Below are 72,089 nucleotides of genomic sequence, written 5' to 3'. Positions count from 1 at the left end.
GGATTTGTCAAACAGGACCTGCCTTTGTTGAATCCATGTTGAGTTTGCCAGATGGTCTATTTCACTCCAGATGCCTCACTATTTCTTCTTTAATGATAGCTTCACAAATGTTCTCAACTACAGATGTTAAACTAACTGGCCTATAGTTCCCTGTCTTTTTCCTACATCCATTTTTGAATAGTGGCAAAACATTTGCCATCTTCCAATCCACTAGGATGTGCCCAGAGTCCAGAGAAATTTGGTAAATATCACCATTGCCTTTACTATAACTTCTGCTATTCTTTCAGTACACTGAAATGCATTCCATTAGGACGAAAAGATTTACCTTTCTTTAGACGCTAGATTTTCTGAGTTCAATCTCTTGAGAGATAGCTAATACATCCAGGTCCTCACCTCCCATCATATACATAACAACTGTCTTTGGCATGATCGATGTGTCCTCCTCCATGAATACCCACATAAAATAGCCATTCAAAGCCTCAGCTATTTCCTCATAATCTAATATCAATTATCCATTCTCATCTTCCTTCACTTTAGCCACCCTTTTGTGCTTTATATAATTATAAAAACTTTTACTGTCTGTTTCTATATATAATGCTAATTTTGTCTCCTAGCCTTCCTTTCTTGAGTTTATTGCTCGCTTTGCAGTTTTATGTTGCTTCTTAAAGTTTTCCCAGTTTTCTAGTTTCCCACTGCTCTTGGCAACTTTGAATGCATGTGACCTTAGTTTGATGATTTCCTTTATCTCCTTAGTTATCTAAGGCTGGCTGCCTCTACCATTACTGTTCTTGCTTTCAACTGGAATGTATTTATGTTCAGCACAGTGAAAAGCCTCTTTGAAAGTCCTCCACCATTCCTCAACCATCCCTCATATAGCCTGGATTCTTAGTCTACCTTAGCTAATTCCTTCCTCCTCCCCTTGTTTACTATTGTACCCTCCTTGTACCCCTGAGTTTATCATACCCAGTAATAATACTGTGATCACTCTTTCCAAGAGGATCCCTGACCACAAGATCTATAATTTTACCAGTCTTATTGCCTTGGACCAGATCCAAGACAGTATGTTCCCTTGCAGGTTCAGTAATATGCAGTTCAAGAAAGCTATCACAAATGCATTCAATAAAGTCCTCTTCAAGGTTTTCTAGACCTACCTGATTTATTCAATCTATATGCATGTTAAAATCCCTCATGACCAGCCTTATATGCCTCCGATATATCTTGGTTTATTTCCTGTGCCTCTGCAATGTTATTATTATGTGGCCTATAGACAAGTCCCACTAGCAATTGTTTCCCTTTACTATTCCTAATCTCTATTCAAATGGACTCAACATTTTGCTCATTAGATCTTGGCTCATCTCTCACTATTGCATATTATCCTTTCCTAAGAGCGCTACCCCACCTCCCTTACCTTCCACTCTGTCCTTCATTATTACCTGATATCCTTAGATATTTAATTCCCAATCCTGTAACTACATTTCTGTAATGGTGATTGAATCATACCCATTTGGACTGATTGGTGCCACAAGTTCACTGACCTTGTTTTGAATACTATGGGCATTTGGATAAAGTGCCCTTGTGCTTTGAAATTCTGATAAAACTTTGCCTCTTTGTACTTGACTTTTTATAGCCTCTATTATTACTTTTCTCTTTTTTAACTTTTTCTTTAACTTTATCTAGACTCCTCTCCATACTCTTGAACCCATACCTCTCGACTATTCAGTTTAAAGCCCTGTCCACTGTCCTAGTTACACGATTCACAGGGATCCAGGTCCCATCATGGTTCAGATGGAGCCCATCCCCTTTGAACAGTTCCTTCCTTCTCTGATATAGGTGCCAATTTCCCATGAATAGGAACACACATCTCCCACTTCAACAGGTTAAAACAACTCCTAAATCTCCATCATTATTTCTTTGAATGAAAAATATGGTGAAATATATGGGAATTATTTGCAATCAATTTATTCTTCATCATCATTAATTCTTGATTCTGCATGGTAGATTAATCACTCCATGGCTAGCACTGATTATCTATAGTAGATTGCTCAGGAACAATAAACCCCACACATATATAAAATTAATTAAATTTTAAAATACTACTGATAAAATGAAACAAATGTAAAAATCTTGTGCATTGAACTTTTTTCTTTGGCTTGGCTTTGCGGACGAAGATTTATGGAGGGGTAATGTCCATGTCAGCTGCAGGCTCGTTTGTGGCTGACAAGTCCGATGCGGGACAGGCAGACACGGTTGCAGCGGTTGCAAGGGAGAATTGGTGGGTTGGGGTTGGGTGTTGGGTTTTTCCTCCTTTGTCTTTTGTCAGTGAGGTGGGCTCTGTGGTCTTCTTCAAAGGAGGTTGCTGCCCGCCGAACTGTGAGGCGCCAAGATGCATGGTTTGAGGCGATATCAGCCCACTGGGGGTGGTCAATGTGGCAGGCGCCAAGAGATTTCTTTAGGCAGTCCTTGTACCTCTTCTTTGGTGTACCTCTGTCTCGGTGGCCAGTGGAGAGCTCACCATATAACACGATGTTGGGAAGGCGATGGTCCTCCATTCTGGAGATGTGACCTACTCAGCGCAGTTAAATCTTCAGCAGTGTGGATTCGATGCTGTCGGCCTCTGCCATCTCGAGTACTTCGATGTTGGTGATGAAGTCGCTCCAATGGATGTTGAGGATGGAGCGGAGACAACGCTGGTGGAAGCGTTCTAGGAGCCGTAGGTGATGCCGGTAGAGGACACATGATTCGGATCCGAACAGGAGTGTGGGTATGACAACGGCTCTGTATATGCTATTCTTTGTGAGGTTTTTCAGTTGGTTGTTTTTCCAGACTCTTTTGTGTAGTCTTCCAAAGGCGCTATTTGCCTTGGCGAGTCTGTTGTCTATCTCGTTGTCGATCCTTGCATCTGATGAAATGGTGCAGGCGAGATAGGTAAACTGGTTGACCATTTTGAGTTTCTCCATCGGGCGATGGAGATGTGGGGGGGCTGGTAGTCATGGTGACAAAAGCAGTGGCAAAGCAGCAGGTATGGATGGAATCCCCCCAGAGGTCTGGAAGGCCGACAGCAAAACTCTGCATGCCAAACTGCATGAGTTTTTCAAGCTCTGCTGGGACCAAGGAAAGCTGCCTCAGGACCTTCGTGATGCCATCATCATCACCCTGTACAAAAACAAAGGCGAGAAATCAGACTGCTCAAACTACGTATTGAACTATGCTGTACAGAAATGGTATACTTTATGCTTGCCTTCATTGGGTGAGGCATTGTGTATAATAGTAAGAAAGTTATGTTCACAAGAGTACAAAATGTAGGATTACAAGTAGCCCATTGAGATTGTTTTGCCATTCTAATCATGAGCTGATCCATCCACCCACTTAGCCCCACTCCCCGGCTTTCTTCATGTAACCCTTGATGCCCTAATTAAATACCTCTGCCTTAAATACACCCATCGACCTCACTTCCACAGCAGCCTGTGGCCACATGTTTCACAGACTTATGACCCTCTGGCTAAAGATCTTTTAAACTGACACCCTTTTTTTCATGAAGTTTGTGCCCTCTTATCCTCGATGCCCCTACCATGGGAAACAACCTTACTGTAGCTTTTCTGAACAAACCTTTCAGTATTCAAAATATCTCTACAAGCCCCCCTGCACTCATCTTTCTGTACTTCAACGAGTATAGATGAAGAGTTGACAATCTTTCCTCATATGCTAACCTTTTTTTTTCCTGGCATCATTCTAGTAAATCTTCTTCTCTGAACCCTCTCCAATATCAGCATGCCTTTTCTCAAATAAGCAACCTAAAATTGTACACAGTACTCCAAGTGGGGTCTCACCAGTGTTTTATAGAGTCTCAATGTTAAATCCCTGCTCTTGTATGCTATCCCTCTAGAAATGAATGCCAACATTGTCTTCTTCACCACCAACTCAACCTGGATGCCAACCTTTAAAGTACCTTGCACAAGGACTTCCAAATCCCTTTGCATTTTGGAATTTTGAATTTTCTACCAATCTAAATAATGGTCTGCCATTCTATTTCTTCTAACAAAGTACATTACTGACAGTGTATTTCATCTGCTACCTCTTTACCCTCTCTCTTAATCTATCCAAGCCTCTCGGCAGCCTTTCTGCATCCTCAGCACCACCCCCAACCCCCACCACTTATTTTGGTATTATCTGCATTGGCTACTATACAAAATGTTGGTTAGGCTGCACTTGAGGCATCATGTGCAATTCTAGTCTCTGCAATTTCTGTAATGGGGTGTTTGCAAAGAGTACAGAGGAGATGTACTGTGCCTGTGCACAAACTATGGGGGAGGATGGACAAACATAGGTTATGTTCTCTGGAGTGTCAGAATCTGAGGGAAGAACTGAGTTTATAAAATTATGATGTACTTAAGAGAGGGTTGACAGTCAGAATAATTTTACCCAAGTAAAAATGTCAAATTCCAGAGGATATACCACGTTTCAAAGTTTAACCTGCAAATTTATTGTCAGGGTACATACATGACATCACATACAACCCTGAGATTCTTTTTCCTGTGTGCATAGCGGAATATCTAATTATTGATGGCTGTAAACTGTAGTCAAGGAGAAATAAATGTAAACAAACAAACTGGAAATACAGAAAATAAATATTCAGCAATAAATGAATGAATTAATGAATGAGAGACTTTAACTGAAACTCTGTTGTTCAGGTGTCTGATGGTTGAGGGGTAGCAACTATTCCCGAACCTGAATATACGAGTCCTATGAAATCTGTATCTCTTTCCTGATAGCAGCTGTGAGAACATAGCATGTTCAAAGTTCAAAATCCAAAGTTCAAAGTTCAGATAATCAGAGAAGATACATGACATCACATGCAATCCTGAGATTCTTTTTCCTGCAGACCAGGCTGAATTTTTACTTATTGGTTGTGGAAAAAAATGTACTCAAGAAAAGATACATGCACAAATGTTAGAAATGTAAACAAATTAACTGAGCAATACAGACAATAAATATTGAATAATAATTAATATGCAGTTTCATCCTTATATGAGTCTGATTGAATTTGATGTAGAGGGGTTTCTGAACCTAGTGGCATGAATCTTATGGCACCTATACCTCTTTCCTGATGGCAGACGCAAGAACAGATCATTTCCTGGGTGGTGTGAATCCTTGATGATTGCTGCTGCTCTCAGATGTCAATGTTCCATGTAGATGCTCTTGATGGCGAGGACAGCTTGGCCTGTTATGTTTTGGTCTGTGTTCACTGCCTTTTGCAGTGGTTTCAGCTCAGAGGAATTGGGGCACCCATACCAGGTGGTGATGCAGTTGGTCAGCACGCTTTTCACTACACATCTGTAGAAGCTTGTCCAGGTTTCCAATGACATACCAAACCTCCTCAAACTCATGAGGTAATGGAGGCACTGACATGCTTTCTTCACGATGGAATTCGTACGGTAAGTCCAGAGATATAGACTCCCAGGAATTTAAATTTTCTCACTTTTAAAATGGACGTGACTATAAATTAAAAGTTTAAAGGAGATTTGTTAGGCAAGTGTTTTGCTCAGATGCCTGGAATGGTCTGCTAGGGATAGTGTGGAAGCAGATATGATGGGGGCATTTCAGAGGCTTCTAGATAAACACATGAATATGCAGGAAATAGAGGAATATATATCATATTAATATAGCAGAATTTTAGTTTATTTTGGGTATCACTTTCATTGTTGGTCAAAAGGCCTGTTCCTGGGCTGTAGTGTTCCATGTTCTAAATAGTTTACTAATCTCCATTGTATAAATTGTATGACCTTTTTTCACAGTTTATATTGGTTGAAAAAGGAGCTTGCCCTTACGACATTTAAAGTTTGAAACATTTTACATTTTAGGACTTGCATATGGATTTTGGTTGTTTCATTTTCTCTATGGAAATGGAACTAGAATTGGAAAAGAAATGCAGTACATTTATTTCATCAATGTTATGCAACCGTGAAATTCAAGTTTGCCATTTTATTTTGAGCTTTATACTCTAAGTGTACAAGAGTTTAATCAGATATGATTTGGGTGCTGACTAAATTACTGGAATCGATTTACAGTTTCATCCTTATCATTTGCAGAAGAAGCCGCAAAAAGAAGATTTATTTTAGCAAGAATATAAGATTGTTATAATATATTCTCATGGCTCACTGAACACCAGGGAGTTGTGACTGAATACTGAAGGATTTTAGTGTAATGTGTTTGAATTACTGATCTAATCCTGAAGGGATAGAAAAAAGCAGCACAATATTTGGCTTGGTGGCCATTCTACCAGATGTTTTGATTTTAAACATGTTTTTCTAACCAATGCTGGTGGTGCAGAGATCATCATTAAGGGAAATGCAAGCAATGTTGAAAGCTCTATAAAATACTTTTTTGCTGAGAAGTCCTTAAATCAACCTAAAAAAAAAATTAAGAACCTTTAGTTTTTGACCCTTTGTAAATCAATGGGGCGAAATTAATTTGTGAATTGTATTCAGTGACCTCAGGAATGAATTACTCTAAGTAACTATGATATGGCTATCATCACCTCCTTAGTGAAAAGAGACTAAGTGGTTTAATATTGAAGGCTACCATGTGCAAATATTTCTATTTGTGTTGAAAATTCAGTACAACGCAATGCACCACACTGCCTCAAAGAAAAAAATCACATCATCCTTTGTTAATTATTTTCACATGTTTGTGTGTTGACTCAGAAATAATATTTCCTTTTCAATGTGTCATGCACCCCATATTGAATAGAGTCTCGTTATTTATTTGGTATACTTATTTACTGCTCTGTCATTCAGAACAATGTATTGAAATGCCCTGTGGATATTATAATAAGTATTGCTAGAAAACAAGCTTCAAACCATACAACACCTGATGGAGTGGTCACAAAGTCAAATATTACACTGCTTTGCCTCTTTTCTGTTCCCTTCAGTATTAGACTGGAATAAAGTTATAGAGTTTTATAAATGTGTTTGGTGACTGCAAGCAAAAATGTGGCAGCTTATGGTGTGACATGAGTGCTCTCTTTTTGCGAGATCAGAATTAATCTCTGATTCATGGAAGCTGCTCTTCAGGGGTTGGCATCTCTTCATTGCTAGTAACCTGTTAATGTTTGTATTGGTTGCAGCACCTTGTGATCCTTTTGAACCTCACTACTGAGACTCAATGTGGCAGCAATTTGGATTTCTATATTAATTGTCCAGAAGTGGGCTCTGCCTGTTCTGCCATGAAACTGAAGTTGTGGCCCATCAGTTAAGGTTTGGCTCACAGGTGTTTTAGACCCCACTCCCATCCTGGAAAGGATGTGCCTCAATACCTTTCTCACATTCACTTGCTAAGAAATTGGGCATACCTTGTTTAATATAGTTTCCCTTAGAGTGGTTTTCCTCCATAGTGTTTAACTGATTTTATAAGGTACCACACTGAAGGATTTGTGGTAAAACAGAGAATAATTGAGTACATATTGCAATTCTTAAAGGGATACATACCCAATATTACACAACCCATGTATGTCGGTGGATGGGCTTCAAGCCACACGTAAAGCTGGAGTTAGACTCCTCCAAGCCCCTTGATGTCTCATGCAGGATTTCTCACAGACCTGACAAGTATTTCATTATGTTTAACCATTAGCCTTCATCTGCAGTGTGCTTCATCTCCACATGTAAGTCATTTGGATCAGAACTCATATGTGACTTCACTCTCAGGGAATCTGGCAACCTTCTCCCACCCACCTTAATGGTGGTGGGCCACTCATGCAGATTCTGGGAAGAAATCTGGAACCTTTATATTAAAACAAGGCTAAACAGATAATGTTAGGTTGAAATTATTAAAGGGATATAGTATTCATTAACTTGAATGAAGAGTGATGTGGAATTTAGAGCACAAAAGCAGGTCAAACTTTTAAAAGAGGAAATCAGACCAGTGGATGGGGTTAAATACTTTTCTTGTTTTACATTTCCTTTTATATATATTTATAGTAATGTATGTGGAAATGTTTTATTTCCCCAAAGGTACAATGATAAGATTTAAGAACTGTACATCAGCACTTTGGAATTGCAGCGGTATATTGTCCTGCTTCTATTAAATGATATGAAACACAAATCTGTTACAACTAAATCAATAAAATTTATTATTGCCAGATTGGAATTTCTGAAGGAATTGATGAGTGAAGCAATTTGTGTCTGACCAGAGATAAAATAATACGACTGTATTGTGTATGTAAAAGGAATGAACTTGTGTGTCCAAGTTCCCAGCAAGAAACCTTACCTACCAACAGTATAACTCAAGATTTGTTGGCCAGGGAATGAGAATCAATGCCTCCGATATGTTGGCAATGAAAGCAGAGGATCATGAAACACGTAACTTCCAATTTGTACAGCCAGCTGACAAGATTAGTGTAGCAGTTAGCCCAGTCCTTTTACAGTGCCAGTGACCTAGGTTAGAATCAGATGCCATCTGTAAGGAGTTGGTACATTCTCCCCATATCTGCATGGGTTTCCTCCAGGTGTTCCTGTTTCCTCTTAACCTTAAAAAAATGTACTGGGATCGTAGGTTAATTCAGGTAACTGGACAGCACAGGCTCATGGGCTAGAAGGGCTTGTTACTGTGCTATATGTCTAAAAAAATGATAGTCTTGTGGAGAAAGATTGAGTGATGACTCTTTGTGACCAAGAGCACAATATTTTGCATTAGCATAAACATAAAGTAGTTTTGAATCAGATGCTGACTGATACACAGCATTATCAATAGTGTTATATGACCTGACAAAACTGGAGCCTCATTGTGATAGTACAGATCTATCACCAATGTACATACTGTATCTAGACTGTGCTTACAGCGATTGGCTGAGAGCTAAGCCACGCCTACTGTCTGGGCCTTAGAGGGTTGTGTCCCTAGCCAGGTCGGATCATTCCGGACTGGTCGGCCACCTGTGAAGAGCTCCTGTCTTTTGCTAATAAAAGCCTTGGTTTGGATCCACGTCTTTGGTTCTTTCGACGAGCTCTACACTCATAGAGCAGGTTGTTTAATCAGAGGGTGGTAAAGGGGAAGTAATTTCATTGTTCAAACACTCCCACAATTTTCTATATAAATGATAAAAAGAGGCAACCTTACATCTCCTGGTTCAAAAAGTGACCAGCAATCTTAATGTCTCACTAAATCAAGCAATCAACATGAAATTATAAAAGTTATACAGTGGGGCAACAGGCCCGTCAGCCCAACTTGTCCATGCTGACGTGACCTAAATGCTTTTTTAGCTCATCTCATTTACCTTCATTTGTCTCTTATCTTCTCTATGAATATTCCCAGTTATCTTTTAAACATTTGTAATTGACCCTGCCTTTGGGTCCTTGTTTCATTCTGTTTGAACAACTTTCCCCTCACATCTCCTTTAACCTTAAATCCATGCGGTTTAGTGTTGTTCATCTCCCCCCTCCCCCCTCCCCCCACCATCTACCTTGCCTATGCTCCTCAAGGTTTTATAAACCTCTATATGGTCATTCTTTAGCCTCTTGCACTCCAGGGACAAACGTCCCACTCTCCAATTTCTCATGTTACCAGCCTGGAATTGAGTATAATGTGTTATAGGAAACCTGTCTGAGATGAACTTCCAGACCAGCACTTTCAAGGCTTTCATACCTGGCTGAAAATGTGCATTGGAGGCAAGCAGATAGCATCAGTCTGAAGAGTGAACAGATGCGTTATTTTCCTTATCAGGAAAGAACAAAGACCAAGTGTAAAAATAAGTTTGAAATAGTTGAGGGAGTATGATAGGAGAAGCTCCAAAGAAAGAAGATGCACATAAATTTGGAGACTGATGAGATACTAAGGAGACCTGGATAAAAGTCAAATATCCTAGCCAAGAATCAACCCTTCAGTGAATGACTCTAAATGAAGAATGTAAGAATAAAGAGAGAGATGTAATTAAAACATAGGAGCAATAAGTATGTCTGCAAGAAGTCTTCTGTTTATAATTGCTTGTTTCATCAGTTCAATTAATTTGTATAATTTGGCAGTAGGATTTGGGTAGACCCCAACACAGCTGATGAAATGTTTTTTGAAAATTTCTGTGTACAATGTACTTGGATGTGACGAATAAGTATTGCTTAATTAACTGACAGCTTTTAAAAAAAATTATATATTTTTTCCCAACAAAAGGACACATCATAACAATGAGAGAGGCAGATATGCCCTCATTGTACTTGGAATTTATTGAGGGGGATTAATCTGAAAGAACTTTAAATAACTTATCCAACATTGCAACTCTTAATTCCCAATTTTTCTCATACAGTCCTCATAGGCCAATGCACAACTACAGATGAATTTAATGAGAAAATAGAACAGTTGGCTCCTATTCTTGAGTGCTGCAGGTGTCCATTTGGATCACACCTATGGAGCAAGTGCACTTCTGCTGGGTAATCAAATCTTGACCACAATAGTAAGGAGTTTGTGCTGAGAGCATTTACCAGCAAAGATACGCACAATCTGATGAAACAACTCTCCTTCGTCTTGGACTACACTGCAAGGATGCTGCAACTTAAAGTTGAGAGAGTTTCATGTTTTGGGAGGGAGACTATGTATCCTTGCAATCAGGCAAGCTCAATGCTTGTCATGCAGCAGGAGTTGAAGAATTTTTTGGGTGGATCTTGGACATTCCTAGATTTCTGGTAAGTTCTACCTGCAGAACACAGAATATCGAAGCTTGAAACAATGTTTATTTTAACTGATAGCAAGGAATGCATAGTACATGATGTTTACATCATATACTGATGCTGCCACCATGTTCTCTGACAGTGAGATTTACTTGCATAATCATATACAAATGGGCGTAAAGGGGGGATAGACAGGAGGAAGAGGAAGGAGGGAGTGAATTTAGAAAAAAAACAAGGAACCCTTTTCTGGCTATGCAACAGGAGAGTATATAATCAGGTTGGACTTTTAATAAAAGGACCCAATTTCCTGTTTTCCAATGCTTCTGCTCTTGCCTTTTCTTCCCTGTTGCCCATCACAGGGTTTACATGACCAAAGTAACAACATTAAATGCAGCGTCATATCAATAGGTCAATCCAACCTTATGAATGATTATACCATGTAAATCAAATTGCTTGCTGGCTTTCTTGTGCCCCTGACCATACAGGTATTCTTTCTACATCTCCATCAATCTTCCCTTGTAGGCTCTTCCATAAAGAACCTCATGTAAATCAAATTGCTTGCTGGCTTTCTTGTGCCCCTGACCATACAGGTATTCTTTCTACATCTCCATCAATCTTCCCTTGTAGGCTCTTCCATAAAGAACCTCATGTAAATCAAATTGCTTGCTGGCTTTCTTGTGCCCCTGACCATACAGGTATTCTTTCTACATCTCCATCAATCTTCCCTTGTAGGCTCTTCCATAAAGAACCTCATGTAAATCAAATTGCTTGCTGGCTTTCTTGTGCCCCTGACCATACAGGTATTCTTTCTACATCTCCATCAATCTTCCCTTGTAGGCTCTTCCATAAAGAACCTCATTTGAGTCCTCCTCAGGAGAACTTGCTTGTCCACTGACAGATAGGCTATGGGTGGCCTGCAATTTTGGTTGCTAGCTAACCATATCCAATGTCACAACGTATGCAGAGAAGGGGAAGTAGATTAGTAAGCATCTTGTAATGGGTTTGGGCGATATACCTGGTCTGATTGAATAACTAGCATTGTTGTGAAAGCTGTGGAATTTGGATGTGAATCTTGTGGTCGCAGTCATTCTGAAGATACGTTGGGAATATGGGGTACTGCATCTTATTCATGTTTTATAGGAATTGCTTTGGAATGAATGGCATTCAGCTTCAAGCAGTTTGTGAGATCAATGGCCAGAAATGGCATTTGATCCTGACTGTATCTTGTGGCCTGGCATCCTGATCTCTCAAGGTGAATTCCTTGCATTGATGTTCACTGACTCATCCTTAGGCTGCTTAGGGGGCTTGTAGACTTCCTACAGATAGAGGGTCACACTTTGCTTCTCCATCTCATCAGCTAAACCCTTCAATGTTACGGAGTTCTCTGTTCCTCATATTAAACTACATTCTATTAAATTTAGACACACAGCACAGTAACAGTCCACAAGTCCGACCCACCAACTTTACATCCAATTAACCTATAGGCCAGGCACATTACCAGTGGTGGGAGGAAACCAGAGCCCCCTCATAAAACCCAGGCAAACATGGGAAAAATGTACAATGTCCTTACAGACAACACAGGATTCAAACTCAAGTCCAGATTGCTGGCACTGTAAAGGCATTGCTCTAACCACTACACCAAACCTGCCATCCCTTCATATAACCTGCAATGCCCTTTCTAGTAATTCCTTACTTACTGCAGAGAAGCAGGCTGGCTTCAAATTAGGCAAGCTACCATGAATGATGCTGGCTTCTGACAAAATAGTCCTCCATATCAATGCATGAAAGCAGTATCGTTAGTGTTTGATGCAAACTGTCAGCAGGAATTTTGTGTGCAGGCTTCACTGGATTCAACAAGCACCAATTATTCATGAACTGCACTGTTGGTATTATTGGAGAATGATTTCTTTTTTTCCCTGTCAGTTTCTGAGGTAATTGTGGATTAAAGGGCAGTGTGGTTTCAGTTTCAAGTAATGTTGTTTAAGATGTGCATGTCCTACAGGTGCCTTTAAGCAGGTGTAATTATGCAGTGATGGGTTCAGCTGTGTAGTTTTTCATGACCAAAGGATGATTATGTTGTGTGCCTTGAGACATCAGCCATAATGTATTTCCAGTCACTTTATTGCATTTTGAAATCATAAGCTATGACTGTTTGCCTCTGAGCCATTCATTCAGCCAAAAAAGACATTATTTGTGCAACAAAAATCAATAAAAATGTTACCAGGCCTGACTGGATATTTTGCTTAACTGTGATATTTGTCTGTCACTGATGACATGCCATCTCTCGGAGGAGATTGGGGCCAAAACATAGCTATTGATCCAGTCATCAGTGATTGATACTGGCATTTGGAAAGAGCCACTATGGACAATCTTGATAGAAAATATTTGTACTTTTTTTGCCTCCAGCGGGGTTAGGATATCATGAATGGAAGAAAATATTTCTTTGTTAAATTGGTTTCTCCCTTTCATTATAGTTAGATGCTCAGACCTAACATTCATTATTGAAAAAATTAAGTCAATTTGAGTTAGCCAAAGGCTTTGATAACAAATGAAACAATGTCCTTTTCATTACCAAAAGACTGCAGTTGGAAATATTTCATTGAAGCCACTCGTGACTGTAATCCACATCGACTAATATTAGAATCACACACAAGTTTCCTACGACCTCATACTGCATCTTATTTCTCCAGTCTTCCCTCTGACAGTTATTCTATTTACTTTAAGGAGTTTATCCACTGGTAAGAGAGAAAAAAAACTGAAAAAAATCTAAAAGTAAATTTGTTGATGTTGATGGTTGAGGAGTTTTGAAACGGAGATTGTTGCAATTTGGGTAAAGTTTCAGCAAGTGGTTTTTTCTTACCTAATCAATGAAATTGATCATCATGAGAAACCATTGGACAGCAAGCAATAGTATCCAGTTTTCAAACTTTTAATAGAGCTCTCTGCTTCCTTTGCTTTTGAAGCTGAAAGCATCATTATATGCACCCAACAAACAGCCTAGTGTCAAGCCAAGAGTCTTATTAATTCATCAGGCAGCATTGCCCAAGCTCATTAAAATATTAATTTCTTTAAAATGAATTTCATTTAGAGGATAAAACAAATTTGGATCAAAATCATCGTGGTAGGCCTGGGAGAGCTGATGAATCTTGTGAGTTTAGTGAAACCTAAAATAGAGCACTTAACTCATGCCGACTTCTCCAGAAAGGGCACCTTTCAGTTCAAATTTCATGCTTTGATATCGTCCTGATTCTGATTTCAGAAAGAGACAAATTAATATCACATTCCAGTTCTTCATGTTGAAATTTCATCAGGTGTCTTTTCTCGGCTGATCCAAATCCTGCACAATTAAAATACACCAGGGAAGGGGAATTTAAAATGGAATACTGTATCTCCTGTTCCTGGAGTGTGATCTTTCTTTCATTGTAATTCTATCCTCTGTAAATTGTTCTCTTTACATGCATGAATGTTAGAGAAAAAGCTGTTAGTCTGTTCACAGAAGAACCCCTCTGTTTTGTGACACATAAACCTCCACTTAAATGGGATGGCCAATATTTTGTTGTAGTTTTTAAAAAAAAATCAAATTCCTTTTACATCATTGAGACTTTCCTTTATAATTCAGGCCTATACAGAGAAGATCTTGGCTTTAACGTCAGTTTTTACAGCATATTCTCGCATATTAGCTGATTTCTCTTTTTCCACAGATGCTACTTTTCTGGCTGACTTGTTCCAGCATTTTTGTTTTTGTTTTGTCTTCCAGCATCTGCATTTGTATTGGTTTTCCAAAATATATTGACAATGATCCAAAATGTCTAGAAACTCACTGAGGTTTTTGAAAATGTACAGGAATCCTGTAGGCTTCCCTGTCCAGAGTTTGTCATACCCTCAAGTAAAACCCTCCTGAAGCCCACTGCCTGAGACATAACCTATTTGTGGGCAAATCTTCTTGATGCCTTGGCCATATAGCATTTATATACCTCCTATCTGCTGGACAGCTTCTGCTTTCTGTCTATTTCAGGAGATGAAGGGTGCACAGACACTGTAGGCCTAAGAATTTAAATACATATGGGCAAGTAAAACCTAGATGCAATCTATCACAACACTCACACTCACCTTCAATCTATCTGTAGTTTCCCAAATGATAAACTCACTCTATGGAAATGTTGCTATGCAAGGTCCATTGTGTTCATAATACACTGGTCCTTGTACTGTCTTGAATTTTGCATTGTTATACATAGTAGCTCACTCCCAATTTAAAAATTTCTTCCTGGGCACTAAAGCATCACTAGGATATCATATTAATGCAGATTGATATTGCTGTTGTTTATCATTTTCTTTCTGTTGTATACTTGAGTCATTTTTTCACCTGGGGGACGCATTGCCATCAGTTTCCATAAACGCTATTGCCTCGGACTCTCAATTGTCATAATTCCCCACTTTAATATTAGGAGGCAGGGTTACTGCTGGATTGTGCACAGTGGGTCATATATTAAAGTACAATAAATATTGTCACTAATTGAAATATCAAGCTGTCTGTTTAGACCGCATGATATTATCACATGCTTATTAGTAACCATTACTGTGAGGGCAGCAGTAATCAGAACAGCCACACTCTAGGAAGCATCTTTACCTCTATTATCCCAGCTGAGCTGCAGAATGGGATGCCATTTAAAAATCCATTTCACTCATGGGAATGCAGTTCTAATTATTGTTTGTAATTTGCAGGTAGTCTTTAATTGGCAATAATTAGTAGTGACCAATGTACAACAGTACTACTGATAACATCAACCTTGAAAAGACAAAAACCTTCTTGCTAAAGGATATTGCTTACAATCTTATCATTATTTTCATTCCTAACACCTATTAGCAGTAAATGATTACAATCACTTTAAAATAATTCCAAAACTTTATTGTATTGGGATAGGTAGAATTCACACATCTCAATGCAGTGTTAGGCCTCAGATCTGCTGCACTTTCTGTTCCAGTCTAACCTTTTCTGTGTATTTTCCATCTAACCTTGAGAGCACAATTTATTATTTATTTTGACTTGTGCAGCTGTTTTTAGTTTTACTTAGTTCCAATCATCTCAGCAGATTAAAAAAAAAGCAAATTGTTCTGGACCAGAAACTTTGAATATTTCTCTTTCCATGGATACTGCCTGGCCTGCTAGGTGTTTTCAGCATTTTCTATTTTTATTTATTCTTGAATTATTAAAAATGGTAAGAAATGATGTACAATTCCTTTTTCAGAAACAATTCTTATCACTTATATGAAACTTTTCATTCTAGCTTTATTTCCTGCCCTCTCCCATCCAGTTTCACTATTTGTATAATATGGAAAACAGAGATAGAAAGCAACATCATGTAATGTTATTGATTTAAATGGTTCATATACATAAAATAGCATGCATGAAATCAAACACAAATTTGGAATATGAATATCAGAAAATAAATGCCAATGGATGTTTCACAGGCAGTTGAAAGTATATGGAATATAGTTATTTTGATCACATAACATGGAAAGAATTTAAAAAATGGAGGATAATTTTAATGTTATTTCTTTCAATGAGCAAAGATTATTGTCTTCAATGTTAATTAGTAATGAATGGATAATATAGACTTGAGTGACATCTTTTTCATCACAGAATAATGCACATTATGTGCCCTCTCAGTCCGAGTCACCTCTTCAAAGTTCAAAATCAGTTGATGCTCAGGCATGTGCGTTTGGCGTTGCATGGATATTCTGATTCAGTTCCTGAAGTGGCTCCGTGGAGAACTTCCTCAGTCTGTAAATAATGTGCAACATTATGTAAACTGCAAAATGGCTAATCCTTAAAACATTTCAAACAGCCCTATGGATGTACACCATCATTGAACTTGATCTCAAAGATTGCTGATAGTTGTAATAATGCTCCCAAATCCATAAAGCTGAATTAATATTATTATACAAATTCATATACACTGCTATTTTGATAAGTGTCTATTTTAAACCCAGTTGTGTTTTAAAATGAAGTGATGGCTAAATCTTTAATAATTTTTTCTCAACAATTTCCAGAGGTAGAGATTGAAACAATAGATTTGGCTTTGTAGATGCTTGGTGCAATATTTCATAATGGACATATTTTCTTCAGTTTAAAAGGCCTTGCCTGTTTGCTATTTTTTTTTCTCATTATACCATGAGTCTCTGAGGTGATTGATATTCAGAACATTTGTTTTTCTCCATTGGTGACATTGTTTCCTATTTTGGTGACAAACATACCATTATGTATGCTCTTTCCCACTGATGCAATAAATGATGGGAATCTTTTTTTTTGGTGGCTGATAATAGGATAGATTCTACAACAACAAAGTAAGAAATAAACATAAACCCAAGCCACATGCAGCAAAGAAGATTCAGGTTGCCACCCAGAAGTTCTTATTTGACTGTTGTGATCAATTTGAATGCATCTCAGCCACACTGACTGGAATTCATTCCAGTGGTAGAACATTATTCCTCTAGGCAATTGGCCCTCCTCATTATATTCCAAGCAATACTAGCCCCTGAAAGCTGTAATACTGTATATTTTAGTGATGAAGAAGTCGCGAGAAGTCCCTTTCCTCTCAGCTAAAAATAAATTTGCACAGAATCAAGGTGTATGTATGGAAAAAGAAAGAAAATTACTGGTCATTATATGTGTAATTGTGAAAAATTGCATGACAGTATAGAAGATTCTCAATTTGAACTTAATTTTCTTACTCTAATTTTAATTTAGATCGTCCAAAAAATAATGTAAAGATTTCTTTAGTTGAGGTTATTGTAAGTCAGCAGGCACTGATGGCAGGGCAAATTTATTTTCTGGCATGATTAATTCATGTATGCAGCCCTATGGATGATAGTCACTTCAGTTTTCTCTGCGATCACTTCTTTACTAGAACAAACAGCTTTGGCATGCTAATCTTTATACGAGTTTACACGTGTTTCACTCCTGTATCTTTTAAACAAACAGGTTCTATCCTTCGTTAACTCTAATACATCATTTAAAAATAAATTGAGGTATTAGATTCTCCTTTTAATTCCCAATCACATTTTGTATTTTATTATAAATGTTATTTTGCTATGATACTAAGAATTTTAAACCTAAATTTAGAGAATAGATTATGTTTTTGTTGTGTTATTTCTTGTTTATAGCTTTTACATCCACTTTCCTGATTGCTGTGTACTGCAAATCATTATGAATAACCTAATGCAGAAAGCTCGAATGATTTGAGTCCATAGGGAAGCTGCTTTACTGTTTCTTTGAGTTTCTTCTTGCAGTTAACAGTTTTTTTTGTGTATGAAATAAGATGTGTGAGAATTTTACTGCTAGATTCCTTACACTGACCAGTTCAGTTCTGAGATAATGCACATATTTTGAAAATGCATTTAACTTTTTTTTTTGTTTATTTGTAATTATGAGCACCACGGTAAGGGTTAGAAATAATTCAGCAGAGATGTGATAGATGATATACATTATTAAAATTTAATAAGCTGCTCCTAGGACTGAGCTACCATTGGAGATACATTTGTCACAGAACCATGGCAGATATAAGACATGTAAAAATACAACTACAAATTTTTTTAAAAAAGGAAAATATCTGTAGTTGTTTGTCTCGAAATGGTATTTTAAACTTTTAATTTTTTTTAGGAGAAAAGATCACTAGTATTTTTTAAAAATAAAAATGATGTGCTTAAAGGAAGAAGAAAGCAGTTATTCTAAAAAGCTTGATTTGTAAATCATTTTGTTCAATACAGTAAATGAAGTCTCTTTGATGGCAAATATTCAGTAGTCATGAAGATTTTTAAAAAAAATATATGGCTAATGATTAAAATGGTAATGGCTACATTTTATATATATTCTAAATAATTTTTTCAAAAAAAAAATCACAGTTCAGAAGTTAAGACCTCTATGTTATAATTTTTAAAAAATGAAAAGTGGACTGAAACATTTTTATAGTGGGGAAATCATTTAAAGTACATCCAAACAAAAGCAAGGCATCATCAAAATTGGATACACAGTAAAAATCACTGACCTATAAATGAAATCATGAATTTTCAGTCCAATGTAATGCAACTGAAGTATAAAAGCATTTGCAATACATAATTGGCACTTTTGAATATGCTCTGCAGAGTGCAATGAGCAACAATGACGTTAGTTGGAACATCACACATGGTTTGCTAATGTTGTGCTGCACTTGAGTTGGGAAAAGTGATGATGAACCAGTATGAGCTTCAACCATGGAAACAAAGCTGAATGGAGGGAAGCAAACCTCTCTGGGAACTACTTGAAGGGAAGAATTCTAGCTGCAGCATAATCGAGGAACCTGTCACTGAAGGGACATTGGATTGAGCTTCAATTCACAAATGACATATAGTTAATATATCTCAATGAGCCCTTGTAAAACTGCAGCTAATTAGCATGAAGAAAAAAAGTTCCAAAGTTTGGAGTAGCATCTTGCACAAAAGAAGATGGTGCAGAAGATCCTCAGGTCCACTTATCTCTAGTGACCTTCCTTTCATTATTGCATGTGGTGGGGATGTGCTCTGAGGATTATATTATATTTGGTCCATTCACAACTCCTTAGAAAATGAAGTTGCCCAGGCTTACATGCAGTAAAGTCCAAACAGCGTGCAGTTGGGGCTGTTGTATGTAAAGTAACATTCATGCCACAGAAGCCCAGGGAAAATATTTTCTGCAACAAGATTAAGTCTAATCACTAACCCTTGTCATTCAAAGACATCACGTTGCTCACTTCCTCATCTTTCACATCCCAGAGGTCACCACTGATCAAAACTTTAACTGGTCTGCCAGATAAATAGCATGGCTAAAAGTTCTCAATCATTAGTACATACAAGTTAGTTAATGATGAAATATTCTCCACTTGCTTGGAAGGGTACAACTCAAACAACACATAAAAGGCTCAGCATTACAGGAGAAAGGAACCCACTGACTGAAATCCATATTAATGTCCTTACCACCTGTGTATTATGGTGTCAGAGCATACCATCCATAGAACCAGAGAACCCATAGAATATTACAGCACAGAAACTGGCCTTTCGGTTTTGCTAGTCTGTCCTATTATTCTATCTAGTCACTTTGATCTGCACCCAGTCGCTATCTTTCCATATCCCGCCCATCCTTGTAACTGTTGTGACAGAGTATATAGATATGTTTTTGGGAGATAAATTTGGGCAGGATTTTTAGTGTAGGTCACATACAAAAACATTAAAACAGATCTTATTTAAAATACTGGAGCTCTGCTCTTGCTAGACATGTCAGCCCCAGAGCATTTGCAAAAGCTTTGGAGAGTGCCCAATAGTCTTCACTAATGGATTGCTGTTTACAAAAGGGCAACAGATGAAAGAATATGTTGGAGGCATAGACTGTCTGCAGTGGAACTTGCTGTTCTAGGAGGGTCATGTGGTTTTGCAAGCAGAGAGAATCAATCAGGTTTTTCTCTGTGTGTGTGTGTGTGTGTGTGTGTGTGTGTGTGTGTGTGTGTGTGTGTGTGTGTGTGTGTGTAAGAGAGAGAAAGAGAGAGAGAGAGATCAGTTTTGCAATGCTACAGTCAGCAGCTGCAGCAGCTAGGACTGGAACAGGACAAGCTGGCAAGCTTGTGGAAATCCCCATTTGGAAGATGGCTTGTGAGTGCTTAATTCACCTGGTCAAAGCCCTTGTGGTTCATGCAAGAGGAAAGGACTGGCTGTCCAATGTTTCACTTGGAATAAGGGAAATAAAAAGGAACTCTGTGGAGACTTGAAAGAAAAAGGTTATCATCTGGAGAACCCTGAGGGGGTAAGTTTCTTCGGCAAGACACTGAAGTGGCTGATTAAAAAGATATCAGTTGTGGGTGTCCAGTGTACAACAAATCTCTCTCTAAACTGAGAAGAACCTTCCTGAGCAGTAACCATTTACCTTTCAAACACCAAAGCCTGGTGAACTTTATACATGTTAAATTCTGTACACAGAATAAGATTGCCTGCAATCAATTAACTTGGAGGAATGAGAAGTGAGATTGGACTGTGAATCAAAGAACTTTTCTGAACTTAAACACACATTACATACACGTGCACTTAGAATTAGAAGGGGGTTAAGTTAGGTTAGTTAAGTCAATTGTGATAATTAAAATGTATTCTGTTTTCATGTTTAAAGATTTTTAAAAGCAACTTCTGTTCAAGTAACCATTTGTCTTTGTGAATATCTATTGTTGCTGGATTTTGGGGTCCGCTGGGCTCATAACACTATTCAAATTTTTCTTAAATGTTAAAAATTGAGCCTAAGTTCACCACTTCAGCTGGCAACTCATTCCATACTCCCATCTTAAACTTTCCCCTTTCACCCTTAACCCATGTCCTCTGGTTTGTATCTCACCTACCCTCAGAGCAAAAAGAGTCTACTTGCATTTGTTCTCATAATTTTGTATACTTCTATCAATCTCCCCTCATTCTTCTATGGGAAATTTACCTTTAGCTTTAACTCAGTCCTCAAGTCCCAGCAATATCTTAGTAAATCTCTGCACTTTTTTAATCTTATTAATAACTTTCCTGTAGTTAGGCAACCAAAAATTGACAAAATACTCCAAATTTGACCTACTGGTAACTAATTTCTTCTGCAACTTTACATAACATATCAATTCCTATATTCATTACTTTGATATATGAAGACGAATGTGGAAAAAACTCTCTTTACGACCCTATCTATCTACCTTTGTGGGAATTATGTATCTGTTTTTACAGATTCCTCTATTCTACCGCACTCATCAGTTCCCTTCCATTTACTGTGTATGTCCAACTTTGGTTTGTCCTTCCAAAATGCAACACCTTATACTTGCCTGCATTAAATTCCATCTGCCATTTTGCAGCCATTTTTTCCATCTGGTCCAGATCCCTAAGCAAGTTTCGAAAACCTTCCTCACTGTATACTATACTTTGTCATTTAAAAACTCATTGTTCCAATTTACCACATTATCATCCAGATTACTGACATAGATGACAAACAACAATGGTCCTAGCACTAATCCCTGAGGCACACCACTATTTACAGGCCTCCAGTCAGAGAAGCAAACATCTACCATCACTCTTTGACTTCTCAGGTCAAGTCAATGTTGAATTCAAATTACTAACTCACCATGAGCACCAGACAACTGAACCTTCCTGGATTACATCCCACATGGTACTATATCAAAGGCCTTACTAAAGTCCATCATCTTTCCTGGTAACCTCCTTGAAAAACTACAAGATTTGTTAATCATGACCTCCCACACATAAAGCCACATTGGCTTTCTCTAATCATTCCCTGTTTAGCCAAATACTTGGATATCCAATCTCTTTGACTACATTCCACAGCCCATCACTGAGATTTCTACCAAATAAAATGGCAAGGGCAGCAGGTACCTGGAAATACCACCAAGAGCTGTTTTTTATTCTCCAAGCCACACACTATCCTGACTTGGAAACATATTTTTGTTTCTTTATCATTTCTATCCTGGAACTTCCTAATCAACAGTAGAACAACAGTGGATAAAATGGTGTCTAGCACAACCTACTTCAGGGCACTTTAGGATTGGAATTAATTGTTTACATTCCACTGAAACGTATTCTATAAATGTATTACAAAACAGCATTCTCAAATGCTGGCAGTGAATGGACATATTGGATATTGATCACTAAAAGTCACTTCCTTTTTTCACCTTATTGTGGGCCTGAAAGAAGGTGAGTGATTCCCCTTTGCTCCATGTTTATTTCTTATGCCTCACTTCCTCACTGGCTGGCACACCCATTCCCCACCCCACATGGTACATACCATCTTGGTAGCCTCTGAGCTGGCCATTCTCCCTAAGATAGGTTGCACCCTAAAGGGGAACAACTGATGCCAATAATGTGTTGAGCCTGAACAAATGAGTCTGAAAGACCAATATGCATGTTGTTCCATCTTCAGTCCCATTAAACATGCGTTCAATTTCACATCAGCCATAGTGCCATTTCATACAATGACTGTCCTATTCCTTGATGGTAATGTGCCTGCTGGTGCCCCTTCCACAACTCAAACATACATCTCATTCACTTACATCATGGCTGACTTATTACTGAGACTGAAGTGTTCATAATATATTGTCTCTCCTTGAAAAGATAGGAACAAATCAAATTGATGCAATTGTCTATTATTAGGTAGAATATTAAATTAACATTTTCAAATAAATGTATGAAAGAGAAACTATCAGAATGAAATACAAATTTAACAGATGACATTATCTTGAGGTCATGTATAGCCTTAAAATATTAAGGAGACTAAAACCAATAAATCCCATATTCTATGCAGGAAATTTGACTGTGACTATCACCTGAAGAAATCGTTGAGCACTGAGGATGGGGATTGATTCCAAAATGCTAGAAATGACTACATTGCATAGAGTGCCTGATTACTATTTACAGGTAGGATTCCACAAGTCTTTCTCTGATTTACCCTTTAAGGCAGACCCAATAATGTCAAGTCACACTATGGCACCTATGGGAAATTTTGTGGCTGAACTTAACGATATAATACAGGCTACATTATTCATTGAGGGCTTTGAGCCTTGTGTTTCTGTTCTTTCTTGGTGATGAAGGTAGATGTGATAGCAAGAACTGGATAGGCTAAAACATGTCCCTGCCAGGTTTCAATCCCAAAAAGCAAGAAATTTTCTGGGTAGCTTCCTCAAACCAGATACCTGTTTTAACAATCGATAGACAAGAATTAAAATCCCATAGAAACAGTTTGGAAATGTGAATCAATTTATTTAAAAACTAGACTCCATTTCAACGATCATGAAACAAGTGAATAAAAACCCATTTCATTCTTTAATGATCTTCAGGGATGAAATTCTTGTTACAAATCGCATGTAACAAGCAGCAATTGGCAAAGAGCCTGACAGTGTTTAATTTTAAAACACTCATTTTTTTCTAACTCTTAAACTATAGTCTTAACTTTTAAACTATCCTTAACACTAAATTTATCCCCGACTGTCCACAGGTGGTGTGTGTGTGTGTGTGTGTGTGTGTGTGTGTGTGTGTGTGTGTGTGTGTGTGTGTGTGTGTGTGTGTGTGTGTGTGTGTGTGTGTGTGTGTGTGTGTGTGTGTGTGTGTGTGTGTGTGTGATATACCCAAACCCAAATTCAGTGTTGAAGTGTAGGCCTTTGAAATTTGATGCCTAGAATTAATGATGAACTGATGGGAAGACTGGAGTTGTGGCTGCTACAGACTCATGGATTCTCCTTGCATTGCCTTTGAAGAAATGTCCATCCACATGAGCTGTGGTCATGACATTCCTGGTCATTTTGTAGGCAAGACTCAAACTGGGTGGCCTCCGTAAAGCTTCCAAGACCTTTATTCAGTAACTTTTAAAACCAAATCATCCTAGACTAAATCAAATCTGTTTCTAGACTCTTGGTGTTTATTAGAATATAGGAATGCTGATTTTCAAGGCAGTAAACAAGAAATCTGCAGGTGCTAGGGAACAAGTGCAGTGCACAAACATCTGGAAGAACTCAGCAAGTCATATAGCATCCATGGAAAGCAATAGACAGTCAACATTTCAGGCCTGAGCCCTTTATGCCAAAAATCAAATTATGAAAATTAAGAAAAATTAAGAAACAAATATGTTATTACCATTGTCTTATTCAAGAAAGTCGCTTTATCTCAGCACTTGGCTGGTAGTGAAATCACTAGATTGAAGAGGTGAGTTGATTGAAATGGCAAGCGGAAAGTGATTTGTGCGTTCAGGGACCAGAATATTAATCATTAACAACCAGTTACTGGCTGCTTCTCCACCACCATTTATTCCATAGTTATGTTTTATATAATTTCCACTGAAGGGACAAATTTACTTTTCACAAAATGTGTGAAAAAGAGTAGAGAGGACTGCATACAGTTGAAATTTGAACTAATGTACTTGATCCTACCCTCCATGGTGCAACCTAGAGGCTATCATTTTCAATCAAAATACCATTTTCCAGTTTACTTCTTTCCTATTTAAACAGCTATACATATCACATGGCAGAAAAAAAGGCTGAGAAGTAATTTGAAGGGGCAATCATTTATGGAGATGAGCGGTGATCAGACGCAAATTTGTTTGATGTTTATAACTTGGATAATAAATTTTGATAAAAGTGGTTCATTAGGTTGGTGGTGCCTGGGAAACAACACGCAGCTGTTTTCTGTTTAATATCTGATCATCTGGGGCCATTAGAACATAAGACAGCACAGGAAGAGGCCCTCAATCCACAATGTCTGCTCAGAACATGATGCCCAAATTAAACTAACACTTTGCTGCTTGCACATGATCCCGACCCCTCCACTTTCTGGGTGTTCAACTAAAAGCCTCACATGCTATCACATCCAATCCACCTGGCAGCCTATTCCAGGTACCTTCTGCCCTCCATCTATATAAAAACACTTTCCTCCTGAACAAGTTTATAGTAGAGTAGTTTCAGGAATCTTATGTTTAAATCAGATGGAAAATGATTTAACAGTATCACTGTTTTCTGGTTATAGATTCTTTAGCTTTTTCTGAATGGCAATTGCAGAGTACAACCAAAGAAACTTGGCAGGAAATAGACTTTGAACAAACCTGTAGGGACTTCTAAATAATTGCAGGGGGAAGGGGCTGTTGAATAAACTACAGGCATTCCAAATCTGTTACAAGTCTTTAAAAACAAAAATTCTTGAAGTTTTATTTTTCTTTTTTTGTAATCAGCTGGTCATTTGGATTTTAGGGCCTTTATAAGTGGGATGATTCATTCATTCCTTTCCCTATTTTAATTGATTAATTTGACATTGTGAGTCCGGTTTTGTTTGGAGGGAAAGGGAGAACTGAGGAGAAACATCATAAAATTGGCAGGGAAATTTTTGTCTCCCTAACCATTATTTTTGAAAGTTTCCCTAACAGTCTGAATTATTTTTGAGAGTATGCAAAATTTAACAAAAACTTTAGAAAAAAATAACATTTTCATCTTTAAAAAGCCATTTTAATAGGAACATATATTAGGCTACTTCTGTGAAACTAGCATGAAATAAGTGTTGTCTGGGATTTTATCATCTTTACTGACTGAAATCTGGTCAATCACAACGCGACAGCAGCAATGCTCATTTCATGCCTTTCAAGTGGCTTAACAGCCATGTAAACAGGCAAGTAAAAGCCAAGCCCTTTAATCCAACTCATGGGAGTGGAAAGCCGTAGGAAACTGAGCACAGCAGCAAATGTGAATGTCTTGATTTAGTGGCATTGATATTTCCTGATTGTTGAAAGACTGATTTCTAAAAAACATGACTTTGGAACCAAGGCATTTGCTCATATGTACAGTACATTTTCAACATGAGTTTTGAAATCTCAAACACGAGAATAATTCAGTGCTCTTGTTGTTCCCAAGGTGCACTTCAAAGCAGCTCAGATTGGAGAGCAAGCTCCAGCAATGATAAGCAGTACTGGTGATTCTCCAACCCATTCCGTGCTTAATAATGATTCCCTTCTGGGACTAGAAGATCACTGAATTTTCTCAAATGAGTAAACTTCAAATTTTAAAAATTGGCTGCATATTTATTTCAATAAATTATTTAAAAATGACTTTACATTAAATTTTAGCTCATTGTTAATGCTTGCAGAGATTTATTTAAACAATTAAACCTTGAACATTTTGAAATGAAACATGAAAGACTGTATATAATGGGAAATTTGAAACCCATGCAGAAAAAAAAATGGGAACACTAAAGAAGCCTGTCAGATTATTTGAGGAGAGAAGTGACAAGTTAACTTTGCAGATAAAACCTTCAGAAGAAATTTCAGAATTTTCTGTTTTGGTTTTGACTTCCATGTGAACAATACAGTTGATCTGTTTGGAGATTTCCAGCAGTTTACTTAAGCATTCATTTTGCTTGTCTTTGGGCAGTTGGTTAATTTCCTGTCAGTAACACCGATTCTATTTAATATAAGGTCCAGCCTTCTCTTCTCAGATGCATCAATCGAATGAAAATCTAAAATAAAAATGCAGATGCTGGAGATCTGAAATATAAACAGAAGGTGCTGAAAACACAGAGCCGATCAGACTGCATCTTTGGAAAGAGAAACAGCTCAGGCTTCAGCGTCTGGAGATCCAGACCTCAAATGTGAACCGGTTTGGTTTTCAGAGATGACGACCTGATCTGCTTGGTGTTATCTGATCCAAATTATGTGGTCGCAGCAAGATCCATGCAGGATAAACATGGCTAATCAATTCAGGTGATTTGCTGTTTAATTCACCCCAGTTCTGCATGTGACCTGAATCCTATTCGACAAAGTTTTATCACCGCCTGAAAACTGATCCATCAACAACCAATTGCATTATTTTTTGCCAAAGTTATTCTGGTTACCAATTTCATACAGGAAACATTATTGAGAAAGGCAAAGAAATTTTAATCATCCTGACCAATTCAAAACACCAGATCATTCCTCCATAATGATTAAGGTAAAGCAAAAAGCATATTAAATGGCATTGCAATTTTTTTTTTCAGAAGAATATTGACATAATATAAATGAAACCGTTGCTGGTGCTTTGTACTTTGGTTTTATAGCAGATTTCTGGCTATTTTCTGATCTTTGACAGGTGTTGGACAAAGCATTTGTTTTTCTATTATTTTCAGATGGACCTGAGAGATAAAATGAGATATTTAAAAATTCCTCTTCAATCAAATTCACTCAATTCTATCAGCCTGCATTAAGAACTTAGTTGCTCATTCTTTAATGGGACTGTTCCTTCTGCAGTGCAACTTTCATGTTGTACATGCTGATTAACTTACTGCTGGTATGTTCCAGAAATGTAATTGCAATGAAGTGAAGTGCTGGTATTCCCAGATCTCCGATAATGAATGCCATGTTGTTGATACTGAAACAATTTTACCTGCTGATTGCTTGGATCAGTAACCAACATGAGGTACAAGGATGAATATTGTTTCAGTTTGGATGAATTTTGGCAGTAAACTATCAGCATGTCACTAGTGTCCATATAAGGCTGCATTACTGGTATATTTTATTAAAATAAATCATTCTCGGGAGAATGCAGAAATGCAATATCAATGTGAAAATATGGCTCAAATTTCAGCTTTAATCCAAAAATATTCAATATGGAGCAATTGAGTAAATACCATGGAAATCACTTGATGATATAGAATGTAGGAAAGAATTCAACATGTATCTTAACCAAGCCTCGACATTAGAATACTACAAAATTATTGCCTCATATTATGGTTTTGGCACCCTTCTTTATAATAAAATGATAATGGGAATGCTGAATATCGACGTAAGGACTTATAAACCTTAACATGAAGGAAGGGCAGAGGTAATGGTTGGAGTGGGTGGAAATGAGCTGTGATAGTGATTGAATTGAGTTGATCAAAGCAGTCATCATCAGTAGAGACCAGGGACCATCAACCTGTCTCCCAGCAGTGATCAGTGCACAGTCCCTGACATCAGGCAAATGATGTTAACATAAGCACAGAAAAGGGGGCATGAACTATGATCAGAGATAAACTCATCAATAAATATCCATTTTGCTGGTGCACCATCAATGTCACTGACCTCAGACCCCACAGTAATGTGACAGGCTGATGAAGGTTAAAGGACCATATTTGGCTTTATGAGTCTATTTTGTCAGGTGTCATTCCAAGCAGCAGTGATGAGGGAGTAGCTTGACATAACATTCACTTGCTTTCTACAGAGAGACCATTCACAGGAATTAAATAAAAAATGAGAACAAATCAAGTTAAAATCTTGATATTTATTTGGCAGTTGAGTGTTTTCATTCAAAACTTCTGGTTCAAAACTCTTGGCATTTAGCAAGTTATTTTTCATAGCAGATTGACTTGAGCTGCATATTCCTGTCTTCTTAAAAGCAGCAAATGCAGAAATCATTTTTTTGAAAAAATGCCGCAATAAATAATTAATTTCCTGTTGCTGTGTCAAACTGTTTTGCCGAACATACACTTTGGCATTTCTCAACATTGAGTTTGTTGGGAAGTGACACTAATGTATCTGTGTTTTTACACTTGTTTACAAATAGGGGCAGTCAGCCTTCTGTCTGCAGATACATACGCTCAGATACTGATGTCACTTGCCTGTAAGCATCAGCCACAAAAAGAATGCAGCATTAAAAAATTTATAAAACACACCATTTTTTATTTCAAGAGTAACAGAAGCAAAACGTTTCAACAGTGCCCAGGGAAATGGAAAACTTCAAATTGAATGACATTTATGGAACAATTCAGAGAAAACTGCTGTCACAGGAAAATGAGCCTAAAACATCCATTGGCTTTCATTTATATAAAATGTTTGGAAGGTATACTGTCATGAAAACCCAACTGGTCTTCATTGAATTCATTGAGAATTTAAAAATATATATTGCATTTTACTACATGCATTCACCAAAAACAAATATTGTGATATGTATTTAAAGCCACAGTCATCAACTAGCAACAGCATTTGAGTTCGGGCCCTATCACTGAAGGAAAATATACATACATTCAAACCAAGCCTGAAGAAAATTATAACAAAGATTTGGAGGTTCTTTATATCAATGTATAGAGACCAAATTTAGTCCATATTGCTTGGAATAATGTGAAGAATTATTTTGAGTCTTTGAAAAAAAGTAATAAAGCAACACTCACACAAATGCTTTGAATTTATGAACCAAGACCAGGTTTGGCAGTGAAAGGTGTAAAAGAAGTTCAGTATTTGCAATTGTTATTTTTTTATATAGGTTTCAAAACATAAAACACAATGAAAAATTATTAATAATTTTATTTGCTTTAGATATACAGCATGGTAGCAAGCCCTTCCGGCCCACGAGCCTGTACTGCCTAATTACACCTCTAACTGCCATACCTTTTTGAAGGGTTGGAGGAAACTGGAGCACCCGGAAGAAACCTATGCGGACACAGGGAAAATGAACAAACTCCTTACAGATAGCACCAGATTTGAAACTGGGTCGCTGATGCTCTGACAGCGTAGCACTTACCGCTACACTAACCGTGCCGCCCCAAAAACTGTATAAAATAAATTAGAACAAGAAAATGCTGAAAGATAACACACAAAAATGAAAATCATATGCCCTGATATGTGCCTGTCTCTCTTGTAGTGTCTATTATAATGAGATGACCTGCTGAAATGCTGCCTTCTCTAACTCTGTCTAGGTTCAGCTTGCTGATTTCTCAGTGTAATAGCTGGGAAATGGTAGGAAGCTGGAACTTTGCTTCAGGAGACCGGTACACAGTCAGGAAATTATTGAGTGGTTATTAAGAATTTTTGAGATTCCATGTTTGTGCATGTTCGAGAAAGAGTTCAAAGCTTTCTGAGAGTTTAATGTGTGATCCCTGGTATTTCTCAGAAAAAAAATTTAGGCCATTATTTTAATTGTTAATAATGAATCATTGATCCAAATGAAAGTTTAGCTTGTGAAATTCCAAACAACTGATGCTGCTGGAAATCTAAGACAGAGTGACTGCAGGGATAGTTATCTCGTGAAATGATAGTAATCACATGAATAGATAATTATTGCATGAATGGCAGCAGGTTGAGGGTGAGAATATAGACAAGAGAAACAGGGCAGAAGTATGCGGCAGTTGAAAAATGCTGCGCAGGGGGACTTGCCCAGCAGTTAGGTTGGGCATCTTCTCAACTCCCAGAGAGAAAGAAAGGAAACAAGGGAGGAATAAACAAGCAACCTAAGCCAAAGTTGCAGAAGGGCAACTGATTTTGAGAAATTGTGTTACCTGAAGTAGTAGAATTCAATATCAATTCTAGAAGGATGCAACATGCCCAGATGGAAGATGATGTGCTGTTCATCAAGCTTGCACTGGCCCTTAATGTAGTGGAACAGAAGGCCACAGATAGTTCAGACTTGAATTTGATGGAGAATTAAAATGACAAGCAAATGGAAGCTCAGTGTTGCCCTTGTGACTCCATGCTGGTGATTCACAACAAGATCACCTGATATGTTGTGAAAACTGAATGCAACACACTATTAGAGAGTTCAGTAGCCTTCTGAACAGTGTCCCTCTCAATGTCAGTGAGACAAAGCAGCTGATCATAAACTTCATGAGAGGTGGTAGAGCCCACTGACCAGTCGACATCTTGGCATGAAATATTTCCACTTACTAGAGCTGGATGGATCATTAGCAAGTTGGTAAAAGTCCCAATGCCTCTTTTTCCTCAGATGGCTGTGAAATCTGACATGTTCCCCCATGTATTTTAACAACCTTTATTCTTTCTTTTCTTTGGCTTGGCTTCGCGGACGAAGATTTATGGAGGGGGTAAAAAGTCCACGTCAGCTGCAGGCTCGTTTGTGGCTGACCAGTCCGATGCGGGACAGGCAGACACGATTGCAGCGGTTGCAAGGGAAAATTGGTTGGTTGGGGTTGGGTGTTGGGTTTTTCCTCCTTTGCCTTTTGTCAGTGAGGTGGGCTCTGTGGTCTTCTTCAAAGGAGGCTGCTGCCCGCCAAACTGTGAGGCGCCAAGATGCACGGTTTGAGGCGTTATCAGCCCACTGGCGGTGGTCAATGTGGCAGGCACCAAGAGATTTCTTTAGGCAGTCCTTGTACCTTTTCTTTGGTGCACCTCTGTCACGGTGGCCAGTGGAGAGCTCGCCATATAATACGATCTTGGGAAGGCGATGGTCCTCCATTCTGGAGACGTGACCCATCCAGCGCAGCTGGATCTTCAGCAGCGTGGACTCGATGCTGTCGACCTCTGCCATCTCGAGTACCTCGACGTTAGGGGTGTGAGCGCTCCAATGGATGTTGAGGATGGAGCGGAGACAACGCTGGTGGAAGCGTTCTAGGAGCCGTAGGTGGTGCCGGTAGAGGACCCATGATTCGGAGCCGAACAGGAGTGTGGGTATGACAACGGCTCTGTATACGCTTATCTTTGTGAGGTTTTTCAGTTGGTTGTTTTTCCAGACTCTTTTGTGTAGTCTTCCAAAGGCGCTATTTGCCTTGGCGAGTCTGTTGTCTATCTCATTGTCGATCCTTGCATCTGATGAAATGATGCAGCCGAGATAGGTAAACTGGTTGACCGTTTTGAGTTTTGTGTGCCCGATGGAGATGTGGGGGGGCTGGTAGTCATGGTGGGGAGCTGGCTGATGGAGGACCTCAGTTTTCTTCAGGCTGACTTCCAGGCCAAACATTTTGGCAGTTTCCGCAAAGCAGGACGTCAAGCGCTGAAGAGCTGGCTCTGAATGGGCAACTAAAGCGGCATCATCTGCAAAGAGTAGTTCACGGACAAGTTTCTCTTGTGTCTTGGTGTGAGCTTGCAGGCGCCTCAGATTGAAGAGACTGCCATCCGTGCGGTACCGGATGTAAACAGCGTCTTCATTGTTGGGGTCTTTCATGGCTTGGTTCAGCATCATGCTGAAGAAGATTGAAAAGAGGGTTGGTGCGAGAACACAGCCTTGCTTCAAAGCATCCTAGGTAAATACATTACAGTGTGGGATGACAGCTGGTGTGACTAAGATTGGAAGAAGATGCAAAAGGAGGTGAATGCAGGTCAGAGCATCACACAAATCTTCCCTTCCATCAACTCCATCCAGACTTCCTGCTGCCTCAGAAAGGTAGCCAACCTAATGAAGGACCCATCCCGTTCAGGTGAATGTTCAAGAAGTTGAGATTGCACATCAACAGTTGAAAAAAAATTCTGTGCAACCTTCTGGCTCCTGAATGAACGTCACCATGGTGATCTCATGGTGCTCTTGTTACACCAATTGATCTTTTCACTTTTTGAAAATGGGTGCATGTTAGAGTTGTCTTACTGGATGATCATGAAAACAAACTTTTCTCACTGTACCAGATGCAATAGGACAATAAACAAGCTTGAACATTGGGTTGGGAAAAGTGCAGGGTGGGATGTGGTCGGTTAGAATGGGCCAGTAAATCACAAAGAGAGTGGTCCATGTGAAATGCTAAAAGTGGATGACATGTAAAATACGTCTGCTGGTTGAATCTCTTTGAAGATATTGAAGACTATTCCAGTCTTAATTTGAACTGTTAACATCCTCCAATCCCATTATTCCATTCATATCTTTGCAACTTTGTTGTGAATTTGCTAATATAATCTTCCAAGTTGCAGAACTGCACCCTTAGTGTTTCTTAATTATAATCAGATAGATTCTTTTCTCAATATTCCAGGACAATCTCTTTCTCTAACATTGCAAGTTTCTCCAAATTATTGCTGCCACTTTCTCTCCTTTCTTACTCTTCCTGAACAACTTTAATCCAAGAATATTTAGAGCCCATTCCTCAACTTGCTACAACATTATAATACCACACAGCAACTTTCATCTGCAGTTTTTCATCTTGTTTAATAAGGTTCTCTCATTTACTATCCTCATATGTTTTATATGGTTTACTATGGATTTATTGATACATAGATAATATATCTTGGGCTCTTATGATAAATGAGCTATTTTTAACTTTTTAACTTCCTAAATTATCAACTGAATTTAAATTTTACAATCTTTCTGATGGGATATAAACTTAATTATCTGGTCTGCTGGTCCAGGACTGGGTCATTGGTCCAGTGATTTTAATCCATCCAAGATGTTCACCACTTTCGTTTAGTTCTAGTTCTGTCCATAGGCATTCTAATTCTTGTTCTGAAACTATTTATCTCCTTTAATCCTTTTGTACAGTCATTATCCTTTTCATTGTTACTTTTCTGTGCCAAATATCCTGCAAAATTAATTTGACGCTCCTCCTGTAGCAATAGTCCATCTTACCAGGAAGACACCAATTATAATCCTATTGTGATGCAATTTTTCATATTGCACCATGAATCTCAAACCCTTCTTCCTGAACATTGCAAGATATGAGAAGTATCCTGGATCCCACACAGTACATGACTGAGGCACTTTCCCTTGCTTCTATTTGCTACATTATTTCTACTAAAGGCAAGACTGTACTGAAATTACTAATGCTATTTGATTACAAATGGTTTGACATATCCTACAGAAACTTCAATCATGGAACAGGGTTATACCCTAAAGCATCAGCTGTCCATTTTGCTCCACAATAACTTGTTTACCTCAGGCACTAGAATGACAGATAGGAGAGGGAAAGTACATCTGTGGTTGAATTTCTTTGATGGTGTTGAAGGCTATTCCAGTGTTAATTTGTACAGTTGAAGTTCTCCCATCTCATGAAAAAGATCCTCCAAATTCACTGGAAGGATAAATGAACTGTCCTCTACCTGATGTATATACCCATCATTAAGGCCCAAGGAACACCACATGAGCAAGCCACATTGGTTGCATGCCTAACCCAAGTCTCCAGAAACAGGTGCTCTATTCCAAAATCTGTCACAGGAAGCTATATCTAATGGATGGAGGATATGCTCAAGGTGTCCTTGAAGGAAAGCAACATCTCCACTGAATCTTGGAAATCTCTGAATCATGAACATTCAAAGTGGAGAAAGAACTTTTGGAACAGTTACAAAAACGTTGAGGTCATTTATCAGGAGTGCACAGAACCTTTGGGTAAGGTGCACCAGCCCTCATTCTGCCCAATCTATGGAGGAGCTCATTGTTCCTACCTTGCTCTCATTGGCCACCTCAGAACCCTCCAAAACTGGAGTAGAGGCATATTATATTTGATCCCAAAGACTAATTGATACTAAATTTTAGGCATTATTCAGGTATTATGGAATTATGTGTTATGGAGTTATGGAACAGGCATTAATACAAATGATAACCAGTCGTTAAAAAAGCTGTTCAAATGTAAATTGCTAGTAATCAGTTTTGAAATTAAAAGGATAACTTTGTAAACAAATAAATGCTATTCACTGGCCTGTTGCAGGAGGCCACACAAGAGATATGGTTTATAATGATCATGAGACATTGTCATATGCATCAGCCAAACATAAGGCATTGTCGCCATTCTAATCAGCCTGCATCAAACCAGGCATCAGGTACATTCAACTGAATTATTTTACACCATTGTTAATGACACAGCACAACAAATGTGGTCAATGTGTACCTGAAGTGAAACACACAAATGCTGGAGGAACTCACCCAGTCTCGCAGCATCAATAGGATGAAAAGTTATATTACCAAAGATTTAGGCCTGAGCCCTTCCTCAAGATATAAGCAAAAAGCAGGCAGGTGTCTGAATTAAAGATTGGGGATAAAAAAAATGGTGGAATGGGAGGAGGAGGATTTCAGACTAACAACCAAAAATTTTTAATTGGATATGATAAGAGGAAAGATGAGAATTGATTTTGGCTCAATGAAAGGAGGCAGAAGGAAAAGGGAAGAGTGAGAAAGACAGGGGGATGGGGGGGAATGGTTTAATGGAAAGTGGAGAAGTCGATATTAATGCCATCTGGTTAGATAGTGCCCAGGCAGAAGATGAGGTGTTGGTCCTTCAATTTGCAGGTGGTCTCAGTCTGGCAGTGCATGAGTCAGTATCAGCAAGGGAATGGGTTGGGGAATTGAAATAGGTGGTCATTGGGTGATCACGCTATTGCAGCAGACAGAGCTGAGGTGCTGCTCGTCTGGACTCCTCCCCCTTCCATTCTTCCCTCTTTATCTCCCAGTCTTTAATTCAGATACCTTCCTGCTTTTTACTTATACCTTGAGGAAGGGCTCAGGGCTGAAATGTTGGAAACATATCTTATGCACACTGCAAGATCAGCTGAGTCCCACCAGCATTTCAGTGTGTGCTTTACTTCTCATTGGCGTACCTGCTCTGTCTATAAATAAGTGGAATGTTTGTGTACCCAAAACACAGCAACACTAATTTTCGATATTTTCAGAACTGTGCGTTTGAACATTCAGATGTGCCTTGTCAATTATGATATTTTCTTGGGTAAAAATGTATATTAATAGAAACATTTGTTGCTTCTAAAATATTGAAGTAAATTGTGTCATTGAAATTTTATTGAATCACCTGCTACTGTCTTTGTTTCTCAAGGGTATAAAAACTCAAACAACTTTGACTTCAGGTTCTTCAACATCATGCCTGCTTGTAGGGATGAATAAAGTCATTTTTCATTTACCAGTTTCAGCCTCAGATTAGACACAGTCATAACAGGAACCAGTATAACAATGGACAAAACTTTACACTTTTGCCATCTCAAGCATCTGTGAAATGCTAAAAATATTAGCGATCAAAAGGCACTTAAACTCTTCTGCACTTAGTTCCGATTCTGTCCAAAATCTTTGCACACCACTTGCCATGAATTCCATTAATTGCATTGCTATAGGGGGATGTAAATGCTCCTTCTTACTTCACAAAACTCTGCCCACTGCTGTTTTGCTCTGAGCCCTCATTTTCTTTGTCCTATGACCAATTATTTCTATCTCAGCTGTACAGTTGAGCTAAGGGAGTTCCCACCATCTTGTGGGCATGAGGTTGTTATTCAAACATCATCAATTAAATGGAAATGTAATCCAGTGTCAATGTTGCCAGAGACAAAATCATTCCCTATTTTAATAACAATGAAAAACAAAACTAAAACATGCAAATGGAGTTTACTTTTGCTTGTTTTTTTGTGTGGAAATGCCTTTAAATACTTTAATTCTCCAAGCTCTTTTCATCTGCTTTATTAATGCTCCCTATATTATCGGACTGTTTGTCATTAAACCAAACTATTGACCTATCTCTGTGCAATTGACAATTGTTTTACAGTCTGCACTGGAAAAAGATGTGATGGAAAGATAATATTATTAATTTGTTTAATCAGAGCTTTGCCCACTGGCAATACTCACTAAGAATTTGGGTGTGGATGGGAGGGAGAGAAAGTTCAGACACTTCCTTGCAGTGATCATCAGTGGAAATTCATCATTGATGTTTTGAATGTGTTCTCATTTTCAATCGACTTCAATAAAATTACATTTTGGAAAGGTTTTGATCATGCAAATTGTGCAAGCAACAAGTAAATACTCTCACCTCAACCATAAAATAATGATTAAAACACGTTTGAATTCTAAGACGCAATGGAAACATTCTGGTTTTCTTTTTGGCTGGATCTATCCTGCTGCATGTTTTTAAAATCATTAACAACAAAATCATGTTTCACCTTGGAAACATAAATGTTTAAATAAATAACCCCAATTCGAGAAGTTGGTATATAGGATATTTTAACAGTAAACACCACTGAAAGCTACAGTTCACTTTACAGAACATGGCGTGAAATTGGACAAACTAGAATATACACAAAATTAAATTTAAAAGATCATCACTTAGCATCATCTGAGTCAAAGGTGATGGATTTCATTTACAGAGTGAATCTAAAGCTGTTCAGGGTCAGTAGAATATGGACTATTTCAAGTCTACTGCAAATTCTGATGGGGTTGATTAATTTATTGGAACTAAGCTTTGTCTTCTCCAGCTCACTGAACAACTTCATTTCAGCTGATGAGTTCAAGTTAGGGTCAGAACATTCCACATATCTGACAATTCAAGTAAATGGGAATTAATTTTATGAGTTAGTGCAAGGCAGCATAGTTAGAATGGAACAAAAAACTACTGTGTCAAACAGGCATCAAACTAAAATTCATGTAGCGTGTTGAAATACATATATCATGGCTGCATTCTTCTACAGGCTTTGACTTGTTCATTTATGGAAATAAATATAACTATTAATATAGGACCAGTCCATCCTAAGCATTATGGTTAGGCTCACAAATAATTGAATCGATGGCGATTATAATCTCAGCAAATTAATGGACCGTTTTATTTTTGTGAATGAACAATCACAGAATATTGAAAAATTAAAGTCCAGTTCAATATTTATGTTAAGATAATAACAATGAGACTGGGCCCTCATTTTTGTGAGGTGCACTGGACAAAGTGGTGACTCTCTGTCTTCCTTACGGTAGACAAGGTTAAAGAATTTCATGTATATTACATTCCAAGTGTAGTATTACATAACAATAATGAAATCTTTACCTTTACGTGAGAGCTGAGTTAGTCCTCCAGCACCAAGAGATGGAAATAAGCAGTGTTGATCAAGACAAAAACCGGCACTGCTTTTCATGTAACCGACAGCACAACTTACAAGAAAACCTCAAGGAAACCTTTGTAAATCAGAATGCCCAGATTCTGAACCCGATATGATTTTGTTCTTAGTTCGTGGTAGTTAATCTCTAGCTGATTGTTATATTTTTACAGTGGGTACTTTGCCAATACCCAAGGCATAACTTGCATAACTTAACAAAGCTCATGCCAGTTATGATTTAATAAAATGGAATTATACATTTGATGAATTTCATTCACAGTAGTAAACTGAAGTATTTCATCTGGAGGAAAGTGGATTTGCTTTCCTTCCAGGTGAAATCAGTTTAACAGCTGCTGAGATAACAAAATATCCTTCAAAGTAGGTGTGGATGCAAAATATGGATGCAAAGAGAGGAATACCCTTTCTGTTCTAAACTCATCTCTCTACTTTCTAAATTCTCCATCCCATTGCAAATGGTTAATGCCAAAAATTCTTCAGGTGCTGTCTGGAGGCCTTCATCCAACCAATTCTACAATTCTGACTGGTTACTTTCTGTTACAGCTTTTTTTATGCAGTTAATTGAACAGCGTTGTCCACATGAGATACAGCAATTAAATTAGTCCCAGTTGTACTCCCTGATTCACAACTTAAGCTTGAAGAATCAGCATATCTTGTCATTTTTCTGGTGAGAACAACATCAAAGGTAAACAATGTTCTTGTTTTTCAGCATATTGTGTCTTTATATGAATAAACACGACAATTTTTTTCTAGTCCTCTTTCACTAAAACAATGATCTCTCAATTCAGCTCTTCATAATTTGCTTATCATCCATTATGTCATAAACCACCACAGCACCTTTAATAGACAATTCAGAAGAGTATGTTAAAAAAAAGTCCACCAGATAAGGAGATAGTTGGATGGATGAAACAAACCAAGACCAAAGATATGGGTTGTAAAAAGCATTTTAAATGAGGTGAAAGAGAAAAGATTTGGCAAAAATTCCAAAGTTTATTGCAGTGGCAGCTCAGGCATGACGACCACAACTGGACCCAATAAATAGTTATGTTCTATGGTCAAAGACAGAAAGCCCTTCAAATTGCCATGTAAAATGGGGTTAACCCCAGGAAATTTGCTCGGTTGATGACCAAGGTACATGGCTAAGGATCCAACTGGGTCCATCTGGTCAAAAGCCAACCAGGTCCCAGACCCACCTTAAAGGTGATCAGGGAACCCAGTAAATCTTACCTGGTCATCCTCCTCCAGCAATTTGAAAGGGGAAATGGCAGACCCAGTTACTCTGGTGATGTCAGCACTTGTGTGGTTGCATCACAGGGAAACCCCTAGCTGGCACAATGCAAGATGTTGTCACAATGTGGCCTCAAATGTGCCACTGCCACAAATGATGGTGAGGGGCTGCAAATGAGGAGATGCCACAAACAGGGAGTTTCCCCAATGTGCTGCTGGTGTGAATGCGGTAGGGGGAGGTGTTGCTACCATGACATGCCGCCTTAAGTTCACGGTGATGGCTCAATGCGGAAATGCTGGAGCAATGGCCGTCTTCCTTATCCATAAATCACAACACTGCTGGAACTGCACTGTCACTGGATAAGGAAGACAGCCATTGCTCCTGCACTTCTTTGAGCCTTCACCGTGAACTGGAGCGGCATGTTGCAATAGCACCCCCCTCAATCGTGGCAGCTACCCCCACCCCCCTGCCCCAGTTTGCAGCATTGGAACATTGCAACAACCCCCTCCCCGCGCCCCCATTCACGGCAGCAGCATGTTGCTGGGGGGAGGTGATGAATGACCGCCAAGAGCTGGCGGGGGTGTGACTGGTAGCTGGGACAGGGGCAACTAATGGGGAGGGGAGGTGGTAGGTTTAGGAGATCTTTAAACAGAAAGGGATTCCCTGTGGGGCTGCCTGTGACCGCTTGTCATGTCACTCACCGTATCATCGCAGGGGTGTGATTTCCCCTTAAATCGCTGGGTTGGCAATTTAACAGGTAGGTTAGGCTGCTCTTTGAAAGGGCATGCTGCTCACATAATCCAGTAATTTTACCCGGGTCCCAGGAGGGCTACCTGGCTTCTGCAATTTGAAAGTGCCTAGAGATGCAGAAATATCCCTGTAGTTGTAAGGGGTGCATGGTTAGAGAATACATGGACTTGAACACTTTAAAATTGAGATGTGGCTTAACAAGGATCTAACCCTAACCCTAACATGTAAAGGCATGACAAAGAAATAAAAATGGCCAATGCTGGGATCTGAAACAAAATCGGAAATTGATAGAAGAATTCAGCCAGTCAGGCAGCATCTGTGGAAAGAGAAACCAATCAAAATGTTGTAGATGAAGAAACATTCCTCAGGGGTGAAGTGTGAATGGGACTAAGAGATAATTATAATATTGGCAGCAATCTTCATATTATTTTAGTTTTATAGAAGATAGTAAAGATATATTTACACCTGATTTACAACAGTTTCAGTGTTTTTACTATACTACTATGGTAATACCAATAAGTTCCCATTAGTTTGTGATTTCTGCAGAAGTTCATGCATAAATAGAATGTAACAGGAATTCTCAAGTATCTTGTTGATGAGATGAACTGCCATGTGAAATACATTCAGATTTTAAAATTCACACTGAAATCAAATGTGAGTAGCAAAAATTTCATTGATTATTCAGAATTATAAATAATGTTTTTTTTAACCTGGAGGTACTGAACACTGGGGTTTCAAAACTTCTGGCAGAATCTTCCTGGGATCAAACAAATAACTGCACTGAAGAACACCATGTTAACTTTACTCATCATACCTTTACTCAGGCTTTCTCTTCCATTGGTCTTTCTACTCCATTTCCACTTTGCAAATCTCAGTTTGAATCTGATCTCAGTTTGAATCTGGGCGGGGAGCATTCTCCAAGATGCAAGCTGGATTTCACAGGAAAGAAATTACAGCTTGATCGCCACATACTTCTTGCCATAGCATTATCACCAGGTACTGAGATGTTAAAAGAGGTGGAGCAATAAATACCTTATGTCACTTTTAAAAATGTAGAATTTAGACCCAAGATTACCAAGCAGATATAGTCAAAGTTGATTCATTCGATCTCATCCTTCTTGAACATTAACTATATCATCTTCACATTTCAGTACCTCACAACCCATTAAATAACCCAACCATTCCTCTTACAAAACATTTGCAAGTCATCCCTCAGAGTAATAAAATGAAACCTAATATCTTTCTGTAATTTCCCCATTCTAACTAGGGCCCTTTTGATCTGCAGATGAGCATATATCTTTCATGAGCACTCTAAGGCAGAGTAGACCTCTTTCTTTCAGAATGACTTGGCTTTTCAAGTTGTTCCTCTTGTGCTTTTCCTCAGGTAGGGATCTCAACACCGAAATCAAGCATGATTGCCCTCTGCAGAGTCTCTGAAATTGTGATTGCTCTCACTGATGATAACATGTCCCTTGCATCCAGTTATGTTACAGTAAGACACCTAGGGTGTGAAATTGGGTTCAATAGTGCGTGTTAATTGGATGTGAGGTATAGTGTTTGAGGACCAAAATGACATGCTCTGCATGCATGTATATTTCAAGACATTTAGCAAATGAACAGTTAGCACACATCAGAAGTTGCAGGACAGACAGTTCATGACCTTAGTCAGCAGGTAGCACTAATTTTGGATGTAAAAACCTCAGCAGACACTTCACAGAACTTAGTGGTAGCATTAAAGGGAAATATATGTTTGTCATTGATTCATTTTTTTCCTACTATTGATTCATCGCTACAAATATTTGGTTATTTCCAAATTGATTTCAAGGTGTAAACTTATTAACTTTTTTTTAAAATTTAGAAACAGTAACTCAGTTTCAGCTCACAAGGCCATGCCATCCAAATGCACCCAACTGACCTACAACTCCAGTACATTTTGAAGGGTGAGAGGAAATGGAGCCCCCAGAGGAAACTCATGTTAACTTGGAGAGAATGTACAAACTCCTTACAGACAGTGCGGGATTTGAACTCCAGTCCCGATCGCTGGCGCTATAACAGCATTGCACTAACCACAATGCTAACTTTGCCATAATCTATTTTGAGGAAATAAATTACAGGTATTGAAGGGGATTCAATTTGCAGTTTGAACAGCTTTAGTTCAAGGTAGCTCCCAGCTACCAGAATAGAATCATGGAATTGTTTCAAGACTGAAGGAGACTGTTCAATCAATCAAGCTAACAAAGGATCTCTGCAAGACACTTTGATTTGTCCCATATTGAGGTCTCTCCCAAAGGCTTCAATTGGTTTCATGCACTGAGGAGTGCAGAGGACCAAAAAGACCTTGGGATACAGGCACATTGTTTCCTGAAGGTGTGTTGCAGGTGGACAGGGTTGTAAAAGAAGCTGTTGGCATCTTAGCCTTGAGAATCAAAGTATTGAATATAGGAGTTGGGATGTTCAAGTTATTTAAGACATTGGTGAGGTCAAATTTGAAATATTGTGTGCAGTTCTGGTCACCTAGCTGCAGGAAGTATAGCAATAAGATTGAAAGAGTGGAGAGAAGATTTACTAAGATGTTTTCATGTCTTCAGGAGTTGAGTACAGGGTAAGATTAAACAAGGTTAGGAATTTATTGCTTGGAATGAAGAAGAATAAGGGGAGATTTGATAGAGGTTTACAAAATTATAAGGGGTATAGACAGTATAAATGTGAATAGGCTCTTTTGACTTAAATTAGGAGAGATAAATATGAGAAGACATGGCTTTAGGATGAAAGAGGAAAGGTTTAGGGGGAACTCAGAGAGTGATGAGAGTGTAGAATGATCTGCCATGTGATGTGGTGGGTGCAGTTTTGATCCTGAATTTTAATAATAAATTGGATAGATACATTGATGGGAGAGATCTGGAGGGCTATGGAATGGAAGTAGGTTATTGGGACTAGCTGAACAATGGTCGGCACAGGCTAGAAGAGCTGAATAGTCTGTTTTCTGTGCTGTAGCATTCTATGGTTCTCTCCAATCTCTCCACTATCTGGTCTTATGAAGATTCTTCAAAGAGAGGCTGACTGTAAAAAGTGATGGTGGAAGAGCACTTGGCTTGAATTAACAAGACATGTCAATGTCTGATGAATCAAGTGACCATTTAATGTTCCAAATTATTATTTTTTAAAGCTTAAAACTTTTAACACAATTTTTGTTTCAGTGTGAGAAATGTTGATGAGATTTTTTTATTACTTCCTGCAGTTCAAATTCTGAAATAAGGCTAACCTGGTAAATTTAGCTATAATTGCTCTTCAGAGGGAATTTTGACCTCATTATCGAGATCAAACAAATCAGTGAAAATAATTTCCTTAATAATTTTTATTTCTATATGACTTTCCTTATTCTAAAAAATCTGCTTTTTGGAAGAAAATTAAAATCAATTTATATACTCTAGTAATAAAGAATAAATTATTTTGGATTTACCCTTTTGCACACCTTATTGGTGGTTCTTTAGCTATATCACCCTAACATAAGTGCCATCTGGAATTGATTGTATAAAAAGGACCATCATTTCATATTTGAGTCCACAAGTGATTTTGCAAAAGTTATATGTTAGATAACCATAATCAGATGCAATTGGATCACAGTATTTCTCTCTAATCTCAGTCTTCTTAATTGTTCCTATTTCTACCCTGGGAAGGCTCAACACATATTGTCACAGGTCCTCTAACAGCAAATCCTTTCTCCCTCTGCTACGACTGATGTACGACTTGAATTTCACTTTGAGCAAATATATTTCCTCCTTTAATTCACAGCTCACCTTTGCATAGCTTAGCTTGACACTGTTGTTATTGTAATCCTTACTTCAGAGTGAAATCAACTGAACTCAATGAAACTAAAGCATAATGTACCTTCTCCAGCCATGGTTGCGCTATATTTCTGAAGGCATCCTTTCCTATTTTATCAATGTAGTCCTGAGTGGAATGTCCTAGAGTAAAACCTTTCTGGTTAGAGGTAAAAAAAAAATTGGAGAAAATATTAAGGGTAAAACTCCCTGTTATTTTTGTTGGGTAATATTAAAGTGGTTAGACCTAAATTAAGATTGATTATGTACCAAATTGAGTTTTTAGGATTGGCTTTATCTGTTTCTAGGAAGTGCATAGCCATTACTTGGAAATCAAATATGGACTTAGGAATGGAGAAATGGCATAGTGAATCGCGTTCTTGTATTCCACTTGAGAAAATTATATAATCTACATAATAAATATCATTTTTTTAAAATATGGAGACCATATTTACAATATGTTAGTTTGAAAATTTGAAGGACGGTCTGAAAGCCCATCCTATTGGTAACCCCTAGTTCCATTATTATTCAAATTGAGACATTTCTTTTTGACATTCTCCTATTTTTTTTTCTTTTTCTCTTCTTTCTTCCTTTTCTTTGATATTTTAGGGGAGGGTTGGTTGGTGGGGGATGAGAAGGGAGGGATTCCAGGGAAATATAACAGTGTTTAATGATGACGAGGAACGGGGTTGCCACAGTGGACAGACAGTGGTAACCAACAGATAATATTCTAAACTGAAAGAAGTTGATAATGTATTAGGTGGTACTGCTGCTTGGGAAAATGACCCTGGTCTACATTGGAAATTACTTTTTTTTGCAGGGTGCTTGATATTTTATTTTTATGCTAAACATAATAAGACTATGCTGGACTCGACAGCAGAATCATGTCCCAAATGTGAAAATCCTCAAGCACATTTCATGCCAATACAAACATGATATGCTGATCAACCTATGACCACGTTTTACAAATGCTGCAACTCAGGGTGTGAACATTAATCTCCAGGGTAAAGAGATTAAAATCTTGTGTGGAATTTTCTGCTAAGAACTGAAAGAATCTTCTAACTTGCATTGAGATGAAGAGGGAAACATTGAATTTTCAGTAATAGTTATGCAATCTGTTGATGTTTTGGTCTAAACTTATTAAAGTGTAATTCAATTTGTAGTTCAGGCTATCATTCTCAACATTTATGGTATTTTACAATATTTTCATGATTTGAATGTACAATAAATGCTTTGGGCTACTTGTTACAACAAAAAAGTGAAGATGGACTAATTATTTTTAGTTTCTCCCAGGCAGGATATCTTCATTTTAATTGTTCAGCTGTTTTTTTTTTTAACTAATGTTCTTTCCTAGCTCCTGGTTCTCTAACTTCATCTTCCCTAACTCATTTTTTAGCCTTTCACCTGCTGTCTACAAAAAGTGGACAAGCAAAACATAATAAGACTATGCTGGAGGTTCCACCTCAACACCATTCAACTGCATTTGAAGCCTTTGTTACCAATTACTTCCATGTCTCTTGTCCCTCACCTGAAACCAAATTCCTGTATCTTATTTCATCTATCATGACTATGCTTACTTACCTGCTTGGGCAATTACTTCTTTTAATAAAAACACATTGCTGGAGAAACTCAGCAGGTCAGGCAGTGTCCTTTACTCAATATAGCAAAGGTAAAAAAATACATAACCAATGTTTTGGGCTTGAGGCCTTCATATAAACTTCTTTTAATAGATCTCATCCTTATGTTCAAATCCCTTCATGGCCTTGCCTTTCTCACCACTAGCTATATCTCTTTTCATCTGCATTACCATCCAAGAACTCTAAATTCTCCACCAATCCAATGGTCTTGCCGTAGCGTTGGTGATCATACATTCAGCAACCAGAATCAAACATCAGGAATTAAATTTATCAGATTCACTGTGCCTTTGCCGTCTTAAACCTAGCTCTTTGGTCAATTTTTTAGCTGTTTATTCTATGTCTCCTTTTTCAGTTTGGGATTTTCTTTTCATTGAAATGCATCTTAACACTCTTGGGAGATTTTACTTTATAAAGGATAAATGAGGTAAAACATACTACAAATCTAAATCTGGAAAGATTCCACATAACAACATCATCCATATGGAGCTCCCAAATCATCTCAAAATATATTAGCTGAGAAACTCGTTAACAGCCTCATTATGTGACTATTTCTTTGTTAGTTTGAATTACCCAGAAACTGTAGCATATCAAAGACCCATTTCTCCCAACTGATCGACGCTGCTGTCAATAGACAGCATGAACCTGTTCTAATTTTGCCTCCAATATGCTTAATTCTACCAAATCTATTCTCAAAAATCTCTTTAAAACTCTTTGAGTTGATTGTTGCTTTTCTAGTTAAAGGACCACATGCATTGTTCAAATCCAGAAGAATAGAAATGGACATTAATATGTCTAATTTGCTTGGAAGACAATATTTCCACACTATTTGCTAATGAGATGTCAATAATATTTTAAAACTAGAAAGTATTTTTAGAGAATAAAAGGGGCATATTTTCTGGAAGGTACTATAACCCTTGTCTACATTGGAAATTACTTTTTTTTTGCAGGATGCTTGATATTTTATTTATATGCAAAATATAAATTGTCACAGCATTAAAAAATGATGCATTTTGTTCTTGGCAACACATCACTTCACAGCACAAATTATTTATTGCTGCTGTTGCCAATTGTGGTTTCTACTGACCTTCAGTTGTGGCATGACAATGTTTTAGAATAGATCACCATTCCTGAAGAAAATTTCTACTACATTTAGAATCATTTTGATGAATATCTTTTTATTCTACTTCATCATCTACAGTACATGTTAAAAACATACTATGTGGCATAGTATAGCATGCTTTCATTTGAAAAATCTACTTAGTTTATAAATGCAATTCATTTTAAAATGCAAGATCATGTGCATAATAATGAAAATTATAGCATTCAAAATTTAGCTGTATTGTGGAATTGATTCAGTACTTGTCATGGACAAATATATAAATTATATTATCGTATTATCCACACTACCACTTCATTACTGATTTAAGCAGTTAAATGAATATATTGGATATTTACTGTCCACTAACTGAGGTACAGAATTTAAAAGATCATGCCCTTTCACACTAGAAACATAAAGTCACTCAAACTAAGAAGTCAGACCCTTGCTACTCCAATGAAAAACCAAGAGTTCTTTCCAACTTGGCTTGAAGGACTAGAAGAAGCTGAGCAAAGCCTTCTTCTGCTCAGTCATTCCAAATGAAGTTAGGGTTGCATGCGAGTCATTTTCACCAGGAGGAACAAATCATCTAGAATTGTTAGATGTGAAGTTAAATCTAGTTTTAAAAAATAAATTTCAAAGGCATTTCAAGTTCAGTAAATTACGTGTTTTATACAATCACTTTAGGTTGATTCTTGGAAAACCTTTTGAGGGTCTTCACTTTGAATATATGTCAAGCATACACTCTTAATTCTGTATCCGTGTTTATCCAGAGTCCGCTGAAACAAATAATTGAATGTAAGGTAGGAAAATAGAGCAAATAAGAGTGTTGATTGAAACTACTTGCCGTTTGAAGCAAATGTTTGATAGTTGTTTCTGTCACCAATATTTAGTTTGCTCGCTCACTGAAGTTAAAGGTATGATGCATGGCACACAGGTCTGGAGACAATACCCCTTCAAAATGATCAATTCCCTTCAAATTCATTTTGTGTTTGGCCCATGGACTTCCATTGCATGCATGATGGCCCTGGTAGAGATAAATGACCAGAATAACCATATTCAAGGCATTAATCTTACAGTGTTAAAGTCAAAATCACTTGATTGCATGTTGTATTGCATGAGGATCCTTGATAATATTGCCACAAAAGTATTTTAGGGAAGTTAATCTTTCATCCTTATGCAGATTGATCTGTATAAAGCTACAGACACACAACAATGAGATTTACCCTCTAAAATTATTTCATTCAGAGGTAATAATTAGTCCCAGTTGTGTCAACAAAACTACTTCCTTTGTATAACAATCTCCTTCATTTGATGAACAAAGATGTTGGAAGTTCATTGACTTTTGGCACCTCCTCCTTGGGATTATTTGGGAAATCTGCAGTAATTCTAATGCTCCCTCTTTATATTGTATATGCTGTACTGCTGTACTATTTTTTAATTGTAATGTGATAAGTTTATTGAAATAAAAAGTACAATTTGGATGACAATGTAGTTAACATGTTTAGTAAGTTTATCGATGACACCAAAATTGGTGGCATAGTAAACACTGAAGAAGGTTATTCAAAATTACAATAGGATCTAAATAAACAGAGAACGTGGGCCAATGGAATTAAACTCAGATCATTGTGAGGTGTTGCCTTTTGGGAAGTTAAACTAGGGTAGGACTTACACAGTAAATGGTAGGACCCTGGAGAGTAGTGAAGGTGTTTAGCATGGTTGTCAGAACATTGAGTATAAGAATTGGGACATCATGTTACAACTTTACAAGACATTAGTGAGACCTCACTCGGACTTTGTGCAGAGTTTTGGTCCCCTGTCATAGAAAATATTTCATCAAGATAAGAAGACTGAGTTAATATTTATGAGAATATTACCTGGACTGGTGATCTTGAATTATAAGGAGATGCTGAATAGATTGGGACTTTTATCCCTGGAGTGTTGGGGGCTGACAGAGAATCTATAGAGGTTTATAAAACCATGAGGGATAAAGATAATGTGAAAGATCACAGTCTTATTTTCTTGGTAGAATCTGAGAGATATCCTTTTCACACTAACGGTTGTGAATATGTGGAGCAACCTGCCAGAGGAAGTTGTAGAAGCAGTTATCAATGTAATATTCAAAATACATTGATTGTAACGGGAACATGAACGGGAAAAGTTTAGAGGTATATGGGCAGGATGTAAGCAAATGGGATTAGGTTGGCTGTTATGGACAAGTTGGGCTGAAAGTCGTGTTTCTGTGGTATAGTTCTCTATGACTATTATCTCTTATACAATGTGTTGTTTATGTGTATTGGTGAAACTGTCTTATGGCTCTAAGTACAAAAAGTCCAATAGATTATCAAAAATCCTGGGATGTTCCATGACTGGAGAGGCAAGTGCAGAATGAAAGAGGGCACCAGGAATGCCTTAGAATAGTCAGGTTATAATGTTACAAAAGATCTGGATGAGGATTACAGCATAAGAGAGTCTGAACCTATGGCCTGTTCAGCCACGTTAGAGAGGAGGAAACAGCAGTTGTCAAAGTGATGAGACGGCAGGAATAATAAACAAGTACTCAAATTGACTGGAAATATTAAGAGTATCCTGTCAGGTCATTCCAGCAGCAAATATTACACCATGTTTGCAGAAGGCAAGATGTCAGTGGCGAGGGGATGAATTTGTGATTGGACTGAAGATATTGGTTTCACTTCTCCCAAAACTTCATTGGGGAAAATGCTTTGCTTAGTGTGATAGTACAGATCTATCACCAGTGTATATAGTGGAAATAGTTACAGTATCTAGACTGTGCTTAGAGAGATTGCCTGAGAGCTTAGCCACGCCTACTATCTGGGCCTTAAAGGGTTGTGTCCCTAGCCAGGTCGGATCATTCCGGACTGGTCGGCCACCTGTGAAGAGCTCCTGTCTTTTGCTAATAAAAGCCTTGGTTTGGATCAACAAGTCTTTGATTCTTTCGACGAGCTCTACACTTAGCCATTGCAAGTATGAGATAAGCATTCTGTTTGTTTCAAAAACATTGGAGAGGAAAAAGTGGTGAGCTAGAGGTGAGTGGCTATAAATGCTGGCTTTTCAGATTTCTTACCCCAAGGGGCAATGATGATGAGAGATACAATTCAAGGATAAATCACTGGGGAACAAAAAAAAAGATAAAAATCATTGCTAATAATTCTGTACCAAGAATAGAATTTTGGACTGGATTTGAAACATGGATGAAGATACTCGAGATGGTCTCTTGAAGATTAGTTGAATCACTTGAGTAACATGGTCCTGAATTATATGGTTCAGTTTGCTTGAGTGGCACATTTCCCTAATGGTTCAAATACATAAAGTGTTCTGCTACTACTTCATTTTCAATAATTTGCATAAGTGTAACAGAAGATCGATATATAAACACAGAACATGAATTAGAATGGAAGAAATTTGGCTGAAACATTTTTGTGATTGTACAGGAGGTACTGGGAACCTCATGAGATGATCAACAGCCATGGCAACTATTGAGAAGTTTGCTTAGCAGTCCAAAGATTCCAGCATTTGACACAACCATATGCCACCTTTTGAGGTCAAAGTAATAGCCATACATTTTTTTACATCCATTTGTCAAATACATAATATATTGTTTTCATTTTCATCACATGTAACCATTTTTAGTTGTCAGAACTTGAATATGCTTCTTATCCCATCATCAAAATATTTCATAAATATCATGGAAAAAGTCCAGATGCAAATTTGTTTTTTTACAGGATACTCTTAACATTTCCAGTCAATTTGAGTACTTGCTCATTATTCCTGCCCCCATCTCTGAAACATTTCCTAACCAGTTCAAACGTTTTCTGAATTATATAAGTTTCAACGACAGCTAATGATATTTAATGAGTGACTTCACCAAATGTCTCCTCAGATACTTCATAAATAAAAAGATAGTAATGGTGAAGGAAGTTATATAAATGCAACTTTCTTTCATAAGCATCATTCATAGAATCATAATTACAGTTAACATGTCTACATAGACCATGTAGCAAGGTTTTCAACAGCAACTAAATTCATTAACAGGAATTTTGTGTAATTTCCATTAATATACTGAATATTTGCAAATTGCAAATGTGCTCATGTTCATGCAGAGATATAACCCACAAACTTCTAACTGTGTATACTGGATGCTGATGACCTAACTGGCTAAATCCCTTTGGGATGTAAGGTGTTGATCATTGCTTTTCACTGATAAGCAAAATATTTCCAGAGCGTGAAGAATCTCGTGGAGCGAAAGAAGGATAAACTCCAATCTGCATTGGCACACTGAACTTCTCTGTTGCTATTTGAATTGGAAATCAGGCAGAAGTTATGCTAAGCTCTCCATTATAGCCTCATGTATGTGAAAGGTCTTCCCCTTCATTTGAATATGGCTTCAAATGCATGTGGGAAACAAAAATTTTAAAAGGGAGTTTTTTTTTAATTACACTGCTATTTAAACAGAAGGATTCTTGAATGATGCGAAATTGGGAGAATGTGTTTCTCAGTAGTTATTAAGTCCCTCATTTGTTAGAAAATTATACAATGTAAATTATGTCAGAAAATGAAAAAAAAAGCTTAATATATTATAGTTCTTGATCTGCTTAAGCAACATTTAGATCATAGTTTGCATTGAACAAATTGTACAAAAAATTATGATTTTTCTTGTAAAGGTTATTGAATATTGAAATCTAATTTAAAATGCAACACTATAAGCTGCTGAGTCAAAAACAATAGGGCAGATGATCCCCTTTGCAATCACACTGCAACATTTCCATTCCAATCTCTTATGGAGTTTTAAATTGCGTTGGATTGGTTTTATTTCAGAATAAAAAAAAGATCTTAAGCAAAAAAAAAAGAAAATGCTGGAAATGTTCCATGGATCAGTCAGTTTTTGTGTAAAGACAATTCATGCATAACCCACTGTCAGTGATGAAATCTGAACAATAAGGAAGACATGTTGGTTATCTTCTAGTTTTTAGTTCTGAGGAAGTATTACATTGAATATATAAGCTTTTCTTTTCTTTTTAGAAGGGCAAACTTTTGCCTTTGCTGTTTATTTGTTTTACCTTTGCTACTATATAGACATTAGATTTCCTTGCTCTGATATGTTTGTGGTGGGTAAATAATTTAATTATTGAGTATAACACATTGGATTCTGTCGTTATTTTTACAGTCACAAAGGCAGGCATAATGGAAAATCTGTCACAGAACAATCAAAAAAGGGGAATTGTAAATCGCAAAAGATTCCTTGTCCAGAAGCACAAATACTACATGCTACAAAGCGAAGACTAATCCAATTTTAGTTTTCAAACATATGTTCAGTTAAGAAATAATTAAGTCAAGATGAAATGACATGAAAATGCCCAGTTTTAAATTAATCAATTCCATGTGTTTTTGTATACTGTAGGAATTAAAGAACTTTTAAAAAGGAACACATTTTCTTTCTGTTGCAGATTTAGTCTGATATTATGAAAGTTAACCTATAACTATATATTTTGTTGACCAAATACATCAAGCACTTGTTTCTTAAAAAAGATTATAAAATATCTTCATTTTAAGAAGAGACTAGTTATGGAAGTTTATGGCAATGGCAGATAAATTAATAGTATTGTGCAGCGTTATTGTGGCATGAAAACTGGCTGTTACAAAAGAACCCAACTGCTGCAAACTCAATGTAGAAAGTAATGACTTATTCCATAATTTAAATGAATGCCCCATCTCAAGCTTCCAGAGCACAAACCCCTGGTCTGGAGCACAAATTAAGTCTAAATTACATGGTGCAAATGCAAATAAGCATTATTCTAAAAAAAACCTAAAACTCATAGAGCTTTATTTAAGCTCTATCAGTTTCAGAGGTCGAACATATCAGCCCTCAGGACATTTCTGTGCTGTTCATGTCAATCTAATCAGTTCCTATCTGACAGACAGCCATCAGACATGGAACCCTGGAGAAAGTAAGATGTAATCATTCAGTATGCAACCAGAAACAAGATGCAATATGGAACACAATAAGGTAATTATTTTTCCAATTAATTCATTTTATCTTATGATCTTAATGTATTCTTTCATTATTTTACAATTTAAGGAAGCAAAAAAATCCATGAAAGTCTGGGATTTGCTATAACCTTGTATATGTGTTCTTCAGTAAGTAGAGAATATAAAGTCAATTAAAGGTCCCATTCAAAACAGATTTGAATATCTTATACAGATTGGGAAGAAAATAACCGAAGGATTTGAAACATACAGCATGTTTTTCCAATGTAGCAATCAACAAATTTTAGTGTTCAACAAATTAACCTGAATTGGGAAATGCAGTCAAGGAAGTGAGAAATTGTGTGCTGTTTCATTCCACAGGAAAAGTGTACCTTAAATCGCTAACCCAAGAAAATGTGCTTGTATTTGCATAAACTCACTCTTTCCTTTTCCACCAATGTGGCTCTCACACTTCAGATATTCCCCTGGATGTGCTAAAGTGATGTCATGAGCCAGACTTTCTGGATTCCATTTTCTGTATTTCCCAACTTTTTTCCATATTTACTGTAGGCATGAACTAGAATTTTCCAGAAGGTTAACCTCAAAGTGACCTTGGTCATGTCAAAACAGTACATGGTAAATCAGGATGCACTTGTATTACAGCTAGTCTGAGTTCAAAAGCCTATGGTCCTGATATCAGCAAACTGGATTTATATTTCCCTTTTTAGCCAGAATTTACCAATTACTGCCTGGGAAAGAAACTAGACAGAATTATACTTCAAGGACATTTCATTCAAATACTTCTTGTTAATGGGTATACAAAGTTGACAAGATGCCCAACTTTGTAAACTATGTTAATGAGCCAGTGAATTTACAATTCTCTTGATTTATATCTGGTATATTATTAGTCCTTTTATACCACTTGACGTGCAGACAGTCACTGCAAGTTCTCGATTCTACTGAGAATATTTTATAATTTTTTTCAGTCAAATGATATTTGCGATTGGAAAATTAATTGTGATCAGTCTGCATTCCTAGTGAAGTGGAGGAAATCATTTTACAGCACATTATAAAGTTGCAGCATATAACGCACCTTTAAATTCACTGATCAAAACTATTTAATAATTGCCTATAAAGAGGTAACTAAGGAAATGCTATGGAAATTGTACTACAATCAATGCAGATTTGCACAAAATATATCATAAAATATCTAGTTTCCAGCCACATCTCATATCTGGTGTACAATAATTTAATCCCTTGTAAACTATTGAGCATTTATATAAGATATGCCAACTTCTGGAGTTATGCCAACTTCTGCAATATGCCAATCCCTTTTGTAAACTAACTAACCAGGCTGATTACAGGTACATTGTATTTTTTTTTCAATGAAGTTGTCAGATTAAATGAGAAAAAAAGACTGCAATGAACAATTATTACGGGGAGTTCAAAGAAAGAGAGGAGGGATCAGTTATGTGGGAGTTGGCACCAATATCTTGGTTATTGGCACCGAGAAAGATAAGGGTAGAATGGGTGGGGGTGGGGGGAAGAAGAGAAGTGAGGGGAGAAGAAAAGGGGTGTGCTATTTGAAGGTATTGGTTTTTTTATGAATTGTGTGTTTCAGTTTTTTTTTAAGCTTATTTAGGTTTGGTTTGGAGCATGGTCATCTGCGCTAGAGGTCTACCACAAATAAGAGGGATGGAAGATAAGTATCGGGGAAAAGAAGGAAGGGGAGGGTAATGAAAGAAGGGCTCTGGAGCAATGGATAAGACAATTAAATTTGTAAGTTTTAATGTGAATGGGATGAATAGTTCGATAAAGAGAAAGATAGTCTTGGCACACCTTTAAAAAATTCTGACAGACATAATATTTTTATAGGAAACCCACCTTACAAATCAAGAACACATAAGCATGTAAGGTTAAAGAGGAGATGAGTAGGCCTCCTTTAATTCCAGAGGTAGGGGAGTGGTTGTCCTGATAAGGTGGTATGTTCCAGTGGTGGTTCAGTGTGTGGTTGCTGATCCAGCTGGTCGATTTGTGTTGATCCATTGTCAAATATACCCAGAATTTTGGACACTTATGAATACATATGCCCAGAAGTTTGATGATGAAAAAAATTTATAATATATATTCTTGAAAGTAACTGAAGGGTGGGAGAATGTCTTGATTGGAGGGGATTTCAATTTTTGTCTGGATGCAATCATGGACAAGTCAGCAAAGAAAGTAAGAAAGGCCACAGCAACTAAGTCTACCCTGGCCTTTATGAAAGAGCCAAATCTCATGGGTGTGTGGAGAAGGCTGAATTTGAGAGAAAGAGATTACTCCTTTTACTCAAGACAACATGATTTCTACAAAAGATTCGATTTATTTTTGGCATCAGCCCCATTGCTAGGTATAATAATGGAAACCAAGTATATTCCTTGGTTACTGTTGGACCATTCACCCTTGACTTTATCCATAATACTGCAGGGCTCAGAATATAGATCACACCTGAATACATTGCTATTAGGAAAACTGGAATTTTGTAGCTTCGTTAGAGCTCAGATAGAATTGTTCTGTTAGATGCACTGCCTCTCTATTGACAATTACTTCCCAATATGGAACACACTGAAGGCTTATTTAAAGGGCCAAATAATTGAATACACCAAGAGCATCAAAAAGGAGCACATGAAAGTTAATCCTTTAGAACAGGAGATAGTTCAATTGGAAAAGGATTATCAGAGAGCAGGCACAGAAGAAAAATACAGGAATTTTGCAAATAAAAAGCTCAAATATAATACATTACTAAAATATAAGACAGAAAAGTTGATTTTAAGATCTCAACAGCAGTACTATGAGCGGGGAAAAGGGCCTATAAAGTCTTGTCCTGGCGGATGAGGGTGGAAGAGGCCTCAAGAACAATCAATGTGATTCAAACAGGGGAAGGCAAGATCACATATAAACCAGAAGAAATAAATGAAACATTTGGAAGATTTTATAAGGAATTGTATAAATCTGAATCAGGGGATGATCCTACCAAAATAGTTGATTCTTGCTTTCATTGAAACTACCCAATTTGGATCAATAAGTGCGAGAGGGGATGAGTGTCTCTTTATCTAAAGAGGAGATTGCATGGACCCTGAGCTCTTTAAAGCCTGGCAAATCACTGGAGGAGGATGGTTTCCCCACTGAATTTTATAAAGAATTCAGAAATCTTTTAATGCCCCTTCTTTTGAAGGTGGTGAACCAGGTAGTGGACATGCATACCCTCCTGGAATCTTTTTGAACAATAACCATTTTGATTAATCTAAAACAAAGCCAGGAACCCTTGAATCCCGCCATCTCTTTATTTAACACAGATTATAAAATAATTGCAAAAGCACTGGCCAATAGATTGGTAGCATTTTTGCCAGTATTAACAAATCCAAACCAAGATGGATTTGTAGAAAGGAGACAATCAGCAAACAACATTGTTAGGTTGCTTAATATAGTACATCTGACACAATCAAGGATGGGTCCAGGTGTGGCCATAGCTCTGGATGCTGGAAAGATTAGAATGGAATTTTTTGTTCAAGGTACTAGAAAAATTTGGATTGGGTCAAACATTTATTAATTGCATGAGGACACTTTATTGTAAACCCAAAGCAAAAATTAATACAAATGGGCAGATGTCTCCAGTGTTCCCACTGAGTAGGTGGCCCCAGTACTGTTCATCCTGGCAATTGAGCTGCTGATAGGAGCCATTCAGCAGGATTCAGGCATCAAGGAGTTCAAGGTGGAACATATTTTGCTGATGATGTGTTAATATATTTGACAGACCATGGTGGGGAGTGGTTGTTGGCCAGGCTGAAGGCCCCACTGGAGAATTATGGGAAGGTCTCAGGGTATAAGGTAAATCTGGACAAGAGTGAGATGATGCCTTTAATAAATGGGGATTATAGACAATATCAACAGAGAAATGAATTTAAATGGCTGCAAGAAGGCATTAAATATCTGGGGATAAAAGTGGACAAAGATTTGTGCAATTTATACAGACTTAATTATCTCCCTTTGTAGGTTTATTGCCTCACTCTTTGAGGGAGCCCACCCACTTTACTGTGCACAAATTGTGGTAGGTTAAAAGATAGCAGGAGAGTTTATATACAAATGAGACATTAAATTAATCGTATTGATGTAATGTAATTGACTGTATTTTCAGTTATACGAGAGTTGGGGAGGGGTGGCAATGTGGTGGAGGTGGGATAAACACTGTATGTTATATGAAAGTTTAAAAAAAAATTATTTGGTTTGTTTGAATTTACAGATAATGGAGATTTTGAGCATTTTTCTACTTATTTTAATTTTAAATAAAGATTATTTTTACCCTTTTAACACTTCATTCAGTGCAATCTTATTTTTTAACCATTCCCTCTCTCAATATGAACTATCAGATTATTAATTAATTAATATCTCCTGCCTTCCTCATTTTCAGTTCTGATGAATGGTCATTTATCTGCATTACTAACTACTTTCTCTCCAAATGCCACCTGACCTATTGATGATGTCCAACACTTGCTGTTTTTAACTTCAGATTTCCAGCAGTTATGCATCCTGCCTTTGAATATGTGTAGAAATGTATAATTTAGAAATCATATCTTTCCTCAGATATACTAATATATACGGATACCCCATTATTCTCATTTCCAACTCAAGGCCATTGGGTCTCTTTGTATTTTGAGAATTGATGGACAAGTTACATCTGGCTGTGGAACAATCAATTAATTATCCTTACATATACGGCAAACTGCTCACAAGTTGCATGCTAGATTATGTGACAAAGCAATCACTCGAGAATCATGAGACAACTGTCAATCAGTACAGCAGGCCCTGCACTTATGGACAGTTAGGAAAAGGTATAGTAGAGATGAGCATATGTACTGATTTTGAAGGAGTCAGTCAAACTGAAGAAAGTATGTCTGGCACAGACATCTGGGGAATGCGTGCTTGCAGATCTGTGATTGGAACCTTTTAACTAATTTGAAAGCAAGATTCTTCCGTTTCTCAACTGTTTCTTTTAATATATAGGCTGGGTTTGTGAGGTGGAATTGGTCGATAGGTTGGGTACGGGTGGTATAATGAATTATTTCTGTGCCTGTATATTCTTAGGTTCATGTCATACAATGTGGAAACAGATGCACCAGGTATGTGTTGATCATTAGGCACTGATTTACACTAAAACTACATTCATCCCATTATTTTGTTCACCCATATTCCCATCAACTTTTCCCAGAGGCCATGCTGCACACACACAATTTGCAAAAGGCAATTAACCTAGCAACATTTGAAAAGGTTTCTTGTCGAAATGTGCACCATATTAAAAACTTTGGAAACAGGTCTGAATCCATTTTTTGTACCATATATTCCTTAACGCTGGCAAGACCAATACTTAATCTGAATTACTCCTAAACTGTAGCTTGCTGGACAATTTCCCATAGACAATTAAGTGTCAAACACATGGGGAACAAATGTCATAACTGGTCATTGTAAGCAAAGATGGTGGTGACCAGAAGATGATGCTTTCATGACATTCTCTCAGTTTTGTTGTCACCTTTATATGAAAGTTACCTGAGAATCATTTAAAATACAGGTTTCCTTGGGTTTTTGAAAGTTCACTTTATGCCACTTTTAGTGCCTGTTTTTGCCAAATGAAAGAAATCCTGTCACTTTTATGATAAAAAGTGAAAAGAGCGTTCAGTGTTTTGTTTTGCAGCGAATTGTTATAGAGGCAGTGTGCACCCCGAGCAGCGAGAGTGATGCCGCCAAGCTCCTTCCCTGACAACTACACTCAACATCTCAGCACCAAGCCGCCATAGCTTTGAAATGTATCAGTGAGCATCTGTGCTTTATCTCGATTTATATTGTGCTTCCATTAGCAAGGTATCAGAAAAGTCTAAGAAAGCTCGTAAAGGTGTTACACTTAGCGTAAAACTGGACTGGGAACGCTCCAAAAAATTTCCTATATAAATGAATGGTAATTGCTTCTTTGCTTTATGCCATTTCGGCTTACGAATAAAAACACTCTACTTTCGGATAGTGGGGGAAACCTGTAAGCAATAGGTTTTTGTTTTACTGTGAAGTATTTAGAATTTCCTGTCATGGAAATGCAATTTCATGTCTGGCTTAATAATCCAGGACTTCAGAAACAAGTTCATTAAAGGACAGTCTTGTAGCTGTTAGGTGCGCTATCTGCATTGGGACCATCTGCTAGTGATGAATGGCAGGTGGACATGAGCTTCCAATTAAATTTATAATTTAGAAACAGCATCAACCTATCCTGGTGAATGCATAAGGACAATCCCTCAGTAAATTAAAGCTATGATAAAATTGGGATTGATCAAAAGCAATATAAACAGCTCAAGGAACTGAAAATCATGTGTTAAGTATATCTGAATGTTGAGATTATTTGAAGGAAGATGAATTGATCATATCTGCTTATAAATTTACATTATTCAGCAGATGATTTGTGCCTAATAAAGAATACATAATGTTCTATATAGGATACTCAAAACTGCGGGCAAATTGTATTCTCACCTTTGCTGCTTTCAGATCCTTGAGTCTGTGGCAGAGTATCATTATATATCTTGAGATTAATGCCAGCAATTGCAATAATAAAGGACAGACCTTTTCAAAAGTCAATAGGTTAAACATTTATATGAACTATTGAAATGTTTAAACTACTGGTGCATGACAAGATTTCTCTTGTTCAATTAGACTAATAATTTCTCATTTATATTGACTGTACTGTTTGCCAGCAATAAGCTGTTAATTGTTGCTCAATAAATTTGATGTGATAAATTCACAGTTATTAATACTTCAACAAGGGCATCATTTATGTGTGAACAACATGCAGCTGGCTGCCATACTCAAAGATTGTTGATGCTGAAAAAAAAATTGCAAAGTGGAGTTTAAAAATGAACTGCATTATGTGTAATGATACATTAAAAATGAAATGACTAGAGTTCATTGAGTAATCTTGCTGTGCCCAGATTTCTTAACAATAGAACTTGATGCTGCACCTTTTATTTCTCAATATAACAATTTTTAGTGTTAACTGAAGCCACTTTTTCATTTCGCCCAATTATATTATGAGTAGATGACAAATTTCCAGCAGGGCACATGATACAAAGCCACATTAGACCTCACAAATGAAACAGATAATAGAATCATGTAAAGTTGATCATTAAAATTGCATTTAACATTACACTTCTCTTTCAGGAACTGGGTGATTTTATGCTTTTGCCAAATAACATTCTACAATACCACAAGCATTCAGCTAGGTTACCCTCTTAGAATTCCTTTGGCAACATAATTAGTTGCTATCCAAAATAAAAGTCATCCACTGTCCTGGTTACTTCTCGAGGAGGTGAAGACAAAGATTTCTGGGATATCCTGAAGAGGTATCTCTTGCCCCAGTGAGGACCCAGTTGAAATAAGTTGCGGGCATCGAGAAAATATACCGTGTTGATTCTAGGTCAACAAAACAATGTTCAGTTATGAGCAAGATAAGTGATCACCGGCACTTGCCGCCTTGTATTCTTTCCACACTCCCATCACTGTACTACCTATGCTGCAAATTGTAATATCAAGCTAAGATAGTTTTTATTTAAATTTTTTAATTTTTAAATGAGCTGGTCAAAGGCTCCTCCAGCCCATGAAACCCATGCCACCCATTTGGCCTACCAACTCCATGCATTTTGCAAGGTGAGAGGAAATTGGAGCCACCCTTTTTATTTGGACACCAGCCAACATTTTTCCATACCTTAATGAAGGGCTCAATCCCAAAAGGTCAGTTATGTATTTTTATCTTTGCTCTATAAAAGATCTGCTTGACCTGCTGAGTTGCTCCAGCATTGTGTTTTTACATCAACTGGATCACTGGAACTCTAATAGTATTGCTCTAACCATTGCACTAACTGTGCCACCTTGTCCCCAATCTCACCATTATAGTCTTTCAGTAATCCTGTCAGAGAGCAGCTAGTCACTACCAGCTCTCCTATAATTTGTCTTTTGCATCTACCTTCTATTATTGGAAATATGAGGCTTGAAGTTTGTATATTATCATCTGTTCACCCTCAAATTTCCCAACATCCTATTTTCAAAAAGAGATGCATGTTTTATCAAGGGAATGCGTTTGCATCTGTGTTGATGGAAATATAATGATGGGAGGTGTGACAAATTGCTGTGTGTTCAATCACTGCAAATGGTCTTGTTCAGAAAGTGGCTGGATGAGACTAGAGTTCTAAGTCTAGTAGATAATCCCCTGAATTTAAATACTATTTCATAGAGGCCCAAAGATCTTCACAGGATGGAAGTCTAACTTCTTAGGCTTTATTCTTCCCTCAGGATCAAAGGTGAATTCCTTTTGATCCTGTTTTATTGCTTTCTGATAAGACTGATGTGGGAACACTGACTTTGACTTCCATTGATGGGGCAGGAGGTAGATGACATAGGTCCTTTGATCACCTACACAGAGATTTTGTGTGCTCCAATGCTCGGAACTAAAGTCCTCAATATCCTCCCAAACATTCCTTCTCCATTTTGAGTGATCTTGGGATAAAGATTTCCAGGAGTCAGTTGGGATGGTGCAGTTCTTCAAGGAAGCACATGCTTGAATCTTTTTCTGTCCACCTTGAGAGAATGTCTGTTCCAGATGTATAGTGCCAAGCATGAGAATAATGTGGTCAGATCATCATAACCAATGGAGAATAACTGAGCCATTAATATTGGAAATCTTGGCCTGACGGAAGATGCTGACTTTGGTTATATTGTGAGATAATATGAGCTGTATTTTTGTAGTTCCCTGAGGTACCACTTGGAGGAAGCTGTTGATGAAAACCCTGACAATAGGAACATAGGAAGTAGGAACAGGAATAGGCCAAAAATGGCCCATCGAGCCTGCTCCGCCATTCAATACGATCATGGCTGATCTAATTTATGACCTAACTCCACCTACCTGCCTTCTCCCCATATCCCCTAATTCCTCTATCATGTAAAAAATTATCTAACCGAATTTTAAATATGCTTAATGAGGCAGCCTCAACCACTTCCCTGGTTAGAGAATTCCAAACATTCACTACTCTCTGGGAAAAAACTATTTTTCCTCATCTCTGTACTAAATCTACTCCCCCGAATCTTGAGACTGTGTCCTCTCATTTTAGTTTCCCCAGCCAGCTCAAAAAACCTTCCTACATCTATCCTATCCATACCCTTCATAATCCTATATGTTTCTATAAGATCTCCTCTCATTCTTCTGAACTTGAGCGAATACAATCCTAGATGATTTAATCTTTCATCGTAAGTCAACCCCTTCATCCCAGGGATCAACCTAGTAAACCTCCTCTAGACCATCTCCAAAGCCAGTATATCCTTCCTCAAATATAGAGACCAGAAATGGACACAGTACTCCAGGTGCGGTCTCACCAGTACCTTATACAGTTGCAACATTACCTCCCTACTCCTGAATTCAATTCCTCTAGCAATGAAGGCCAACATTCCATTTACATTCTTAATAACCTGCTGCACCTGCAACCTAACTTTTTGCGAGTCATGCACAAGCACTCCCAAGTCCCTCTGCACAACAGCATGCTGTAGTTTTTCACCCTTTAAATAATATTCAGCTCTTCTATTTTTCTTGCCAAAGTGGATAACCTCACACTTACTAACATTGTACTCCATCTGCCAGACCTTTGCCCACTCATCTAGCTTAACTATATCCCTCTGCAGACTCTCCACATCCTCATTACAATTTGCTCTTCCACTCAATTTGGTGTCATCCACAAACATGGCTACACCACATTTTGTCCCCTCCTCCAAGTCATCAATGTAAATGATGAACAGTTGTGGGCCTAACACTGACCCCTGCGGCACCCCACTTACCACTCTCTGCCAACCTGAAAAACTCCCATTTATCCTGACTCCCTGCCTCCTGTCAGACAACCAATTTTCAGTCCAGGCCAATATATTTCCTCGGACTCTACTTTCCTGTAACTTACTGATAAGTCTCTTGTGCGGCACCTTATCAAACGCTTTCTGGAAATCCAAATATAATAAACAGCAAGACTGCTCTGTAGAAACCACATATAAACTGTGTAACAATTACAGCACAGAAACAGGCTAGTTCAGCCCTTCTAGTCCATGCCAAACACCTACTCCCACCTAGTCCCACTGACCCGCACTCGGGCCATAACCGTCCACACCTCTCTCATCCATGTACCTATCCATCTTTCTTACAACTATCCTTGCATTGAAATATATACACTTGAGAGAATGTACCTTTGACTTACCATCTACTTTCACCACCCCTCCCCTCTCCATTAACTTTTAACATTCTGGTTCCTCTCTCCCTTCAAATCTAGGTGTTCTACCCTAATCTCCACACTCTCATTCTGATTCCTACCCATGTGTCAAACTAGTTTAAACCCTCCCCAACAGATCTAGCAAACCTGCCTGCCAGGATACTAGTCCCCCTTCAGTTCAAGTGCAGCCCATCCCTTTTGTACAGGTCAGACCTTCCCCAGAAGAGATCGCAATGATCCACAAATCTGAACCCTTACCCCCTGCACCAACTCTTTAGACACATATTCATCCACCACATCTTCCTATTCCTACCCTTTCTAGAGCATGGCACAGGCAGCAATTCCAAGATTACCACCCTTGAGGTACTGCTCTTTAACTTCTTTCCTAACTCCATATTTTCTTTCTTCAGGACCTCATCCCCACTTCTATCAATATCATTGGTCCCCACTGCTCACCCTCCCCCTCCAGAATGCTGTGCATTTGATCAGAGACATCCCTGACCCTGACACTTGGGAGGCAACATACCAACTAAAGCCAAGATCTCATCCAGCAAATCTCCTATCTGCTCCCCAACCAATGAGTCCCCAATTACAAGAGCTCTCCTCTTATCCCCCTTCCCTGCTGAGCTGAGTTAGACATTTTGGAGTCCTTTTTATAAACCCTATGTAACAGTTCATACCAATCTACATTTGCTGACATTAGTATAGATGAAGACAAAAAAATTAGTCAAAAAGGTTGGTTTTAAGGAGAATTTAAAGAATTTGATAGGTTTATGAAGTGAATTTTAGAACTTGTATCCTGAGCTGTGAAAGGCATGTACTGAATTGAAATAATTAAAAATTACTTAGGGTAAAAGCAAGAGAATTAGAAGCATTATGGAATCTTAGAGAGTAGTGAGCTGGAGGAAGTTCAGAACATGGGATTGTCAAGGTCATGCAAGAAATAGTTAACAAAGAAAAGAATTTTAAAACCTGGTCACTGTTTCACAGGGAAAATGTCACAAAGCCAGATGGCACAGTTAGCGTAGTGGTTAGTGCAATGTTATTACAATGCCAGTGATTGGGTTCGAATCCAACGCTGTCTGTAAAGGGTTTGTATGTTCTTCCAGTGGCCTACTTAGGTTTCCTCTGGATGCAGCACCCTCAAAAATATACAAAGTTGATCAGTTAATTGGATGTAATTGGGTGACGTGGGTTTCAATGGCAGAAATCAGTCTCGACTGTGCAGAAATTAATTAAATAATAAAACAGACAAACAAAATAAATAGATATGAATGGATTATGTGCAATTTGTGACTGGAATTTGCCTGTTGAATTTTTGAAATGGTGCAATAACCTGGGAAAAAAATGCAGACCACTCCATGAAACATTGATTTTTATATTCATAGCTTTACATGATGTAGCACTACATAATTTAAATTTTAGACCATAGTTTCAAGAAACTAGAGGCTAGAAAAAAGTATATAAGCTGATGTTTGGAATTGTATTACGAATGGTCCCATGTTATAAACTTCCTCTTAGTTGTTAATCCTATTTTGTGTTTAGCAGATATGACCAAGGATTAATTTTTGGTCACAGTTTCTTTCAGATGGAGGATGGCACTGTTTGAAATCAAGTAATGGTGCACTATCCCACATTGATCTGCCAACCAGCACCCCAAACTGATTATCCCATTATTTATTTGCAGCATCTTTCCAACCACTTTTCCAATGTAAAGTTGAAAAGGCTATTCATTGTTGGAAAGGATAATGTATTGAGCAGTCATTAGAAATCTTCATTTATACATATCTTTTTTTAATTTCAACAAATCTTTGACTGATAGTCCCAGATAGAGCATAGAGATTTCTCTTTCAAGATCCAATATATTTCTCAGCATGCCTCCTTAAGAGGTCAACCTACCAGCACTCACTACTAAAAACTAAATGATTCAGGGATGGAAAGTAGTATTCATAATACCATGTGAACATTGAAAACTCTTTGAATAATCTTCAGGTCTCTTCTCTTAGCAAAGGAATTAAAGCATCTATTATAATTTAACAACTCTTTCTTGAAGATAATGGAGAAATGAATCTACAAATGTCACAATAACTTGATTAACATATAACCATATAACAATTACAGTACAGAAACAGGCCATCTTGGCTCCTCTAGTTCGCACCAATTTAAGTGATCTCCTCTAATCCCACCTACCTGCTCCCTATCCATAACCCTCCAATCCCCTCTCATCCATGCACTTATCCAACCTTCTCTTAAATGATAGAATTGACCCTGCTGCAACCACCTCTTCTGGAAGGTCATTCCACTCAGCCACCACTCCTGAATGAAGAAACCCCCTCTCATGTTACTTCTAAACTTTTTCCCCCTAATGCTTAACTTATGACCCCTCATTCCATCAGCAATAATTTAGTCTATGTTTTTAATATTATATCCTTCAATTGCAACCTCTCACTTGCATTTCCTCATGCATTTCTCCTCCTCACCCTTCATCTTTAAACATGCCTAATACTTGAACACAAAGACCACACTTAAATAATGTCTCATAGATAGAAAATCTCCTTTTTTTTCCTGCAGCTGACAGCACATTTGGTCAATCACATGAAATCTGTTTCTTTAGATTTATCAGGTCATACAGAGTGAAACAGACTTTTTTTTGGCCCACTGGGTGTATACCAATCATTAAGCATTCATTTGCACTGATCTAACTTTATTCTCCCCAAATTCCCATCAGTTCCTTCCAGATTCTACCATATACACAAGGGCTAATTTATTTACAATGGCAATCTGGGATGTGGGAAGAAACCAAAGTGCTTGGGGAAACCCACATTGTCATAGGGAGAACATAAAAGCTCCACAGGGATAACATCCAAGATTTGGACTGATTGCTGGAGTTGTGAGCTTGCAGGTGTGAACAAACAATGATGTTGCATTTGCTCTGTACCAAATTATCTCTCTCCGAAACTTTACATTTCTGATTTATGTTTCATTTGCTGTATTTTGTATGAGAAATCTAACTCTCAAATCAAACTTTATCACCACATGTGACATTAGACTTGAACTTGTGCACTGGGCACTAATGTTCATTTATGTAAAATTAATGAACAATATAGTGTTTTAGGTGCTAAATAGCACAGCCTTACAAATTACATATGATAAAAATGGAAATTTCTGCCACTTTTTTTCTTCTGTGATTAACACTGAGAGCCTGGACAACCAAATGTAGATTTTTATCTGATATATTCTGGCTGCCGAACTAAATTGTTCTTGTGATCAATGGCACTCCCTCTTCTACCCATTATTATTATTCACCAACTGGAAGTAAAAGGCTCGTTCAAGGGATTTTTAAAAAAATTATTAGAACTAAAAGCTAAAGGGATGAGAGCTATTGAAGTTTTAATTTGATTTAACTAGCCAATGCATATTGTATATCTTGACATTCCAATATTTCAGGCTGGACATTATTAGACTAAATGATTAGTGATTTAGTTTTAGATGGCTTGCTCTAATTCTTTCTTCTTTTTCAACAATTTTCTTCCCAGACACTTTTTCTGAAGGTCATCACTCTGTAATTGCTGATCTCTAGCTATTCAAGGCAAGCGCTAATGAACCAACATTGAACAAGCAATGAACTAATCTGTTTATGCAAGGAACCTTGCCCCAGGTATTTGAGATAAGAACCTTAACATGAAACCAAAAGAGACTCTGTGGAAACACAATGGTGTGTGTGTGGGTGGCTGTGGGCTTGTGTGGGAGGGAGGGTGGGGGAAGGTGATGGAGGGAGTGGGGTGGGGGGAGGGTGGGGGGAGGGTGGGGAAAGGTGATGGAGGGGGTGGGGGGAGGGTGGGGGAAGGTGATGGAGGGAGTGGGGTGGGGGGAGGGTGGAGGGAGAGGGGTGATGGAGGGAGAGGGATGGAGGGAGAGGGGTGATGGAGGGAGAGGGGTGATGGAGGGAGAGGGGTGATGGAGGGAGAGGGGTGATGGAGGGAGAGGGGTGATGGAGGGAGAGGGGTGATGGAGGGAGAGGGGTGATGGAGGGAGAGGGGTGATGGAGGGAGAGGGGTGATGGAGGGAGAGGGGTGATGGAGGGAGTGGGGTGATGGAGGGAGTGGGGTGATGGAGGGAGTGGGGTGATGGAGGGAGTGGGGTGATGGAGGGAGTGGGGTGATGGAGGGAGTGGGGTGATGGAGGGAGTGGGGTGATGGAGGGAGTGGGGTGATGGAGGGAGAGGGGTGATGGAGGGAGAGGGGTGATGGAGGGAGAGGGGTGATGGAGGGAGAGGGGTGATGGAGGGAGAGGGGTGATGGAGGGAGAGGGGTGATGGAGGGAGAGGGGTGATGGAGGGAGTGGGGTGATGGAGGGAGTGGGGTGATGGAGGGAGTGGGGTGATGGAGGGAGTGGGGTGATGGAGGGAGTGGGGTGATGGAGGGAGTGGGGTGATGGAGGGAGTGGGGTGATGGAGGGAGTGGGGTGGGGGGAGGGTGGGGAAAGGTGATGGAGGGAGTGGGGTGGGGGGTGGGGGAAGGCGATGGAGGGAGTGGGGTGGGGGGAGGGTGGGGGAAGGCGATGGAGGGAGTGGGGTGGGGGGAGGGTGGGGGAAGGTGATGGAGGGTGGGGGGCAGGGTGGGGGGGAGGGTGGGGGAAGGTGATGGAGGGAGTGGGGAGGGTAGGGAAAGGTGATGGAGGGAGTGGGGAAGGTGATGGAGGGAGTGGGGAAGGTGATGGAGGGAGTGGGGAAGGTGATGGAGGGAGTGGGGAAGGTGATGGAGGGAGTGGGGAAGGTGATGGAGGGAGTGGGGAAGGTGATGGAGGGAGTGGGGAAGGTGATGGAGGGAGTGGGGAAGGTGATGGAGGGAGTGGGGAAGGTGATGGAGGGAGTGGGGTGGGGGAGGGTGGGGAAAGGCGATGGAGGGAGTGGGGTGGGGGAAGGTGATGGAGGGAGTGGGGTGGGGGGAGGGTGGGGAAAGGCGATGGAGGGAGTGGGGTGGGGGAGGGTGGGAAAGGCAATGGAGGGAGTGGGGTGGGGGGAGGGCGGGGAAAGATGATGAAAGGAGTGGGGTGGGGGGAGGGTGGGGAAAGGTGATGAAAGGAGTGGGGTGGGGGAAGGTGGGGAAAGGCAATGGAGGGAGTGGGGTGGGGGGAGGGTGGGGAAAGGTGATGAAGGGAGTGGGATGGGGGGGTTGATGGCTAGAGAAGAATTGCTGACATTTTAGCTGGATCAGGACTGAGAGTGGAGAGAAAAGAGTGAATATAATAAAGAAGAGAGGGGGAGGGTAGAGGCAAGGGCTAGAAGGTGATAGATCGATAGAGGAGAGCTGATGGATGATGGATAGTTAGAACCAGCTGGGGGTGGGAGGGGGGGGAAGGGGAGGGTGAAGGTGGAGACAATTCAGTGTGATTTTGGTACATAGCCTCAGGAGAGCAATATCTCACATTTAGCTCAAAATCAACTATCTTGGATCTTATGTTCCAGAACTGTTCAGCAGGTCCAAAGACACAGCTGAAACATAATTCATCCTCAAATGAACTATTAATCTCATGACAACTTCACATCCATATTTGTGTTTAATCTGTTATAGGATTCAATTGAACAGAGGCTGTGATCAAATACCTGCTCACCACCAAATGGCTGAAAACAAAAAGGTACATTGAGAGAACTTTGGTTTACTTTCCTTTCAAAATAACTTTACAAGATTTCTCTTTTACAATGTGAGATTGAATTAGATTAGAATGACACCCTGACAAAATCTGATGAGAGCACTGTGTTTAACCTCACAAATTTCCTAAAATACCACAGTTCTTAAAAATTCAATGAAGACATAGTCGGGACAGATCCTTTCACATTCAATTCCCACAATTGAGAAAACAAAGAGTAATAATGTTTTTCATGAACCTTGCAAGGAACAAAAGAAGGGAAGCTAGATAAATTCAAACCATTTTTGAAAAGATTAAATACTTCTTGCAATTGGTGGGAGGAAATTACATTGGATTTTTAAGAAGCGTTATATTTTAGGAAATTTGTGAGGTTAACCACAGTGCTCTCATCATATTTGGTCAGTGTATCATTCTAATCTAATTCAATCTCACATTGTAAAAGAGAGAAGTTACAGAGGCAAGTATTTTAAGAGGGAAAAAAACTGCCATTTAGGGTGAAGTGTTGACTGTTTTCTGTACTTAGGTGATACATCATGGGAACCTCATCTGGCCTGTCACTGTGGTATCATTGAGAGGATGTACATAACATCCTCCATTTAAATTACTTTTCAGATCAATCACCCACAACAGGCCAGTATCTTTATGTGTTGGCAGCAGGACAAATGCTTTGACTTGTGACTGAAAACAGTTAACATTTGAATAGCCCTGACCACAGAGAATTAATGGCTAACTTTCACAGATTGTGGGCTGAATTTCTTTCTCGTTGGAGTCCTTGTAGAGATGTGTGCAGAATTGCTGCTGTGCTGTTGAAATACAAATGTTTTTTTACTAATTGCATGCAATTTTTGCATCAATCATGCAGGGACATCTTATGATGCTTTGGTGGTGGATTTTGATGGGAAATGTCAGATTCATGCTATTTAAAGCCTGATCATGGAGCTTTGCTTTTGAAAAGTGATTTAAAACAGAATTTGTAATGATAGAGAATTACATGAAACTGTGTGAAATTGTGCAGATAATCATTTAAATCTCACTACATGAAAAGATAATTGCTCCAGAAATTAGCTTTACCTGGGGTTCATTCATTTGGTCATGGCTAGTTTCTTATATGGCAATGATTTGATATTAAAGCTAATTAAGATCAGGTCAGAGTTGTTGAAGGTCAAACATTAATGCAAAGGATCATTGAAATGGTAATTATAAACAGATTAAGAAGTTCCGGTCTTTTATAAGTGACTATCAGATAATTACTTTCGGAATGTGCATTTGTAGTCTTGGACATAATGAGATTTAAAAGTAGAAATATACTACTTAATTAGATTTAAAAATGCACACTACAAATGTGAAAGATTATTTAAATGATACTTACCTGGGCCTATATTTTCTGATGTAATTTCTGATCCAGATTAACTAGTGCAGCTGAATCTGTAACAGCTAACCAGAACTTCATTTCTGTTACACTTTTTGTGTGATGTTCCTTCATCAGACACCATTTGTATTGGATACTAAGCAAATACTGATATGTCAAACATATATCAGAAGGTCAGGTGGTGTTCTTGCATAAAGTAACCTGTCCAAATATCCTACATACAAAAAAAATACTGGGAATATCATTTGGTTCTTTTTAAGGCAATTGATCCACCCAAGAAATTCAGTGCACTTAATTCCAGACCGGAAAAAAAGATACCTTCCAGTTTCATCAATGACAACTCAATCCTTTGGGCTTGTTGGAACAGGGATGCTATTGAAATGTCCTGGAATAACATTGCTGCTCACCTGACTTTTAATGAGGTGAGTTGCTACTTAATCTGCATAATTACCTTTCAGATGGTAAATGTAGCTACTGTTTGATTACCTTACAGGGCAAATTAAGAAAAGCAGGCAGTGTTTTTTTTAAACATTATTAATAATGTGTGTTCTTGAGCGGTGGAAACAAGCTTTGGAATGATCTGTAACCCCATCAATAAAGTCAAATAAAGCAAGCAAGAGATGAAGTAACTGGGCATAAGATTGAGCCGATAAGACTTGATGAGAACACATCAGTATTTCCACCATTTAAGGACATCTTAAAACTTTTCAAGACTGATAAATTATTATAGTTTGTAAAATGATGCAACTTTGAGGAGCAATCAGATTGCACAGAGCAAAGTGTCACAGTGCACAATGAGATTTTGAGCGAGTTAATCGTTCAATGACAATCTGGTTGTCAAGTAACCAGCGTAAATGTTGTGTGGGGAAGAGTATCAGGTTTGGTGTGTTCACAGAGGGATGAGTCTGGACACAAGTGTTACACTCACAAGTAACTTGAAAAGACAGGAGGCAAACAGGGGAGAATGTTAAATGGCACTCGATTTCTATTTCACTTAAGCAACAATTAAGAAATTCACCTTGGACCCAAGTTGGACACCGACAATAGTGAACATCTCAACAGCAAAGAAGCATGCACCAGAATGCTTTTTATTGACTACAGTTTGGCTTTTACCACCATCATCCTCTCAAAATTGATCAGCAAACCAGGGACTCAACATTTCACTATGTAATTGGATCTTAGATTTCCTCACCTCCAGTCCGCAATCAGTGAGAATTAGTAAGAACATCTCCTCCAAAATCTCCAATAGTATCAGAGCAACCGGGGCCTGACACACTTAAGCACACACTAGAAACAGAGACTCTTACACACACTCAGTTCCCTGTACAAACAAGGGTGGAGCTCCCTGGAAGTACTGATCTATAGCAATACTATGGCTCAGCTTCAGTGTAGTTCACACGTTGCCCACGGCACTTCCAGTGATCCCATAGTAGCGACCTGGGGTGGTATGATGTCCGGGGCTTGGCCCATGAGAACAGAGAGAAAGAATGTGCTTTGTATTAGTGTTATATACAATCCTAATCTGTGTTTCTAGCCAATAATGACCCAAAGTGATTTAAATTAAACAACAGCAGGTGTGCACTAATGGGTAGCCAGAGTGCACGTTGATTGACATGTGATGTGACTTCTGAATAAGTTTCAGGCAGGGAGGAAATGTGACCACCTGCAATACACACATTCCAGACAGGCAGGGAGGCCATGTTTCCTCCACGCACAACAGTAAACACACTTGTTTTACTTCAAATATCCCATAAAAACATTCATGACCATGGAAGAATGAAGTCCGGGTCTCAGTGTCATAAATCCAAACTGATCTGAAAGAACAGCATAATTTATGTCTAAAAGTCATGAAGTTTTGTTGTGAATCTATGTGCTTTTGACTCAGGCTTGGCAAAAATGAGCCTATGCTTTAATAGATTCAGATTCAGATTTATTGTCAGAGTACATACATGACATAACAAACAACCCTGAAATTCTCTGTCCTGTGAGCGAGGAAGAATTACCACTTGTTGGCAGTGTAAAAAAACACTGACTTAACATACACATATAAAACAAAATAGAAAAATGTAAACAAACTGTGCAATAGAGATAGAAAAAAAACTCAGTAAAGTGCAAGAGTCCTTAAATAAGTCTATGATTGATTTGGTTGTTTAGGAGTGTGATGGTGGAGGGGTAGTAGCTGTTCCTGAACCAGGTGGTGGGAATCTTGTGGCATCTATACCTATTTCTGAAGGGAGCAGTGAAAACAGAGTGTGTGCTAGTTGATATGGAGACTTGATTGCTGCTGCTCTCTGATGCCAGCATTCACTGTAAATGTTCTCAATGGTGGGGAGGGCTTGACGTGTAATATCCTGAGCTGTGTCCACTACCTTTTGCAAGGCTTTACACTCGGGTATTGTTGTTCCCCTGCCAGAGCATCCAGTCAGCACATTCTCCACCAAACCTCTGCAAACTCCTGAAGAAGTAGAGGTGTTGAAAAGCTTTCTTCATGATTCTATTTATGTGTTTGGTCCAGGAAAGATCATCTGAGATAGTGAATGCCAAGACCTTAAATTTGCTCATCAACTCTACTTCAG

General features: G+C 38.3%; 3 long non-coding RNA genes across 4 annotated transcripts; 1 reads left to right on the top strand and 2 right to left on the bottom strand.

Moving 5' to 3' along the window:
- Positions 1-16,168: 16,168 nt before the first annotated feature.
- LOC138753478 (uncharacterized) lies at positions 16,169-22,780 on the bottom strand. Its single transcript, XR_011351192.1, has 2 exons — positions 22,727-22,780; positions 16,169-16,428 (listed from the first exon to the last, which is right to left on the bottom strand). It is a non-coding gene; the product is annotated as an uncharacterized lncRNA (long non-coding RNA).
- A 4,277-nt stretch (positions 22,781-27,057) lies between these two features.
- Positions 27,058-38,960, bottom strand: LOC138753475 (uncharacterized). Its single transcript, XR_011351191.1, has 3 exons — positions 38,896-38,960; positions 28,243-28,375; positions 27,058-27,314 (listed from the first exon to the last, which is right to left on the bottom strand). It is a non-coding gene; the product is annotated as an uncharacterized lncRNA (long non-coding RNA).
- Positions 38,961-39,135: 175 nt separating this feature from the next.
- Positions 39,136-69,929, top strand: LOC138753470 (uncharacterized). 2 transcript variants are annotated; one of them, XR_011351187.1, is made up of 6 exons: positions 39,136-39,653; positions 46,888-47,003; positions 52,137-52,225; positions 66,032-66,153; positions 68,069-68,132; positions 69,774-69,929. It is a non-coding gene; the product is annotated as an uncharacterized lncRNA (long non-coding RNA). The 2 variants fall into 2 exon arrangements; XR_011351189.1 differs by lacking the exon at positions 46,888-47,003.
- Positions 69,930-72,089: the final 2,160 nt, after the last annotated feature.

The sequence above is a fragment of the Narcine bancroftii genome, chromosome 1 (genome assembly GCF_036971445.1).
Source record: "Narcine bancroftii isolate sNarBan1 chromosome 1, sNarBan1.hap1, whole genome shotgun sequence".
NCBI lineage: Eukaryota > Metazoa > Chordata > Chondrichthyes > Torpediniformes > Narcinidae > Narcine > Narcine bancroftii.
Note: the sequence above shows the minus strand (reverse complement) of the source record. Positions and strands in the feature narration are given on the sequence as shown.